Source organism: Giraffa tippelskirchi, chromosome 4, assembly GCF_054371585.1.
Source record: "Giraffa tippelskirchi isolate mGirTip1 chromosome 4, T2T-mGirTip1v1.2.pri, whole genome shotgun sequence".
Classification (NCBI taxonomy): domain Eukaryota; kingdom Metazoa; phylum Chordata; class Mammalia; order Artiodactyla; family Giraffidae; genus Giraffa; species Giraffa tippelskirchi.
The window spans coordinates 194,173,465-194,245,553 of record NC_137278.1 but is presented as its reverse complement, the minus strand read 5'-3'; the positions used below and the strand labels follow the sequence as shown (position 1 = coordinate 194,245,553).

The window sequence follows — 72,089 nt, the reverse complement described above, 5'->3', positions numbered from 1 at the left end:
TGTATTCCAGTCCCTTTTAATGAAAAGGACATCTTTTCTGGATGTTGGCTCTAGAAGGTCTTGTAGGTCTTCATAGAATAGCTCAACTTTAGCTTCTTCAGCATTACTTGTTGGAGCATAGACTTGGATTAATGTGATATTGAATGGTTTGCCTTGGAAACAAATAAAGTTCATCCGTCCTGATTCATTCTGATCATTCAGAATCAAAGATGATTCTGATTTTGTTGCATTTCACTAGTTTTGATAAGGTCTCTTTTATTTTGATTTAGTTCAAATATTTTAAATTTCTCTTGAGATTTTTCTTTGATCCATGTGTTATTTAGAGAAAAGGGAAGCCTCCTATACAGTTGATATGAATGTTAACTGTTACAACCACTATGGAGAACAGTATGGAGGCTCCTTAAAAAACTAAAAGTGGAACTACTATATTATCCAGCAATCCCATTCCTGGGTATATATCTGGATAAAACCATAATTTGAAAAATGCATGTGCCCTAATGTTCATAGCAGCACTATTTACAATAGTCAGGACATGAAAGCAACCTAAATATCCGTTGGCAGAGGATGGATAAAGAAGATGTGGTGCCATATATACAATGAAATATTACTCAGCCATAAAAAAGAATGAAATAATGCCATTTGCAACAACATGGATGAACCTAGAGATTATCATACTAAGTGAAGGAAGTCAGATGGAGGAAGGCAAATATCATGATATCACTCATATGTAGAATGCAATTAAAAAAAAGAAAGAAACAAATTGGGACTTCCTTGGTGGTCCAAAAGTTAAGAATCCACCTTCCAATGCAGGGTATGCAGGTTTGATTCCTAGTCATGGAACTAAGATCCCATATGCCACTGGGCAACTAAACCTGTATGCCACAACTAGAGAAGTTTGCATGATGCAAGAAAGAGCCTGCACGCCACACCAAAGGGCTAGCCTAGCCAAAAGAGAGAGAGAGAGACAAATGAACTTATTTGCATAACAGAATCAAACTTACAGATATTGAAAACAAACTTATGGTTACCCAAGGGGAAACATGGGGAAGAGAGGATAAATCAGTAGCTGGAATGAACACACACCACTGTATATTACGTAAGATAGACAATCAACAAAGACAAGGAATTCTACTCAATATTCTGGGATGATCTATATAAGAAAAGAGTCTTAAAAAAAATGAATAGCTGCTACATATAACTGAATCAATTTTCTGTACACCTGAAACTAGCACAACATTGAAAATCAACTATATCCAATAAAAATTTTTAAAAAGAAGTGTATTGTTTAATTTCCACATAGATGGGATTTTCTAGTTATCTTTTTTAATGACATCTAGTTTAATTCCATTGTAGACAGAGAGCAGACACTGGATGATTTTACTCTTTGAAATTAGTTTTTTTTCCTAAAAAATAAGATTCTTCTTTCAAAACTAATTATTATTTTAATTTAATATTTTTAATACAATTGCAACAATTTACTTTCATTTAAGACCACTATCCTTGAAAAATATAAGTTGTTGCCAAGGGCTGTGGGACAGGGAATGGGAAGCTATTATTCAGCAGGTATAAAGCTTCAGTTACCTAAAAATAAATGTTTTACAGGTGTGCTTTACAATATTGTAATGTAGTTAATACTGTATTGTGTACTTAAAATTCTGTTGGGGATAGATCCCAAGTTAAGTGTCTTTCTTCAACAAAAAAAAAAAAAAGAAGAAGAAGAAGAAGAAGAAAGGAAGTAAAGAAATTCAGAAAAAAAATGTTTATGAGTGCTCAGAAATCGAGAAATGAGAATTATTTGGGGAGAATAGTCAGTATACTTCATATGCCACTCCCCTCCTGCCCACATCCTTCCGTGACTGAAAGCAGAAGAACTACTTTTTTGCCTTAAGCTAGGTGAGAAACCTGACATATATAGGCAGTGTTCTTAGAGATTTGGAAGATTCAGACACTGGCAATTTCAGTGTGAAAGGATGTGCAATTAGAGCTACATATAACCACAGAGTAAAAGTGGATATGCTAAAAGTAACCTGCCCTCCCACCAACAGTAAGATTGAATCTTTTTCTTGGGCTAGGTGTGGATCCTATGAAAAGGTACCAGCCACTTAGGATCCAGAAATGAAATTCACTTGAAAGAGCTTCTTGCCGTGGAAAGTCAATCTTAATGAGAAGATCCTGGGAGTTCAGGGTAGGAAGTAGAAAATGGCATATAGGGAGTTGTGTGGATGCAGTACCATGATTCCCAAGTAGGAATGCCAAAGGGAACACCATCCACATAAAGCAACTGCAGAAAAAGTTCCTCAGAAGCAGAACTTCTGAAAAATCCCCAGAAGCAATCCAAGAGAAAAAAAAGAGCATTTTGAGTATCAGTGTATGAATCAAAAGTAAGCATTTGAAAAAAGGGGTGAAAATGGATCATTTGTAGATGTGGATGGATCTAGAGACTGTCCTCCAGAGCGAAGTATGTCAGAAACGGAAAAACAGATGTTGTATTTCAACGCATTATCTGTGGAATCTAGAAACAAATGACATAGATGATCTTATTTGCAAAACAGAAATGGAGATACAGACATAGAGAACAAATGAAAGCACACCTAGCAGGGAAAGGAGGAGAAGTGGAATGAGCTAGGAGATTGGAATTGACACGTACACACCACTATGTATAAAATAGATAACAAATGAGAACCTCCTGCATAGCTCAGGGAACTCTACTCAGTGCTCTGTGGCGACCTAAATGGGAAGAAAATCCAAAAGGAAGATATTACATTCATATATAGAACTGATTCACTTTGCTGCACAGCAGAAACTAACACAACATTTAAAGCAACTAAGCTCCAATAAAAATTAACTAAAAAATAAAACACTGGTTAAAAATAAGAGCATTTAAAGTGTCTGGTCCTGCAACACTTTCCCACATATTTATCTCTACTCCCCTCATTTTCACTCATTCCTGTAGTCCCAGGTTAAGAGATGCTAGAGAGAGAAAGGTATCAGGAAGAGCCCATTAAACTTGCTGGTTTCTTTGTTGGCTCCAAACCTGGAGCAGGCTCAACCTAGGGTTCCATGAACCAGATGTGAAACAACAGATTGGCTCAAAATTGGGAAAGGAGTATGTCAAGCTTGCAGACTGTCACCCTGTTTATTTAAAGTATATGCAGTGTACATCACCCGAAATGCCAGGCTGGATGAATCACAAGCTGGAATCAAGATTGCTGGGAGAAATATCAACAGCCTCAGATATGCAAATGATACCACCCTAACGGCAGAAAGTGAAGAGGAACTGAAGAGCCTTTTGATGAACGTGAAAGAGGAAAGTGAAAAAGTTGGCTTAAAACTCAACATTCAGAAAACTAAGATCATGGCATCTGGTCCCATCACTTCATGGAAAGAGATGGGGAAAAAATGGAAACAGTGACAGACTTTATTTTCCTGGGCTCCAAAATCACTGCAGAAAGTGACTGCAGTCATGAAATTAAAAGATGCTTGCTCCTTGGAAGGACATCTTTTTTGGGGTGTTAGTTCTAAAAGGTCTTGTAGGTCTTTATAGAACTGTTCAACTTTAGCTTCTTCAGTGTTACTGGTTGGGGCATAGACTTGGATTATCGTGATATTGAATGGTTTGCCTTGGAAACGAACAGAGATCATTCTGTCGTTTTTGAGATTGCATCCAAGTACTGCGTTTCGGACTCTTGTTGACCATGATGGCTACTCCATTTCTTATACGGGATTCCTGCCCACAGTAGTAGATATAATGGTCATCTGAGTTAAATTCACCCATTCCAGACCATCTTAGTTCGCTGATTCCTAGAATGTTGATGTTCACTCTTGCCATCTCCTGTTTGACTACTTTCAATTTGCCTTGATTCATGGACCTAACATTCCAGGTTCCTATGCAATATTGCTCTTTACAGCATTGTACTTTGCTTCTATCACCAGTCACATCCACAGCTGGGTATTGTTTTTGCTTTGGCTCCATCCCATCATTCTTTCTGGAGTCGTTTCTCCACTGATCTCCAGTAGCATATTGGGCACCTACTGACCTGGGGAGTTCATCTTTCAGTGTCCTATCTTTTTGCCTTTTCATACTGTTCATGAGGTTCTCAAGGCAAGAATACTGAAGTGGTTTTCCATGCCCTTCTCCAGTGGACCATATTCTGTCAGACCTCTCCACCATGACCCATCCATCTTGGGTGGCCCACACTGCATGGCTTAGTTTTATTGAGATAGACAAGGCTGTGGTCTGTGTGATCAGATTGGCTAGTTTTCTGTGATTATAGTTTCAGTGTGTCTGCCCTCTGATGCCCTCTCGCAACACCGACCGTCTAACTTGGGTTTCTCTTATCTTGGACGTGGAGTATCTCTTCACGGCTGCTCCAGCAAAGTGCAGCCATTGCTCCTTACCTTGGACAAGGCGTATCTACTCACGACAGCCCCACCTGACCTTGAATGTGGAGTAACTCCTCTCGGCCCTCCTGTGACCATGCAGCCGCGGCTTCTTGGACCTTGGGTAACTCCTCTCGGCCGCCCCCGGCCTTGGGGCGTGGGGTAGCTCGTCTCGGCCGCCACCCCCGGTCTCAGCTTTGGGGTAGCGCCTCTCGGGCACACTTCTGCATGGTCCATCGCAGCCGCCGTGCTTCTGCGCGATCCATCGCAGCCACTGGAATGCAAAAGTAGGAAGCCAGGAAACACCTGGAGTAACAGGCATATTTGGCCTTGGAGTACAGAATGAAGCAGGGCAAAGGCTAATAGAGTTTTGCCAAGAGAACGCACTGGTCACAGCAAACACCCTCTTCCAACAACACAAGAGAAGACTCTACACATGGACATCACCAGATGGTCAACACCAAAATCAGATTGATTATACTCTTTGCAGTCAAAGATGGAGAAGCTCTATACAGTCAGCAAAAACAAGACTGGGAGTAGACTGTGGCTCAGATCATGAACTCCTTATTGCCAAATTCAGACTTAAATTGAAGAAAGTAGGGAACACCACTAGACCATTCAGGTATGACCTAAATCAAATCCCTTATGATTATACAGTGGAAATGAGAAATAGATTTAAGGGACTAGATCTGATAGACAGAGTGCCTGATGAACTATGGATAGAGGTTCGGGACATTGTACAGGAGACAGAGATCAAGACCATCCCCATGGAAAAGAAGTACAAAAAAGCAAAATGGCTCTCTGAGGAGACCTTACAAATAGCTGGGAAAAGAAGAGAAGCAAAAAACAAAGGAGAAAAGAAAAGATATTCCTATCTGAATGCAGAGTTCCAAAGAATAGGAAGGAGAGGTAAGAAAGCCTTCCTCAGTGATCAATGCAAAGAAATAGAGGAAAACAACAGAATGGGAAAGACTAGAGATCTCTTCAAGAAAATTAGAGACACCAAGGGAACATTTCATGCAAAGATGGGCTCAACAAAGAGCAGAAATGGTATGGACCTAACAGAAGCAGAAGATATTAAGAAGAGGTGGTTAGAATACACAGAAGAACTGTACAAAAAAGATCTTCACGACCCAGATAATCACGATGGTGTGATCACTCATCTAGAGCCAGACATCCTGGAATGTGAAGTCAAGTGGGCCTTAGGAAGCATCATTATGAACAAAGCTAGTGGAGGTGATGAAATTCCAGTTGAGCTATTTCAAGTCCTAAAAGATGATGCTGTGAAAGTGCTGCACTCAATATGCCAGCAAATCTGGAAAACTCAGCAGTGGCCACAGGACTGGAAAAGGTCAGTTTTCATCCTAACCCAAAGAAAGGCAATGCCAAAGAATGCTCAAACCACCACACAATTAAACTCATCTCACATGCTAGTAAAGTAATGCTCAAAATTCTCCAAGCCAGGCTTCAGCAATATGCGAACCGTGAACTTCCAGATGTTCAAGCTGGTTTTAGAAAAGGCAGAGGAAGCAGAGATAAAATTGCCAACATCTGCTGGATCATCAAAAAAGCAAGAGAGTTCCAGAAAAACATCTATTTCTGCTTTATTGACTATGCCAAAGCCTTTGACTGTGTAGATCACAATAAACTGTGGAAAATTCTGAAAGAGATGGGAATACCAGACCACCTTACCTGCCTCTTGAGAAACCTGTATGCAGGTCAGGAAGCAACAGTTAGAACTGGACATGGAACAACAGACTGGTTCCAAATAGGAAAAGGAGTATGTCAAGGCTGTATATTGTCACCCTGCTTATTTAACTTCTATGCAGAATACATCATGAAAATCGCTGGGCTGGAAGAAACACAAGCTGGAATCAAGATTGCCAGGAGAAATATCAATAACCTCAGATATGCAGATGACACCACCCTTATGGCAGAAAGTGAAGAAGAACTAAAGAGCCTCTTGATGAAAGTGAAAGAGGAGAGTGAAAAAGTTGGCTTAAAGCTCAACGTTCAGAAAACTAAGATCATGGCATCTGGTCCCATCACTTCATTGGAAATAGATGGGGAAACAGTACAAATAGTGTCAGACTTTACTTTTTTGGGCTCCAAAATCACTGCTGATGGTGATTGCAGCCATGAAATTAAAAGACACTTACTCCTTGGAAGGAAGTTTATGATCAACCTTGATAGCATATGAAAAGCAGAGACATTACTTTGCTAACAAAGGTCCATGTAGGTCCATGTAGTCAAGGCTATGGTTTTTCCAGTAGTCATGTATGGATGTGAGAATTGGATGGTGAAGAAAGCTAAGCGCTGTAGAATTGATGCTTTTGAACTGTGGTGTTGGAGAAGATGCTTGAGAGTCCCTTGGACTGCAAGAAGATCCAACCAGTCCATCCTAAAGGAGATCAGTCCTGGTTGTTCATTGGAAGGACTGATGTTGAAGCTGAAACTCCAATACTTTGGCCACCTTATGCTAAGAGTTGACTCATTGGAAAAAACCCTAATGCTTGGAAGGATTGGGGGCAGGAAGATAAGGGGAAGACCGAGGATGAGATGGTTGGATGGCATCAATGACTTTATGGACGTGGATTTGGGTGGACTCAGGGAGTTGGTGATGGACAGGGAGGCCTGGTGTGCTGCGATTCATAGGGTCGCAAACTCAGACACGACTGAGCAACTGAACTGGACTAACTGCTCCTTGGAAGAAAAGCTATGACCAACCTAGACAGCATATTAAATAGCAGAGACATCACTTTGCTAACAATTGTCTGTCTAGTCAAAGCTATGGTTTTTCCAGTAGTCATGTATGGATGTGAGAGTTGGACCATAAAGAAGGCTGAGTGCCAAAGAATCGATGCTTTCAAACTGTGGTGCTGGAGAAGACTCTTGAGAGTCTCTTGGACAGAGGGAGATCAAATCAGTCAATCCTAAAGGAAATCAGTCCTGAATATTCATTGGAAGGACTGATGCTGAAGCTGAAGCTCCAATACTTTGACCACCTGATGTGAAGAACTGACTCATTGGAAAAAAAAACTGTGATGCTGGCAAAGACTGAGGACAGGAGGAGAAGGGGACGACAGAGGATGAGATAGTTGGGTGACATCACCAACTCAATGGACATGAGTTTGAGTAAGCTTCAGGAGATAGTGAAGGACAGTGAAGGTTGGCGTGCTGCAGTCCATGGGGCCACATAGACTTGGAAGTGACTTAGCAACTGAGCCTTTAGATAGCTTCCAACCTTGTTGGTATTTTTGATTTTCGTTTTTTGGAATTTTTTTTTTTTTTTTTTTTGGCTGTGTCAGGTCTTAGTTGTAGCATGCAGTATTTTCATTGTGTCATGCAGGGTATCTTGTTGCAGCCCAAACTCTCTAGTTGTGTTGTGTGAGCTTAGTTTCTCCACAGCACATGGGATCTTAGTTCTCCAACAGGGATCAACTCATGTTCCCTGCATTGCAAGGTGGATTCTTAACCAGTGGATCACGAGGGAAGTCCTCATCCTTGCTGTTTTAGACAGTTTTTTAGGTACCCATTTTATAGGTTCCAGGATGACTGAAGAAAGAAGCTGACTGGCATCCAAAGGGTAGATCACTTTGTCTGCCTAATTAGTGATAAACGTACCATAAAATTGAAGACTCATGGTGGAAAAAATGTATGATAGAGGAGCAATAACAAAAATAACACTGCAGTAACTGTGAAAATATTGAATGCAATAATTATTAAGCTACTACTAAATTGAAAAGGGTACTTCCCTGGTGGCTTGGATGGAAAAGAATCTGCCTGCAATGCAGGAGACCTGGGTTCAATCCTGGGGTTGGGAAGATCCCCTGGAGGAGGAAATATTAAATAGCAACCCACTCCAGTATTCTTGCCTGGAGAATCCCCATGGACAGAGGAGCCTGGCAGGCTACAGGCCATGGGGTGGCAAAGAGTCAGACTTGACTGAGCGACTAAGCACACAGACTTGAAAAGGATGAACATAGCAAATGTTATACCATTGGTTCTCCCTCCAGCTCTGTTCTCAATCTTCTGTATCTTAATCTTCATCTGAGGAGACTCATCTTAGGGAAAGTATGCTGTGCCTTCTACTTGCCTTTGCGCAAAAAAAGAGAAATGTGCTAGGAGTCATGGCTAATGGACCCTGGGTCCTTCTGTGAGGCCAGGACTGGCTGTGCTCCTTTTAGGATGTCTGGTGTAGTCAGCTCTCTTTCCACAGTTTTCTGTCTCACCAGTGAAGTCTCTAGGCTAAAACCTCTGGGTTTCCATTCTAGATTTGCTATGATTGTCAGAGATTTGGAATTTAGTTGCCCACATTTTAAACTCTATCTCAACTTATTAAATTAGCGTTTCTGGAACTGAAGGACTCTTTTTAGTTTGGGCTTGAGAAATGTTTTAGGGTGATAGAAAAGTTCCAAAATTGGATTTGATGATGGTTACACACATCTATGGGCCTCCCTGGTGGCTCAGATGGTAAAGAATCCACCTGTAATGCCTGAGACCTGAGTTGGATCCCTGGGTTGGGAAGATCCCTTGGAGGAGGGCATGGCAACCCACTCCAGTATTTTTGCCTGTAGAATCCCCATGGACAGAGAAGCCTGGTGGGCTACAGCCCATGGGGTCACAAAGAGTCAGAAACACACATCTATATATTTGTTTAAAATCATCCAGTCATGTACCAACAATGGATGGATTTCATTGTACGTAAATTAGACTTTGCTAAATCTAAGAGAAAAAAAAAAACATCTCAAATATCTGCACTATCTCATGAATATTGAGCAACCTCTTCGAATACCAGAAAAGGTCATTGGACAATATGATTTGTTTCCTAAATTCTTCTTGAAAATTGTTTCTACATAAGACGAGTCTTTAGAATGCCAAAAAATATTGCCAGTGTTTTTTTCTTTAAATTATACTATTAAATTATTGGTATAATTTATAATAAGTGTTGTTTTAGGATAAGGAAAGAATTTAACTGTTGAGTAACTACAAATTATTATAATAAATCACACATCCATCTATTTGGGAATATAATTGAAAATTCACCTATTTAAGCTAATGCAAAAGACCAACTAGCTATTATTAACTCAGCTCTAAGAAGGGTACAGTTTTCCTTTCTCTGACCATACAAATTTATCAGGAGGAAGTTTTAAAAGGAAAAAAAACATTATATTAAGTTCAATGTGTGGTGGACAGTTGAGAAATTATGTGTTATCTTTGCTCGGAAATTAAAAATAACATTTCCTTTGAGGTTTTCACCAGTGGATGAAACTGTGAACCCGTTGTATGCACCTTGAGTGGACCATTTGAGGACAATCTCTGATTAGCAGTGGGTTTATTATTCTTCTCTTATTGCATATTTAAAAAAAACAAAACATACACTTTTACATACACCTTCACTCACGTTTGAAGATGCAAGATGAAGAAACATACATGACCTTGAATATACAGTTGAAGAAAAGGAGTTCTATCCAAACATTTCAATTTAAATGTCAAGGTATGGAATTCAGGTGTTTTTTTTTTAATTGTTGTGGATTAATGTGGGTAAGGATTTACTATGAGTTAATATTCATATGCCTTTTCTTGGATCACTGCCTTGTCATGGTGAAGGGGTTTGAGAAACTTGGTAAATCTATGAGCCTTGCCATAGACATGAACTTGAGCAAATTCTGAGAGATAGTGTGAGACACGTAAGCCTGGCATGCTGCATTCCACGGGGTTGCTATGAGTTGGACGTGCCTTGGAGACTGAACAATAATATTCATGTGAATATTAATGTGGATAGTAATTTCCATTATTCTGTTTTTCCTTCTGTTCTTGGACTGTTTCATTTTTGTGATATTTCCCATTCTCTGTCTCTACGTCTATCTTTTCTCTCTTTCTCTTTATCAATATGGGACTAACGGTTATTTGCTTTGAAGTAATATTTTGCCTCATATTATTAAGGATATACCTAAGAAATATACACATCTAGTTAAAATTAATAATTAAAAAGTGAACCTTTGGTGCCGGTCATTCATATTTTTACCATTTATAAAATAATGACATTTTTAAATATCAACTTTTAATTCAGCTAGTCAAAAATTTTAAAATATGTTTTTCATCAGGTGAAAAAACTTGTTTGGACAATAGAGATATTAACATGAAAGACCACAAAATGTAGGGGCTCTTACGTGAAAACTTTTCTCACATTCAGTTTGTAGATGGCATCTGTAAACCAAAATGTGTCTTAGCACAGAAAATGAGGTCAGGAAAGTATAAAATAATAAACCTGCAACTCCTAGTAGTTTAAGTGGCACATGCTAATAATCATTATTTACTAATATGTTTTGCTGGTATTTAGTAAACCTTGCTAACATTTTGTAAAGTTGGGAATTAGACATAAGACATTTCAATCTAATCAACAATTTTATATTTCCATCTTTTTCAGTGGTTACTTAACTATTCTCACTTGATTGTTCTTCCAAATAATTTCATAATACATTTTACAGACACTTTCATTATAAACAACAAAATAAAAAACAAACAGATGTAGTTTTATGGTATATTAGTTCAGTTCAGTTCAGTTCAGTAGCTCAGTCGTGTCCGACATATTAAATGCTTCCTAATTTATCAATAAACCTAAGGAACATTTATCTCTGACATTTAGCCTTCAAAGCACTCGTGGCTGAATTTCCACTTGTTCAAGTCTGTATTCATGATATAGTGATTTTTCATTTGTTTGCTTTTTATTTTGGTGATGTGTCTCTGTTAAGTATGATATTAGCTTCATTAGGGGAAGAACTGTTCTCTTGAAGAAGTGTCCATCGATTTCAGCTTTAATGTTGAGCATAAAATGGTGGATATTATCATTTGTGTTTTTTTTGCTTTTGTGAGATGATGATATATTTTCCCCAAGCTCTATGAATGTGAGATGAATGGATTTCTTACTATTGAACAGCTCTTGTATTCCTAGAATAAATTCAACATGATCATGGTATGTTTTGACTACTCTAATATGTTTAAGATTTTTGTGTGAACACTCTTAAAGGTCATTGGATTTTGCTTGTTTAAAATACATTTATTTTTGATGATAAAGTGCTTGTGTTCTAATCTTCTAAGTTAAATTATACCACTTCTCAGGGTAATGAAAATGTTATTTTCTTCATAATGCTGAATTTAACATGCCTCAAATTCGTATTTTGAAAGTTATCTTATAATACTTATGAGAAATAATTAAGTCTGAGTTGAATTTGAATAGGCTTCTACACTTTATCCTAACATTTTCTGATAATCATTTGTTAGATTTTTAACATAATGGCATTTTATTACATGTGTTGAAATTTATTGACTGTCAGTAGTAGTATATCAAAATATCCAAAAGCAATCTGGGAAATGTAAAATATTCTTTAATTGAATTCTGATAAAACTTATTATACTATCTTTGTTAATATTACTATAAGAGAAAAGGTGTGCACTAGTTCCCTGAAATACTGTTCTGTGTGGTTTATTACACTCTTTCTTGACCAGGATTGGCAACTTCAAAGGTAGCTTTTCTCATCCCACCGTTCTGATCATCCGGAGTAGTATCATTGCTAAATAAGATAAATATGTATTTTTCTGTTTCCTTAGGGTTTATGTTTCTATTGCCTAATATTCTATGATATTCAAAACCCATATTGTGTACAATTCTGTTATTACAATTGCCATCACTTCACAGGAATGTACTTTCTAAGCTAATTTATGTGATTAATCTGTCAGACTGTTCTGTGATGTCACACCGATATAAAATCTTATTGGGGATATCTGGAGGACTAAATGGTATTTTGGTTTTGACTTTGATCACCCTGAGTCTGTTAGGTAAGTTAAAAGATCTTAATTAAATAAAAATATGAAAAATGTTTACTTGTTTCTTATTACTCTTTTCATATTCATTCATTCTTCTTTATACTAACAAAGATTTAATGAGATTAAATTTAAAGATTTAATGATTTAACTATGTATAAAGCAATATATTATGCCCCACAGTAACATATTGATTAAGTATTCGAATCAAGTACATATCTTGTCTTTGAGTGGCATACAGTTTACTAGGAGAAAAGTGTATGTAAGTGTGTGTATATGTAATGTATTTGAAATCATACTTCAGGGTTTCTTAGATATCTGTGAATAGATTGAATTATATTATTTTTCTTAAAAAATCATACATTATTATTTAAGGTTGAATTCAGTTTACGCTTGATTTTGTCCAAATATTTGCTGAGCAATCTTTAGACTCCAAACATTGCTACAAATCCTTCAAATCAAAAAAAAAAAGTCATGGTGAGAAATCTCATATTTTAGTGGAAGAAACAGATTAAAAAAAAATTAGGGTAGACTGGGCTAAATACAACATATAGAGTGAAATAAGTCAGAAAGAGAAAAACAAATATTGTATATTAACGTATATATATGAAATCTAGAAAAATGGTATTGATGAACCTATTTGCAGAGCAGGAATAGAGATGCAGATGTAGAGAACTGACTTGCAGACACAGAGGGGGAAGAGAGGGTGCCACGAACTGAGAGAGTAGCACTGGCCTATGTACATGACCATGTGTAAAACAGACAGCTAGTGGGGAAGGAAATGGCACCCCTCTCCAGTCTTCTTGCCTGGAGAATCCCAGAGACGGAGGAGCCTGGTGGGCTGCTTGCCTATGGGGTTGCATAGAGTCAGCCACGACTGAAGCGACTTAGCAGCAGCAGCAGCAGTGGAAAGCTGCTGTATAGCACAAGGAGCTCAGCTCAGTGCTCTGTGATGACCTAGAGGGGTGGGATGGTGGTGAAGAGGCTCAAGAGAGAGAGAATATATGTATATATATAGCTAATTCACTATGCTGTACAACAGAAGTTAACACAACATTTGTAAAGCAACCATACTCCAATAATAAAATAAAAAAGGAATGAAAATGGACCTGTTGGTGCACTTAAAAAAGGAAAGAAAGCATGGGAAGAGCATGTATAACCCCTAGAACTAGAACTTTGCTTTATTTACTATTGTATGACAAGTTCTTAGGACAATGCCTGGCACAGAATAGATCCTCAGCAAATACATGTGTTATACATGAATTCATTGTGTAATAATTTAATTCACTTTTCATTAAACGTAGACATGTTTTAAAAGAGAATTTGTCATTATCCTTTCGGTTATTTCTTGTTCCAACCATCTGAATTTTTTCAAAGAATTTGTCTCTGAGACATTGCCTAGAGAAGATATTTTCCCAACCCTAAAACAATCCTCTTTTCAAGTTTCTCAGGAAGTGTTGCCAAAATGCCTAAAAGGAAATAATTCAAACATCACCCAGCATGATGATACTGGATACCTGGAAGTCAGCAGTGACACGAGAGACAATATACATAAGAAGGATGTAGGCCACTGTGTTTCAAGAGCTACAGATCATAAAGGTATCTCTCAAGGCTTCGGCCTCTATCACCTTTAATCTTTTGGACTTTCTAAGTTTGAAAAAAATCCCATTGAACAGGTATGCAGTAGACTAAATTAATGAAGATTTGATATAAATCAACTTTTTACTCAAAACTTGATTCACATATTTTAAATTTTTTTTTGTCTTGGGGGGAGAGATGTAAAACAACATAAAAACCCCTTCCCTCTAGGAATTTAAAATTATATTAAGATGTATAAACATGGAAAATTAATTGTGATCATAAGGAATGATGTAAATAAGTATTTTTTGTCTCATTTATCCTTTTCTCAAATACAAAATGGTTAAAAGTAATTATATCTAACAGACTATCTGTTATGGTTGTTTTGTTTTTTTTTAGAAATTTATTTATTTTAGTTGGGGGCTAATTACTTTACAATATTGTAATAGTTTTTGCCATACACTGACATGAATCAGCCATGGGTTTACATGTGTTCCCCTTCCTGGACCCCCCACCCACTTCCCTCCCCATCCCATCCCTCTGGGTCATCCCATTGCCCCGGCCCTGAGCCCTTGTCTCATGCATCGAACATGGAATGGTGTTCTGTTTCACATATGATAATATACATGTTTCAATGCTATTCTCCCAGAACGTCCCACCCTCACCTTCTCCCTCAGAGTCCATAAAATTGTTCTATGCATCTGTGTCTCTTATTCTGTCTCGCATATAGGGTTATCGTTACCATCTTTCAAATTCCATATATATGCATTAGTATACTGTATTGTTGTTTTTCTTTCTGGCTTACAGAAAGTCTGTTACAGTAAGTAACAGTAACAGTCTGTTACAGTAACAGTAACAGTAAGTAACAGTAACAGTAAGTAACAGTAAGTAACAGTAAGTAACAGTTAACAGTCTGTTACAGTAAGTCTGTTATGGTTTTAAAGTTTGAACTTCCAACCGTACAGAATTTTGGGAAACTGTTCTTCTTACTTCCAACTTTTCTTTTAGTTTAAATTTTTAACACTTAATTCTTTGGATCGTTGACTTTTATTTGATAGTTTGATATGTGAAAAAGGTATAGTTGATTTATTTTATAACTACTTGTCAAAGAATTTTTCTCAAATCTGCTAGTTTACAGTTCCCTTATCCCATGTTAAAATGTCATATATATTATATTTACTTATTAACACTCTTTTCTTTCGGATTACCTGTCTGTTACATGTACAAGTTCTCATCCAACTGAAATATAATTTTACCACTTTTTTATACTCTGGCTATCTAATTTCTCATTATGTAATGAAACTTTTTCAGAAGTAAGAAAGCTTTGATGGGTAAACATAGGATCAAATTGACACCATTAAGCATTCATTAGAGTCAGTCTGAATACTACATAATTGAACTATAAGAAATTAATTTCCTGTAAATTTTCTTACTTAGGTAATGTTAACAAACATAATTATATAAAATTAGACATTATGACATTCAAATGTGCAACTACCATATCTGTCTACTTCCAAAACATTTTCATCACCCAAAAGAGAAATCCCGAACTCCTCTTTTCATTTTGGGGTGAGAAAAGTATTTTGGAGTTAGATAGTCATCATGTTTGCACACATTTTGGATGTTTTAAAACCTATGGCTTTTACAATGACTTTACAATGGCTAGCATGGTGAATTTTATGTTACATAAATTTTGTCTCAGAAAATAAAGAGATTGTAAAGGCCACAAGTTTGAATAGTTATGTTGATTTATGCTTATATTTTTATATTAGACCACATTTTTCTTCATTGTTATTCTGAACGTCTCAGTTTTGATTTGAGAATACCTTAATTTAAATTTAAGAAAATCAAAGGACCCGCAATTATAAAGAGTATAAAAAACTGTTATTCATCTCAATATTACTTAATATCAAAAAGGAGATATTAAAGAACAATTTACACACATAAAACAATGAGAAAGATTTCTAAAAATTTACATGGGTAAGTGCTAAGCAAATGGTATAGATAATAGTTAATCTCTCATAGCATTAATGCTATATATATCTTGACTGGTACATGTTATTTTAGTAATCATATTAGATTATGACATGAAAAAAAATCCCTTTATGTCTGTCTAGGTTTTGCTTCAGACTTCCCACGTGGCAATAGTGGTAAAAATCTACCAACAATGCAGGAGACATAAAAGATGCAGGTTCTATCCCTGGGTAGGGAAGATCTCCTGGAGGAGGGCATGACCACCCACTCCAGTATTCTTGCCTGGAGAATCCCATGGACAGAGGAGCCTGGTGGGTTACAGTCCATAGGGAGGCAAAGAGTCAGACACAACTAAAGTGACTTAGCACACACACACACACAGGTTTTGCTTCATCTTACTAAATTAATTTTCTTGGGAATTCCCCTGATGGTTCAGTGGTTAGGAATCTAAGTTCCAATGCAGGTGGTGTGGTTTATTTCCTTAGTAGAGGAAGTGGGATCCCAGATGCCCCAGGGCAACTAGCCCAGCATGCTGTAACTACTGAGCTTGCACGCTACAACTAGAGAGAAGCTTGCATGCTGCAATGAAGAGCTGACACAGACAAAAATATAAAAGAAATATTTTAAAATAAGTTAGTTTTCTTCATTTTCATGGACTCTTATTTGTATTTTGGATACCTTGTCTGAGTCTGAACACTTTGCTATGATAGCTCTACTCTTTTTCATACAATATGCAAGTATTTTCACTGTCAATTTGTAGGAATGTGCTCATCAGAATGGCTGAAATATCAAGAAAAGTGCTATTGGTTCTCTAATGAGATGAAAAGTTGGAGTGACAGTTATAGATATTGTTTGGGGCAAAAATCTCATCTACTAATTATTCAGAACCAACTTGAGCTGGTAAGTGGTTTAGTGTCAGGCTTATGACACTTGCTGCTTTGCAATTAAAATGGCTTATCTCAAATTTCTTCCCACCTTTTCATTAAATTATCTTTTATCTTGGCTACTGAACTTTTGGTGCCCTTTTAACTTCTGAGCTGGAATCCAGTGCTTCCCTTGACTTGGGGTAATTATGGTCTGAATATTGATGTTTAATTTACAAGTAGTGGTAGCTCAGCTGATAAAGAATCTGCCTGCAATGCAGGAGACCTTGGTTCGATTGCTGGGTTGGGAAGACCCCCTGGAGAAGGGACAGGTACCCACTCCAGTATTCTTACCTGCAAAATTCCATGGGTAGAGGAGCCTGGTGGGCTACATGGGGTCGCAAAGAGTCAAACACGACTGAGCCACTTTCACTTTCACTTCACAGCATATGTTCTGGTACATGATACATAGTGAAAGCTGCTCAGTCGTGTCCGACTCTTTGCAACTCCATGGACTATACAGTCCATGAAATTTTCTAGGCCAAAATACTGGAGTAGGTAGCCTGTTCCTTTCTCCAGGGGATCTTCCCAACCTAGGGATCGAACCCAGGCAGGCAGATCGAACATTGCAGGCAGATTCTTTACCAGCTGAACCACCAGGGAAGTCCATATGATATATAATGTACGTGTAAATAAGATGATTGACTAGTATAAGAGTCCTCATGTAGAATATGAGTTGTCCAGTAGAATTCTAAAATCTTACTTTATATGTCTAAATCATTAAGCTATCCTGTTCATTTAATTACTCATCACCCACTTTTTAGGCTTTTATACGGAAAACTCTAAAACAATCAAACTACGTGTGGATTGGACTTAACTTTACTTCCCTGAAAAGAACATGGACCTGGGTGGATGGTTCTCCTTTGGATTCAAAGATGTGAGTCTTTCCAAAAAGGCAATATGATCTATTGTCTATCAGAGAATTTATCTCCTTAATGCATCTATAAATATATCAAAATGAACTCTAATAGTTCTTGGTACTGAAGAATTCGAAAGGATGAAAATTAATGTTGGCTGGAATAATGACAAATTTTGGTTTGGTTTTTAAAGCAAAAGGACTTGAAAACAATAATAATTGTTCACTTACTGATTTTAAAAACTACCCACACTTTGTATGGAAAGGTACACTGAAACAATGTAGTCTTCTGCTTTCAAAGTTCTCAAAAATTTTTTAATTTTTATTTTTAAAATTAATTTTATTGGACTATAGTTACTTTAAAATAGTGTGTTAGTTTCTGTTGTACACCTAAGTGAATCAGCTATACATCCTTGTTTTTGGAGTTCCTTCCCATTTAAGTCACCTCAGAACCCTGAGTAGGTTCTCATTAGCTACCTATTTTATACATTTTATACATAGTATCCATAGTATATGTATGTCAGTCCCAATCTCATCCTCTCCCTTTTCCCCCTTGGTTCCATCCCTGGTATCAATGCTCCTTTTAGTCATTTTTAGTAATTAAAAAAAGAAAACTCTACGTGATTTTTTTGTATTGTAAGATCATCACAATGCTAAAAAAATACATAAGAAATACAAGACAGAACAAAATAATCCTAAATGCTCTCAGCAGCTGCAGGAGATTATTGAGATTTTGAAAATTTTATGAATGCTTTTGTGCACTTGTATTAATTTATAAAATTATATTATACTATAGTAGATCCAGTAAACTCAAATAGTATCCCTATGTTGGTAGGCAAAGTAATGGTCCCCCTAAATGTTCTAATTCCCAAATTCTGTGAATGTTACCTTAGGTCTAAAAGAGAGTTCAAGTGTGTGATTAAATTAATAATCTTGAGACAGAAGTGTTATGCTGGATTATTCAGGTGAGCCCAATGTAATCACAAGTTTTTATGAGAGGGAGAAAGTAGGGGCAGGCTCGGAGGAGATTTGAAAATAAATGCAGAGGTCCAAGTTGTCTGATAGCCAAGGAGTGTAAGCAACCTCCAGTACCTGCAAAAGGCAATGAACAAGTTTTTCCCCAGTGCCTGCAGCAGACAGCTCCAAAGACACTTGATTCTAGTTCTTTAAGACCAGCTTTGAGCTTCTGATATCTAGAACTGTAAGATAAAAAAATTGTGCAGCTTTAAGCCACTAAATTTTTGACAATTTATTACAGCAGTGATAAGAAACATTCACTATGGTAACCAATACTATTGGTTAATGAACACTATTGTGTTACTGTCCTTTCACTCCTGTTTCATTATTAAATATTACTTATATTCTATCTCTGGAGAAGGGAATAGCAACCTACTCCAGTATTCTTGCCTGGAGAATTCCATGGACAGAGGAGCCTGGTGAGCTACAGTCCATGTGGTCGCACAGGGTTGGACATGACTGAACGACAAACACACGCATTTTCTATCTCACTGCACTAAATTACTAAATCTAATGAAGTCAACTGAAGACATTATTTGGAATGGAGAATAAAATTATGGGTGAGATCTAAGTTGTATCACTGGACATGACCTGATTGGCTACTTATGAAGATGCTAACTTAGGTTTCTTCCTCATGCCAAATCCACTAAACACTACCTTTAGAATTGAGTTTTAACTCTGGACTATGCCTAGGGATTTTTGTTCAAAAACATTCAATACAAAATTCAAGTGTAAACATATATAAATTCAAATGTAGGTGTATTTTCCAATATGAAAGTCCAATACTTACTTTTCCGTTATTAATCTGGAAGCTTTGAAAATCATGTATATCTTTTCTGTGACCCCTTCTTAAACCTTTTTTCTAAGTTTAAATAAATTCTTAAGAGAATAAATCACTAACAGTACAATATTTTATATATAACTTCATTATTGTATTCAACACATCGCTTTATGGTTAAGTATTATGATAAATGTATAATTTATTTAGGGCTTACATGGATCAGTTTGTGACAGGTGAGAGTTCTACCACTGAACCACCAATGCAAGCAGGTCAGTTTGTATACCAAGTTCTTTACAAACATCTAGTCATTTAACCTCTGTAGCAACATAATGAGGTAAATATTTGTATCACTATTGTACAAATGGATATGAAAAACCAAGAAAGATTTAATGAGCTACCCATGTGCCTTACTCCCAGTTTTTAATCTAAATGGATGACATGGAACAATGGAAAGAATACTAGGATAAAAATGGGGGCACAGATTTCTTCTTAGCTCTGTCACTTACAAACAGACTTTGTAATTCTCTATCACAGACAATAATGCTAAATTACAGAGTATTGAAATGTTTCATGACTCTAAGTATTGAAAATGTCTTGAATATTTGAATTATCTTCTAACTAAGGGAGGTTTTTAACTGAGACTGAATAGATGTCTTCAGCAATGACGATGAATAATATCTTTATTTTCTCCCCTTCAGATTTTTCATAAAAGGTCCAGCTCAAGAAAATAGCTGTGCTGCCATCAAGGAAAATGGAATTTACTCTGAAACTTGCAACAGTGTTTTCAAATGGATTTGCCAATATTAAAATTTTAAAAGTGACAGTGTGTTATCAAGGATCAAAGTTTTGATCTAACATGAATCTTTAGGAATAAGAATTTAAAATTGCAATTAAACACCAACCTGGCTTCTCTATTTTCCCTCAGTCATTTTCATGTGTCCTAGTCACAGAGTAACTCATGTTAACAATCTAAAATATACCCTCGGATTCTTTGTGTGATAATATAATCCAAAGTGAACCCATACATTTATATTCGTAATGTAATTCATCTTTTCTTTTACAACAAATGTGAACAAATTATGTCTGCTTTTTTGTTATTTTACTTTTTTTAATGTCAACAATATCCTATGCAAATTTCATATAGTTCTGAGTTGCATCATAGAGTGACTTCCTATGGGGCTTCCCAGGTGGTACTAGTAGTAAAGAACCTGTGTGCCAATGTAAGAGAAGATGTAAGAGACACAGGCTCAATCTCTGGGTCCGGAAGATCCCCTAGAGGAGGGCATTGCAACTTACTTCAGTGTTCTTGTCTGGAGAAGCCCATGGACAGAGGAGCCTGGCAGGCTGTGGCACATAGGGTCGCACAGAGTCAGACACAGCTGAAGCGACTTAGCATGCATGCACATGGCTTTATATTTTACACTCCTTTATTGATGAACATTAACTTTAACTTTTTTTCAGATTTTTGCTACTATAAACTATGCTGCAGTATTCTGAATATCTTTTTAAACGGTAGCACTTTTATTTCTATGGTGTAAACTTTAAAACTAGATATTCTGGGTAAAAAAGTGTTAATGTTGTTGGTTTGCTGCTGACTTTATGCAATTTTTATCTAAATTTAGATACTATCACAAACTTATACGAAGACTATAAGTACAGGGGAAAAACCTTACCTTTTCCCCAAAACTTTTGAGAATTAGTTGCCAATTTGATGAATTTCATTATAAAATTTCAAGTATCATTGGATATTTTTATATGTATTTCCTACAAAAAACATAACCTACTTAATTAAAATACAATTATCAATCAACAAATTAATACTGACACAGTACTACCATCTCTTAAGTCGCTATAACATTTGCCAATTGTCAAATAATGTTCTTTTGAATTAAATATCCAGATCAGAAATATTTTCTGCATTTAGTTACTTTGTCTAATCTCCTAACATCTAGAAGACTTCCTTAACCTTTGACATTCATAAGCTGATGCTTTTAAATATTGCAAGATGGATATTTTGTAAAATGTTCTTCAATTTAAATTTGTTTGATTCTTTCTTTTTTTTTTTTGATTATTTCTTATAGTTATGTTCAAGTTATGTCTCCTTGGCAGGAATAGCAGAGCAGTAATGTAGTGAAGCTTTGTTCATTCTTTCAGAGGATGCAGTTTTTTGTTCCATTGTTATGATGCTTACTTTGTTCACATGGTTAATGTGGTGCCTATTAATGGCAACCCGCTCAAATACTCTTGCCTGGAGAATTCCAGAGGAGCCTGGCAGGTTACCGTCCATTGGATCACCCATGGACATGACTGAGTGACTTTCACTTTCATTTTATCAAACTTCACTGTAAAGTTTCTCTTTTATCTTTGTAATCAATTAATATTTTGTTTTTTTCTACCATTCCACCACTTCTTATTTATCCTAGCACCTATGGCCAAACCTCTAGAAATTCTGAGAGCCTGGATTATTACTAAAGCTCCTTTCCTTGTTGGAGATTGAAGTTTTTCTCCTCAATGCTACATGACTCTCAAAATGCCACTCTGCTTTTCACATTTTCCTTCTTAGCCTCTTTCCTTGTGAAGTTTAGTAATTTGGCAAATAGCTTGAAGGAAAAATATTAACCTTATTTCTTTGGACCTCTTTTGTCTTCAGGATTTTTTCAAGTGGATTGGCAGCAATTTTTATCTCAACTAGGACTGTGTCTCCTGGCCATGGCCTTCTCCCCAGATTCTGAGCAGGTGACTCTTCACCAAGATACTGCTAGGAGAAGAGTAACTCCCAAATTGTTATTTCACTTCTTTGAATCTTTCCTGTTTCACCATTTACCTTGAAAACTTTCCAATGCTTTAAAAAAAATTGTTTTTGTTTGTTTGGATCCTGCTCTTCTAATTTTTCTCAGCATCAGCTTGGTCTCTGTCAACCTGCATTATTATAGACAGAAGTACATATGAACTTTCAAGTTTATCCTTTTTACATCATTTCAAGATTTTGTTGTCAAAGAGAAAAGGAAGTAAACCTTAATAAATTTCATTTTCTTGGAATTCCCAGTTGACAGAGCTTAAAATTACTATTATTATCATGGTGTGATAGCATAAAGCTACAGTTATTATCACTCGCCATGATCCAGAAACGTTGATAAAAGATTTAAATGTGTCTCAAGTAATTGGTCCAACTACATAATAAAGCTGTTATTATTACTTTTATTTTAAGATGAGCTTTTTGATTGAGGGACCAAGTAAATTTGTTCTCAAATTGGTGACAGAACCCATGATTAAATGATCTCACTTGAAAGTTAGTTTGAAATTAAGGCAGTAAATAAATGTTAGTGTTGACTCATGGCATTTCTGGGTTAGTCACAGAGTCTATGAATATAAAGTCCCTCAATTTCACATTGCTGTAGCCACTCTCGGTTCTTAGGGAAGGCATTGAAAAGTAATAATCCATATCATTGATATGGTTATTCACTGGCCAATTAGAACATATTTTTGAAGCTTAATATCTTTGTGTTACTGGGCCTCATAGTGTATTCTGAGTGTATAATAATGAAGAGATGTGATTTCTTCATTTGAGCAACTTAATAGAAAACTGAAAAGTTTACTGGGTACATATGATTCATTGGGACAAATTACAAAAGGCAGTGGAGTAAGTTATTATGAGAGCACTTAATGCAATACCTAACTCAGGGAGATTTTCCCAAGGAAATGTCAAATAAATTTGCAGAGTATACTTTGGCTAAATGAAAAAGTAAGGCATTGAGTTTGAAAGGAGAAAAGTTCCAGTGAAGGGAACTGCAAAAGAGAAGAGAACATGTATAGCAGTTGGGTAACCCTTTGAAATTTAAGATGGCTCAAGCACAAATTGCTTTCCTGGTGGCTCAGAGGGTAAAGAATCTACCTGCAGTGCAGGAGGCCCAGGTTCAATCTCTGAGTCCACCTGCAATATGGGAGACCTGGGTTGGGAAGATACCCTGAAGAAGGGAATGGCTACCCACTTCAGTATTCTTGCCTGGAGAACTCCATGGACAGAGGAGCCTGGCGGGGTGCAGTCCATAGGTCACAAAGAGCTGGACATGACTGAGTGACTAACACTTTCACTTTTGAGCACAAATGATTAAAAAGAATACATTTGAATCAGTTCTATTGAGATGGATGAAACTGGAGCCCATTAAACAGAGTGAAGTAAGCCAGAAAGAAAAACACCAATACAGTATACTAATGCATATATATGGAATTTGAAAGATGGTAATGATAACCCTATATGCGAGACAGAATAAGAGACACAGATGCATAGAACAGTCTTATGGACTCTGAGGGAGAAGGTGAGGGTGGGACGTTCTGAGAGAACAGCATTGAAACATGTATATTATCATATGTGAAACAGAACACCATTCCATGTTCGATGCATGAGACAAGGGCTCAGGGCCGGGGCAATGGGATGACCCAGAGGGATGGGATGGGGAGGGAGGTGGGAGGGGGGTTCAGGATGGGGAACACATGTAAACCCATGGCTGATTCATGTCAATGTATGGCAAAAACTATTACAATATTGTAAAGTAATTAGCCCCCAACTAAAATAAATAAATTTATTTAAAAAAAAGACGAAGTATGAGAAAATAACTCTCTTTAACACAAAAATCTTTTTTAAACTATGTGGATTTTGTAATTCCTAAACTTTATCATCCTGTTTACTTTCTTATGAAACCCTGTGTGAAGTGAAGTGAAGTGAAGTGAAGTGAAGTGAAATGAAGTGAAGTGAAGTGAAGTGAAAGTCACCAAGTCATATCTGACTATTTGCAACCCTATGGACTGTAGCCTGCCAGGCTCCTCTGTCCATGGAATTCTCCAGGCCAAAATACTGGAGTGGGTAGCCATTGCCTTCTTCAGGGTATCTTCCCAACCCAGGTCTCCCATATTGCAGGTGGATTCTATACCATCTGAGCACCAGAAAAGCCTCAGTTGGTAAAGAATCTGCCATCAATGCAGGAGACACAAGTTCAATTCTTGAACTGGGAAGATCCCCTGGAGAAGGAAATGGCAACCCACTCCAGTATTCTTGCCTGGAGAATCCCATGGAAAGAGGAGCCTCGTCAGCTACAGTCCATGGAGTCGTAAGAGTCAGACACAACTTAGCGACTAAACCACCACGAAACCCTATACCTGATACCATACATAAGATACAGTGATGTTTTTACATGGTTCCTGGGGAGCTGCAGTGTAAGGGGAGAAAGTACACAGAGAGTTGTTTTAATTTCACTGAGGAAAGAAGTTTTTCTGCAGGTACCAGACAAGGAGTTCAGGACAGCTAGTGCTGAAAAACTCTAACTCCTCAATGGGTTTCAGGAAAGCATTTTTAAAGGCATGCTGAGGGAGGGGAGTGAGGATATGAGATCCTCTCAGTGTGTGTGATCCTCTCATTTCTCTGATTGTCTGATGGTGACGAACCAGGGTGGCATCACAGGGGTTAACATCAATCCTTGGGCTCCAGTAGCTCGGAGGGCCACTGTTTATGGGCATCAAGCAGTTAACGTCTTCCATTTGGCAGAGGTTTAAGCATCTGTAAAACAACTCTGGAAATGTGTGTCAGATACTACTATCCTGGTAATTCAGAGAGGAGGTAAAGATTCTTTGACCACCATATGGCTGATTACTGTAAAACTGTTACCAGTTCTCCTGGCTCCAGTGTTATTTTTGTTACTACATGTTTACAACTTTTCAATCATTAAGCCTTTTCTTTCTTTTTAAAAAAAAGCTTTTTATTTTGGGGTGGAGTATAGAGAATTAACAATGTTGTGATAGTTTCAGGTAAACAGTAAAGGGATTCAGTCCTACATATACATGTATCCATTCTCCCCTAAACTCCCCTCCCATTCAAGCTGCCATGTAACAGGGAGCAGAGTTCCCTGTGTTGTATAGTAAGTCTTTGTTGGCTATTTATTTTAAACATAGCAGTGTGGACATGTCCATCCCAACTCTCTATGTTGCAGCCAGATGCTCCGGGAAGCAAACTCACTCAGAAGGATAATGTGGATAGTGGAGTGCAGTTTATTACACTGGTGGGTCCAAGGCAGAGTTTCCTCTTTAGTCAGGGACCCTGACTGATTTCTGTGAAAACCTTATATACCCTAAGTGTATATAAGGTATATATACCTTACCTTGTGTGCACAAGCTCACATCCCCAAATTCCTCAATCCTACTCTGGAAAATGTCAAAGGGAGATACAACCAGGTAATAGCCATGATTCATAATCAGAAGGGTCAGCTGGTTATACATTGTACACCAATGGGTAGCATAAAGATTACAGAGGTGACTGACTACATAGGGGATTATTACATTCTTTCTGGCGATGGGAAATCTTGGTTTGGAATCTTGTGTTTATCAGTCCGGGAGGCCTGTTAGGCCATAGGTATGTTATCTCCATGGCTATAACATAGTCCAAAGTTTCACTGAGAATGTAAGATGAAGTTTCCTTCTTTTCCAAGATGGAGTCAGCTCAGCCTGTTCCTTTCCTCCTTCATTCCCCCCTCTTGATGCTTTCAACTTCCAGTGTGAGAGTCACTCATCAGGATGTACTGCATTTTAGGTTTCCTGGTATATATTTGGGTAAATGAAGTCAGCCTCTGTGATACAAAGTTAACAACACATTGGAGAATACAAGGTCCACATAACAGAATCAACAGAGCAACTATAACAATGGTTAATATACTTTTCCATCAATCACCCTTCACCTGTGAGAGAACAGAAGTCCAAAATGGAAGATTATCATCAGATATAGCTTTTACTTGACCTTTCATGTCATCTAGAATGGCTGATATATTGACAGATAAATCAGGAATATATACACAACATTCAGCTTTGATTATAGCACAGGTCCCTCCTTGAGCGGTTGTAAGTATGTCTAAAACCATTCTATTTTGAATCATTGCTTTCCTCATTTGGATTTTTTCAATATTTAGTGTTTGAATCATTCTCAGGCTGTCATTTAGGGCTCTTTGGGTGAAATTAGTTAGAACTTCAACTTTGATCATTATATCCATAGTGCCCAATGAGGGACCAAATATAGCAGACAAATAATCATACCAATGGAAAACTGATCGTGACCATCTGGCCTGTAGGGAGCGTAAATTTAAAGGCTCTTGTATTGTTGACCTGATGTTTCCATGGGCAAAGGCCAGACCTAAAGTACACCTCCCTATCCATGCGGGGGCAGCCAAGGCCATAAGTTAGTCCCACATAACCAGTGGGTGGTAGCTGCTGTGATTACAGTTTCCATACTCAACTTTTGTTGTTTTGTCTGATGCAAAAAATCACATAAGCTAGGCATATCACCCTTCCATAGAGATGATACCCACCACAGGAGTCCATCCATGACAGACATGGGCATGGCTCCACACACCCAGCAGTTAGGTTGTTTTATGAAAGTCAGTATAGGAATGTGCCCACGAAATGAAAATATTGTCCTGTGCAGAAACTATGGCTAGTCTCAAGATGATACTGGAAAGTCCGTGTAGCAGGAGTTGGTTTGTAAGAATTTCATCTCTTTTTCTTCTATCTCAAGATGATCTTGGTTTTCACATAGATCAGCGGGGTCCTTCTGTGCAGTCCACCCGGTGTTCTCTGGGTCTGTGTGGTATGCTCTCTTCACCCTCGTGTGGTGAATCCAGGGAGTGACACCTGCAACTTGAACTGCCTTAGGGGTGGTTGGAACAACAGTATATGGACCCTTCCAATGCAGGGCCAAGGAATCATGTTTCTAGTCCTTGACCCACATCTGATTGCTGGGTACAAATTTGTGAATCTGTTCCCCAAGGGGGAATGGCACACTTTCTTGTACAAACTTAGTTATTCGATTTATTACCATACCCAATTGCTCTATCTACTGTGAAATCCCAGCCCTCTTTACCTGTAGCAAGTTTGTTAACACCTGTCTCACTGTGGGAGGGGGTCTTACAGAGACAATTTCATAAGGAGAATAACTGTGGGAACGTGGGGGTCACCCTTAATTTGAGCAAGGCCACCAGAAGCAAGTCCATCCATGAACAGTCAGTCTCTATAATCCATTTGGTGTTTCTTTAAAAGTTCAGTTGGTTCTTTCTACCATTCCAAAGCTCTGGGGCCTGTATGCTGTATGCAATTGACATTTAGAGCTTTGCATACCTGTTGAATTAGGTCGGCTACAAAGGCAGAGCTGTTGTCTGATCCTATGCTATTTGGGAACCCAAATCTGGGGATTATTCCTCGAAGCAGACAGCGAGCCACTTTCTTTGCTTTTCAGTTTGGTTAGGGAAGGCCTCCATCCATCCTGAGAAGGTACATACCTTGACCAGTAATAGCGACAGTGTCGGCAGGGTTTCATTTCACTAAAGTCCACTTCTAAATGTTCAAAAGGTAGAGTGCCTTTTAATTGTATTCCTGGGGATTTTTGTTTATGTCCAAGAGCAGCATGGACCTTGGAGCAAGCAGAACAGTTCTGGGATTCCATTCTACACAAGGAGGAAAGTCGTGGAATTAGGAAATATTTTTGAATTAATTCTTCTATTTTGTCATGTCCCAAGTGAGTTGTCTGGTGAACCTGAGATACCAGTGTGGGGGCTAATGCCTCGGGTACCAGTAATCTGCCATCCGGCAGTTCCCACCAACCTATTTCATTTTTGGTGGCCCTTTCTGCTTTAGCCAGCTGGTCTTGGGCTGGGGTATACTGTGGGAGAGTCAAAGTTAACAAATGTTCTGATAGATCCCCCACCATCAGCCCCAAATTCCTCAGCTGCATGTTTTGTGGCTTTATCTGCTAGTCGGTTTCCCCATGCTTGTGGGATGTCTTCCTTTTGGTGACCCCAACAATGCATCACCACTACCTTTTCAGGTTCCCATACATCTAATAGAGTCAAGATTTCTTCCTTGTTTTTAATGTCCTTTCAGTTGGCTGTCAGAAGACCTCTCTCCTTATATAGAGCCCCATGCACGTGTAAAGTAGCAAAAGCATACCTAGAGTCAGTGTAAATGTTTGTCTTCTTCCCTTTTGACAGCTGGAGGCCCGGATTAGAGAATATAGTTTGGCCCGTTGAGCAGACCAGTGTGATGGCAAGGAGCCAGCCTCGATGATGATTTCTTCCGTGACTACTGCATATCCCAATAGTCATCCTTGTTTCACCAGGCTGGTGCCATCAGTGTACAGGGCCCAATCTGTGTCTGGGATTGGCTGATCTCTCAGGTCAGGTCTGCTGGCATAAACTTCCTCCAGGATTTCTTTACAATCATGTGAGGGCCCACCTTCTGCTTGACAAGGCTCAATAGTGACATGGGGGTTCTCACATAAAAGTCCCTGGTATTGAGTAATCCGAGATGTTGACAGCCACTTGTGGGGCCCCCTTGTAGGAGTGTTGACCTCATGGGGGACTTTTACGGTTAAGTCCTGGCCCAAAGTCAGCTTGGTTGCCTCCTGGACTAGTAAGGCAAATGCAGCAATCACTTGGAAGCATCCCGGCCACACAGTGGCAACATTGTCCAGTCGTTTTAAGAGATAAGCCATGGGTCTGTCCCATGTCCCCATAGTCTGGGTCAACACTCCCATAGTCACCTTGTCTTTTTCAGTTATGTAAAGAGTAAACAGTTGGGTAAGGTCTGGCAGGCCCAAGGTGGGTGTTGACGTAATTGCCAGTTTTAGTTCCTCAAAGGCCTGCTGCTGTCTCGCAGTCCAATTCAGTGAATCTCCTTCTGGTCCAGTTAAGAGTTCATATAACAGCTGGGCTGTCTGGGAATAACCCAGAATCCAAATCCTACAAAACCCAGTGGCTCCCAAGAACTCTTGGACCTGTCATCTGGTTTTTTGTTGTGGGATTCTCAAAATGACATCTTTTCTGGGCTGGTCTAAGAGCATCGTGCCTTCTCTCAACAAACCCCAAATACCTTATCTCCTCCTTGCAGATCTGTGCCTTCTTTTTCAAGACTCGGTAGCCGGACTCCATCAACAGCTCCAGTAAAGCCTTGATCCCTTCCCAGCAGTACTCTTTGTTCTTGGCAATCAAAAGCAAGTCGTCCACATATTGTAGCAATCTGCATCTGAACCTCTCAGGCTGGAATGAGTCCAGGACAGAAGCCAAGGCTTCTCTAAAGATGGTTGGGGAATTCTTAAATCTTGTGGGAGGCGAGTCCATGTGAGCTGTTGTTTGGTGCTGCTGCTGGGTCTTCCCTTTCAAAAGCAAAAATGGTTGAGACAACAGGTCAAGGCATATACAGAAGAAGACATCCTTGAGATCTAAACAAGTATAGATCTTAGCACTTGGTGGGAGGAGGCTAAGTAAAGTATAGGGGTTAGGAATGGGGGGATGTAGGGTCACAGTGGCTTGGTTGACCAGTCTAAGGTCCTGCAGAGGCCTGCAGTCTAGTCCTCCTTCTTAACAGGAAAGATTGGTGTGTTCCAGGCTGACTAGAATTCAATCAGGATGTGCACCTGTCGTAGCCTATTTATATGTGGCAAAATGCCAACCTGCTCCAGCGGTATTGGGTGCTGAGGTTTCCTGACTGTTACGGCACTGGATTTGAGTTCTATTACCACCAGAGCTTGATATTTAGCGAGCTGGAGGCAGGGAGGTTATCTTCTACCCAAACCTCAGGGAATTGTTGGATCAGCTCTTTCTCAATTATTTAACTCCTCTGACTTCCCTCCTGGAGTGTCATACAACCTCCATGTCTTTATTCCTGAATACCTTATCAGTAGTCTCAATGAATTGTTAAGTTAGTCATGGCCGATACTCTGCCTACCTTTTGAAGCTTGCGTCTGATATCAGGGTAGGCTTGAGACACAAAGCCTGTGTTTATCATCTGAGATCCAGCAGCCTCCAGATCTATTGGCGTATCGAGCCTATAAGCCTCGCACAGTCTTTCGTAGAACTCAGAGGATGATTCAGTATCTTTTTGAATTATTTCGGTGGGCTTTGCCATATTCATGGGCTTTCGGGCCCCCCTCTTGAGGCCTTGTAAAATAGCCAGCCGATATCTCTCCAGATGGCCCTTTCCTTCCTCTGTGTTATAGTCCCAATTGGGCCTCTCATCGAGGGGTGGCTAGTACTGCCCAACGCTGCGGGTTTGCGGTACTTTCAGGTACCATTTCTCTTAGCCATTTTCTGGCCTCAGTTAGGATCCTGTGTCTTTCCTTGGTGCTGAAAAGGGAGGCTAGTAGTTGGATTATGTCATCCCATGTAGGGCAGCGGGTTCGAAAAATAGTTTCCAACAGCCTGATCATGCCTTGTGGCTCCTCCGAGTACGATGGAGTGTGTTTCTGCCAATTTAATATGTCCATTGAGGAAAACGGCTGGTAATAATAGGCTACAGGAGGTTGGTGGTAATGTCCGTCTGCTCCCTGAACTGGGGGCTGTTGAAGCTCTCAGAGGGGCATTTGTAGTGGAGCCCTTTCCCCCCCGGCTCCCTGGTGGAGTGCAGCCTCTGTTTAATTCGTGTCTGCTTCCCCTTTCCCATCAATACTCACCGGGAGAGGTGGGTATAGCTTAGGAGGTTCCGCTGGGGCTGAATCCTGTGGGCATTGACTAGAGGCTTCTTCCCCCAGGGATCGGAGCCTGCCGAGACGGTGGCTCTACCTTCTCCAGGGGAGCTGGCCGGAGGGCAGCTGCTGCAGCCCCAGCAAGCCCTGGATCGGGCAAGGTGGCCTCCGGTCCAGGTGGAGCGTTAGATGGTGGGCGCGTCATCCAGTATGGGGGAAGGGGCAAATAGTCCCTGTCCGGATTCTGCAGAATTTCTTTTTTGTTATCAGTCAATTTTTGTACCATTATTTTCCCTTTCCCTTTCTGAATGTAAAGCCTTGCCCAAGGGGGAGGATCTCGAGCCAACCATAGCCATGAATCAGTATATGGATATTGATCAGGGTGTCCTGGCTCTCCTGTGACTACTGTATAGACTGCTTCCACTATTTTTAAGTCCATGGTGCCCTCTGGTGGCCATCCTACTCCCACAGAGGGCCATTCGACCTCACAGAATATGCGGAGGTGGTTAGGCGTCATCTTCACCCCATAGTCTCCTCCAAATCCCTTCTTAAAAATTTCGATCACGCACTCTAATACAGTTGCTTTAGATTCATTTCCCCCTATCTTGCTTGCCTTCTCGGACCTTCTTCTTCCTTTCCTTTTCATTCTGTCTGTGAAGTTCTCGGTCCCCTACGTACTTCCATTGATATTCCCACTCAATGAAACACTTAAATTGCCATTGCACCTCCTTCCTAGTTGGGGTGAGAAGAGCCTTACCGGTGAGATTCAGAGGGAAAAGGCGGATCGGCATGTCTTCACCTTCCAGTCGGCACAGCTGAACCAGAACACCACGTGGTCCAAGACTGTTTCTCCCTTGACTTTTAAAGTTCATTTTGCCTTGGTGGGCTTGATCGGGTATGGATGAAAACACAGATGGGTTAAATATCCCCCGTCCCAGGGAGTCTCTGGAAAAGCCAATTCATACTCATTTATGTATCGCCCTCCTTCTAGCCTGACAGTTCTGAAGGGATCAAGAATTTCACAGCAAATAGGACACCTCCTTGGGGAGGGCAAAATACAGGTGCACAAAAGGCCAAGTTTCTTCCCCTAGAAGCCCCTTCACAATTGCCCAGTAATAGTTTACCCCCAGACCATGCGGACATCACCTCCTCTATGACATTCACAGCCCTGCTTTCCCCAAAACTTTCTCACGGTTGTCCAGTAGCAATCTATTCCAGAACAATGTGGATACCACCTCTTTGGGACAGGCACGGTCCACATGCTTCCTAGCCCCTCCCAGGGGGTTGATCAGGCCCCCTCTTCCACCCTGCTGGGTGGGAACCTCCTTACCTGAGCGCTCAGTTCCCCTGCTGCCGTCCACTATCCACCAGTGTGAAAGGCCCAGGCTTTGAGAAATGGAATCTTTCCAAAAGGGCAAGATGCCTTCCCCACTCTAGAAGATCTAAGCCACAGGACTCAGAGTAGCCCCAAGCGGGACTTGTCTTCTCAAAGTGAGGAGCTTCCCGGCCAATGCACCAAATGTTGTAGCCAAACTCTCCAGGAAGCAAACTCACTCAGGACAACGTGGATAGTGGAGTGCAGTTTATTACACTGGCAGGTCCGAGGCAGAGTTTCCTCTTTAGCCAGAGACCCCGACCCATTTCTGTGAAAACCTTATATACCCTAAGTGTACGTGCACAAATCCATATCCCCAAATTCTTCAGCCCTACTCTGGAAAATGTCAAAGGGAGATGACAATCAGATTACAGCCATGATTCATAACCAGAATTGTCAGCTGGTTATATATTATACCAATGGGTGCCATAAAGATTACAGAGGTGACTGACTACATAGGGGATTATTACATTCTTTCTGGCGATGGGAAATCTTGGTATGGAATCTGGTGTTTATCAGTCTGTGAGTCCTGTTCGCCGTGTGTATGTTATCTCCATTGCTACCAGCCACATAGTCCAAAGTTCACTGAGAATGTAAGATGGAGTTTCCTTCTTTTCCAAGATGGAGTCATCTCGGCCAGTTCCTTTCCTCCTTCACCTAATAACCCCTACCATCTTTCCCTTAAATTTTTGAGCCAGGCTTTTGTGACTCTGGAGATGCCTGGGAAACAATACCTTTTCTGCAAGCAAGAGACAGGCAGAGGAAATGCGGGGAGATGTCCGTCCTAGGAAGGCCCCAGAGAGTCCTGCTTAGTCAGTTATTCGTAAGGAAATAGTATGGACTTTATTTTCTAATATTTCCCCGGTGAAGCTTTGGTCTAGAGAATACCTACAACCTTTTCTTCAGGGCTCAGATAAAGCTGTAATCCCCAAGTGTAGAACATTGACCATTGACTCTTCTGATTGGCCAGTGCCTGAGTTTAAATATTCTGAATGCGAGTGTTTCTTCAATAGTAGGAGAAAACTATATTTGGTCCTTGTGCGTCGTGAAAAATATCTGAGAGAAAGGAGTGAAACCCAATAAGCAAAGCAACTCCTGTTAGGTAGCTCAGCTTCTTCAAGAAGCAAGAATACAGAGAATGTACAGTCAATGGTGAATGGTAACTAAAAATGATTCTGTGTGCACCATCAGCTATGTGGACATGCAGACCATCTGGGAGCACACTTTTCCAGACTGAAAAGGGGCTTCATACTCGGCTTGGAAAATGTAAGAGTCTGGGCTCACTGAAATCATTCCTTTCCTATCCACCTCACCTATCTGGGGCCAATATTTTGTGTTTTCACATCTAAAATTTCTTCAGGGCTCACCATAGGGTAGTGTCTGTGATCTGATGGTTGCTAGATAGCAGGTATTCTTCTTCCTGTGTTCCCCTAGGTCTCACAGGCTAACATCAGAGGGCTGCAATCACTGATGCCTGTGAGGTCCTTGTTTACTGGTATGGCAGGAAATACTCCATTTCTCACTGCTGAGATCTGTTTTCTGCAAAGAGCTCCTTGCATGCCTAAGGCCCCCTTGTTTTATCTCTGTCTTCAAACCATTAGCTTCCAGTTAACAGATGATCTTATCTCTTTACCTAGTTTCTGTAATCTCATGAACAGTGTAACCAAAATATCTTAGAAAGAAAGGTCACAAGAAGTCAACAAGCCCACCCACTGGAGGATGGTGATGACTCTGACCCCTTATCTCAAGGGTTAACAGACATTACTTCACTTTTCCCTTTAAAATCTTTCAGGGCTGAGCAGAATCTTGGAGGTGGTTCTCCTGAGTCCACCATCTCTCCAGATTTTCAGCATTCTGATTAAAAGCAAATTTCCTTTCTACCAGTATTTGCCTCCCTCAAGTATTGATTTTTGTAGCAGTGAGCTATTGAACCTCAATCGTTTGTTTACACTCATTTTATGACATCTGGTTCTTTATAGGTTTGACTATTACAAAGATGCATGCTTAGTATTAAAAGACTGCCACAACTTGATGGCAAAATAGGAGGTTCTGGACTGTTTTTTCCTACCAAAATACACAAGTTCAACAGTCACACATGGATGAATTCTTCTGTGAGAAATCCAGAAACTGTTCAAGAGGCAGAGTAATTGTGAAACTAACCACATAAAAACCGGTAGGAAAAGCTGACAACACTTTTTTACCACACTCCCCATCCCCTGAACTTCAACATAAAATCAGGAGAGCAAGTCCTGCTCCCAGATTCTCCCTGAGGAGCAGAAAGTTTGGACTCCATATCTAGTATCTCAATTTTTCCAGGTGCTACCTGAGGGGCTAGGCATACCTCATTCCCTGAGGACTACAAAGAATAATGGGCCTTTTTTGATTTTTTTTTATTGAGGTATAGTTGATTTACAATGTTGTGTGTGTACAGCATAGTGATTCAGTTATATATATATATATATATATATATATATATATATACCTAGTACACATATGTACATATATATATATTTTAGATTCTTTTCTATCATATGTTATCACAAAATATTAAATACAGTTCCCTGTGCTATACAGTAGGTCCTTGAGGATTATTTTATATCGAGTAATATGCATATATTAATCCCAATCTCTTAATTTATCCCTCCCCTAACCTCCCTTTTGGTAATCATTAGTTTGTTTTCTGTGTTTATGGATCTATTTCTCTTTTGTATAATAAATAAATTAATTTTTAATTTTTTCTTAGATTCCACATATATGTGATATCATATGATATTTGTTTCTCTCTGTCTGAGTTACCTCACTTATTATGACAATCTCTAAGTTCATCTGTTAGGTAGTTAGAATAGGAAAAAGAAGTCCAGAATGGAGGTGACTAAAAGACAAGAAAGGGAAAAGCTCTCAAAAATAGAACAAAGGAAGGTCCGAAGACCAGAGTGAGGACCTCAGGTAGAATAAAGAGCACTCCTGGCTAGCTCAATTTACATAGGGCAGACCTGGGGCGGAGAGGAGGTAGGAAAAACATATAAAAAAGAGGAGTCAAAGGGCAGGGGGTCCCTCGCTCTCTTCTCTTTGTGTCTTTTTGGGCTGGCATGCCCTCACACCTCGAGGATGTACTTTTCTTTTATTTTATAAATAAAACTGAGCTGTAACATGGAGCTGTAACACTGATTTCTCCGAGAGCTGTAACATTGATCTGTCCAAGAGCTGCGACACGGTCTGTCCAAGGGCTTTAACGTCCGTTGCTTCAAATTTTTGTTGTGACGAGACAGAACCAAGGAAATTACACACTCCCATGACACACCCATGTTGCTGCAAAGGGCATTATTTCATTCTTTTTTATGGCTGAGTAATATTCCATTGTTAAGTATGTACCACATCTTAATCCATTCGTCCGTTGCTGGACATTCAGATGCCTTCCATATCTTGAGTATTATAAATAGTGCTGCTATGAACATTGGGGTGCATGAATCTTTTCAAATTACTGCTTTCTTTGAACATACGCCCAGGAGTGGGATCACTGACTCATATGGCAACTCTAGTAAAGGGGTGGTTTTAAATGAGCATGAAGACACTTTCACATAGCTCCTTCCTTCATCTTAGAGCAGAATGAAGAGATGATAAAGTCCACTTCCAGCTTCTCATTAGAAGTTGGACCACATAACTTGCACCACTCTGTTACCCAAGAATCTGGCTTCTAATTTCCCTGTCTCAAAGAACTAAGGAGGCCCAGCATATGATAATTCTGATTGGACCTAGCATCCTTTAAACTTCTGGGGGCCACTAAGAACAAAGACAAAGGTTTTAATGAACAAAATTTTAAAACACTGTGCATGCATACAATGGAATATTGATGTTCAATTATATGGGTGTTTTTCTCAGCAGAAGCTCCTATATATTCTAGCTCCTGCCTTACAACTTACCCCTTGGGAACAGTCCCCTCAGCTATCTAAGTGGATGATAATCATGTGCTATAATCCTCAGTGAGTCTGTTGAATAAAACATAATTCTCAACTCTTAGGTTGTGCATATTTTCAGTGAACCATAGTTTATGCTACTATGAAGGTAGTCATACCAGAAAGAACAACCATGTGAGCACATGCGAGTAGAGGGTCATGACTACCAGGGAAACGCCTTGAAGGGATGAACGAGGTCGGCAAATGATGCAGCCTCTCACTCAAAGCACTGGGCTGCATGTTTATTTTAAGCATCAGGTTTTCTTTTATACTTTTACAAAAGCGTTAGGTCAGAGGTATGACATCTTCAGTTTCCCCTCACCCAGATTTACTGTCTCCATAAATCATTGTTGTCCTTCAGAGTTCCCTCTTAAGTGTCCTTGTGATAACATTGTAACTCAAGTTTGTCTCTGGGCTGTATATCACATTCCTCAGTTTATTTCTTAGCTCTCTAAATCCTGCTATCCCCTAGTAACTCAAGCTCATCATTTCCTAAAAAGGCTTTTAGCTATTAGTATCTCTAAAATTCCTAGTTTCTATAAGCTATAGTAAAATATGCCAACACTACAACATACCTTAAACTTTTAGCTTCTAACTATTCTTAATTATTTCTAACCCCTAAACTCAGCAAACTTGTTTTGCCATAAACATTTCCCTTACAAGCAGGTTTCAGATAACAATGTTTCCCATGGCCTCAGGCTGTGGCCTATGTGCTCATCCTGGAACATTCTTTGTAAAGATCCTTGAACAAATGTCAATAGTTAACTTTGTGGATTATAACATTCTTTCCAGCCAACTCAACCAGAAGAAGGAAAGGACAAGTCAGAATCACAAGACCGAACTCCTTCATCCCGGGGCCATGCCTGTGGGATGAGGAGAGGGGGTTGGAGCCGTGCCTCCATTTTGTCAGTAATGCCTAACGTGGCTCCCAAGACATGACTTTGAGTCTCATTTGAGACTTTGAGTAGCTTTCTGTCCAGAAATGTAAAGAGAATATCCCAGTCAACTGCTTTCTATGACACCAACAGTGGCAATCAAAATGTGGAATTAAGAACAAAATACCATTTATTTACACGAGCACCCTAAAAAAATGAAATGCTTAGGTATAAATCCAACAAAATGTGTACAAGTTCCATATGAGGAAAAGTACAGAATTCAGGTAAACAAAATCAAAGAATTTAAATCAGCAGATACTCCATGTTTGTAGATTGGAAAACACAATATTTTCAAGATGTCAGTTCTTTACAACATCATCTATAGGTTCAATATATTCACAATTAAAATGCAGCAAGTCATTTTACAGATTTTGGCAAAATAAGTCTAAAGTTTATATGAAAAGGCATAATACCCAGAATAGCCAACCCAATATTGAAGAAGAAAAGTGGGGAATGGACCGTATTCAATGTCAAGCCTTACTATCTAGCTACAGTAAGCAAGTTAGTGTGCTGAAATAAGACAAACAGATCAATGGGACAGAATAGAGAGACCAGAAATAGATCCTCATGCAGTCGACTGAACTTGGACCGAAGAGCAAAGGCAATATGAAGGAGGAAACAGACAGAACAGGCTCCATCTTGAAAGCAAGGCTCCATCTTGAAATCAAGACTCCATCTTGGGCCGGACTGTGGACTTTGAGCTATATGCCCAGTTTCCTGTATGCCCAGTATCTATGGAAATGACATACCAATGGGAAACTAGACCCCCCGATGAAGGAACCTCAGGACTTGTACCTAGACTCTCCATTGCCTAAAAGAATATGCTTATTATTTCTGTAATAGAACAAAGTCATAAATCCCATTATGCTTATTGGAGTATGACCACAGGCCTATTGATAAATGTCCACTGTTTAACTATCTAGGCTTATGACACATGGATCATGGGTTAACTTTGATCGTATCTCTCTTTTACCTTGTCCAGACTAGTTTCAAGGAATTTGGGGAGGTGGGTTTGAGCACGTACACTTAGGGTATATAAGGTTTTCACAAAAACTGGTTGGGGTCCTTGGCTGAGAGGAGACTCTGCCTTGGGCCCGCCGGTGTAATAAACTGCACTCCGCCATCTGCATTGTCCTTCTGAGTGAGTTTGTTTCCCAGAACGCGTGGCTACAACAAATACAACGGAGAAAAAGTAGTCTTTTCAACAAATGGTACTTGAACGATCGAACACACACACACACACACACACACACACACACACACACACACAAATTAGATGCTGATCTAACACTCATCACAAAAAAATAACACAAAATGTTATTGCCGCTATTTTTACTTTCATTTCCATAGAGCAATGATGGAAGAAAAACTATTTATTAAATATTTACGGAGTCAAATTGAGTAACAAGAGACTTTCATCTGTTACCTCATTTGAATCTTTAAACTAGCCAGTGAAACTGGTGATCTATTTATTTTTCATGTGAATTACCTCTGCTTTGAGGTAATTTATAAAGGTCACAATGAGAGGGTAACAGGCAGGAAGGCCAGGGGTCTCCAAACGGAGGAAACAGGCTGCAAGTGTCAGACATTTTTTCTCTCTCTCTTAAGCGGCAGGAGGAAACAAACAAGTGTTAGATTTCTTCCCCTTCTCTATATAAATTTAAAAGGAGGTTTCTCTTAAAATTCTGTGTTGCCACGAGGACACCCGGCTCCACCTGAACTTTTCTCAAACCTTGAGCTAACCAATGCATTTTTCTTATGGAAATGTTTGTTTTAAGCTACCTTAATGTATTGTGTATTTACCCTAGACCCTGTCTTCAAGTTGGTTCTGCCTAAGACTTAGAACCAACTTGACAAACCAGTATGTTTTACTCATACATTGTTCTCCTAATCTATGTTAATGAAACTAGCTTGTAAAAGAATACTAAGTCAGTTAGGGTCACAGTTTCACTCAAACATCATTTGTAAATTAATCACACCAAGTTTACCAATATAAATTTTACTGATTGATTTATTTTACTTTCCAGATTTGTGTGAAAATTTAGCTTTCTTTATGAGAAAGTTAGCAGAAACCAAGCAAACAGGGCAGCATCTCACAGTCAGGAAGATATTATATATTCACAGGTGTGTTTAGAACATTCTGTACTTGAGACGTTGTACTAGTCTCTGAGGACAGGAAAGTGAACTAGACGTAGTCCATACATCTTACAAAACCTGAGGTAAAAGGGACTGTAAGACAAAAAGCATCAAATACGTAATTTCAAGTAAATAAAATTATATATATTATATATAATATAAATATATAATATATATAAATAAATACAAAACTAAATATCTTCAAAACTATATAAAATTACAAGGAGAAATTGATGACAAACATCATATGATATCACTTATACATGGAATCTAAAGAAAGGGTACAAATGAACTTAGCTACAAAACTGAAATAGAGTCATAGATGTAGAAATCAAACTTATGGTTACCAGGTGGTAAGGGGTGTAAAGGGGTGTAGAGGGATAAATTGGGAGACTGAGACTGACATATACACACCACTCTCTACAAAACAGATAATTGGTAAAGAATAATGCATTGCCCAGGGAAACTCTATAGTGTGTTAATTCCTATAGGGGAAAGAATCTAAAAAAGAGTGCATACCTGTACATGTACAGCTGATTCATTCTGCTGTACACTTGAAATTAACACAATTTTTATTGGAATATAGTTGTAGATCAAAATTAAAAACAAAAAAAAGGAGAAACTGAGAAGCACACCACTAAGATGAGAGAAATGGCAGCACTGGGTTGGCCAAAAATGTCATTTGGATTTTCTATTCCGTAAGATCTTATTCACTGGAGGACGCAATACATAAAGACAGAAGATGCATTATAAATTGCTATTTAGTCCATTTTTGGACTCACCAGTACAGTGCAGCTCATACTGTAAAAATTTAAAACATTCTGTTTCTAAAACTCAATCATACATAAACATTTGTGAGACTGGGTATCACTCGGGTGAAGAGTGGAGGTAATTCACTATTGTGATTTAAAAGGGGTGAAAGCAGGATTTTTAAAATCCAATAAAGTGTAAAAAACAGATTAGTATTTGTTTATAGGTACAATATTTACTTAGTACAATGTAATTTAAAACAGAAACACTGAGAATTAAAGTGTAAAAGCACCTTTACAGTATTTCTAATGCTTTAAAATACAGATTCTAAAATAAAGATTAGTCTCAGTAATTCTTTAAATTTTTTGGCTACCCCAGATCTTAGTTGCAGCATGTGGGATCTTTGATATTCATTTCGGCATGTAAAAATCTAGTTGTTGTTTTTTTTTCCAATTTTATGATTTCTTTCATTTCCTACTTATTGTGGTGAATGGATAATTTATTATTATTATTATTGGAGCAAAATCTCACATGCCACAACTAAAGATTCCACATGAGATACATCTGATTCACTTTGTTGTCACAAGTGGGACCTCTTATTTGCGGGATGCAAGTTCTAGTTCCCTAACCAGGGATCCAACAGTCCCCTTGCATTGGCAGCTGAGTCTCAGCCACTGGACCACCAGGGAAGTTCCTAGTCTTAGTAGTGTTAAAAATTTCTCTATATATTTGTTTTCTTAATTTAATTAATTAATTATTAATTTTTGGCTGCACTGGGCTGTCGCTGCAGTGTGTGGACTTCTCATTGTGGTGACGTCTCCTGCAATGGACCACAGGCTCTAGGCGTGAGGCTTCAGGAGTTGCAGCACTCAGGCTCATAGTTGTGGCTCATGGTCTCGTCTTTCACTTTCTTATTGTTAACTCTGTACCCTCAGGTTCCAGTCCATTAAAGGACCATAACAGTTTATAATGTATATAAACATTTATAATAAAATTTTATTATATGTTTTACATATGTTTATATGTAAACAATTTTTATTGCATCTCTTAGGGACGGTGTGTGAAATTCCCTAAAAAGGCCTTGAAGAATTTAAGGACATGGAGATGTTATTTGTTTGCTGCAAATCCATTTTCTATCTGTATAACTTCTGGCACTGCTAACTCCAAGGTCATTCACGTAGGCACATGCCCCATCTCCTGTGATGACGAACCTAAAACCAAACACGAAAATGTTAAAAAAGCATAGGCTGGACATCTACATTCACTCCTCCTCTATAATCTTCAGCACCCCCACTCCAGGTATTTTTAATGTGGACAAGAGAAAAATGAAAATCTGTTGTTCATAAGGCTTCTGAGTAAATATACACTATTTCGGTCTTCAGTTCCTTTTATATTCTCAAAGTCCCTGCTGGAATATTGGAAGATTATTATCATACACCCCAAATTCAGTTATGTTGTTGACTAGGTATCTAACTAGTGCTCACTGTTGTAGCCAAATGAACTGCTGCCATGGGTGGTGATAAAAGAAAGTGTCACATACTGAAATATCGGTAAGTAATTCTGGCTTATACATGACTTAACTTGAATTTTATGCTATAAAATAGTCTGTTTGTGCCATATTAAACATCCACTGTACATCTACTTTAATTATTAAACAAAAGGGCACATGGACCAGAAGTAAAGAATGCCCAAATTAAAAATAAAGTTTAAATGTCCTTCTTCTTGGGACACCAACGCTGGTCCTTCTTTAATGATAAGACTCCGTTCACAGGTGCCAATGTCGTATTGACCCACTGTGTACTTGCTGGTCTCTTCTTTTTTTTAAAAAGAGAGCAAAACCTTGAAGGAATGTAACCCTGACTTGTTTAATGTTCTCTTTTCTGACAAGATATAAAACACGGCCAGAAACCCTGTTTCTCTGAAGCAGTTTCTCAGGGTAAATCTGGGAAGTGGGCTTCTGGGCTAGCCCTCAACTTGGCTCAAATAAAACTCTTTTCTATTCTTATTTTTGATCGTTTACTCATTATTTTAATTAGCTTTCAGGGAACATGATTTTCAGTGTTCTCTTGACCTCTTTCATACATGTGTGAAAATAAACATATGTGCTTACTAGTAAATTCTTAAATGGGCTTAGCTTTGATTGAGGGAAGTGATTGCCCCTTATATTCTATATGCTCCAAAGTAATGGTTACATTTAAAACATTCCCACTGAAGTGTTCACTACCCAAGATGTGTTACTAAATTCCTTCCAGGGATAAATTATCACAGGAGGGATTCCCACTCGTTCTCTGATGACCTTCCTTTTAGGAATGGACAGAGCAGCTGGCAGAGTGGACTGAGGGTCTATGGATACCAATTCTTCAGTGGCTTTCCAAGACTGTAGGATCCCAGAGTACCTCAGCTGTTCTCTCTACATTCTAAATACGGATTTCAGCACAGTTTAAGTTAGTGGGTGAAAGCGGAAGAACTATGTCCAATGTCATCATCATGCTAAAGATTTCAGTTAAAAACATGATACGTAAAGTTTTCCCAAAGGCACAGATAATAAACGGAAAAGCATACAAAGGATTTCTATTTTATACCTCATAGTGCAGCAAACTTCCCATGATATTAAATTTACATTCCCATAAATACAATTCACACCCATAACCACATATAAATAGAATAGAAGGTCTAAAAACTTACGAGGCGTTATATTTAGAGTTGTCTGTCCACTTCCAAGCATGATGTGATGATTCTCTGCTAAGGCCAATCCAATGGTCAGAAGGGCCTTTGTATCTTTTCAGAAAGTTCTATTATAAAACACAGAAAGCAAAAACACATGTCTCCTTCATTTTACCCTTGAGTCCTCTTCCCGCATAGCCTTCTCTCTTTGGATGACAGCTTGGTATAATTGAGAAGCTTAGATATTGAAGGGAGAAGACTTGTCCCCAGTTCTCAGCTTAAGTCACTAAAATGTCTCTGATCCTAAATTACATTAAAGTGATCACACATCTTAATTTGACTGGGAAAGTCCCAGGTTATGCCGGTGGTTCCAACATAATATTGTCACTTCCAACATTCCAACATAACATTGTCACTTTCACTCCCCCAAATGTCCCAATTTGGATGATAAATTACATGATTACCATACTTCTTTTTACAATGGGAACATATACCTAATTTGAAGGTTAGCTATGAGGATTACATGAGAGAATGTGTCCAAATTGTCTCATAGGGTTCCAGGCAGAGGACACACCCAAGAAACATCAGGCACTAATATGCACTCCAAGCCCCCAAGTCTGCCTGGAATGGGATCCTTCCTCCTCTTTCAGAGGTCACCCTGTGCAGCCTATATCCTTCTCAGGGGCTAAGGATTTAACAAAGAGCATGATCCAAAAATATTTCTTACCAGCTCCTCGTCGGTTTCAAACTGAGCCAGAACAGCTTCCCATGAAGTACAGAATGTCTGACTGAATGTCCAGTTCCTTGTGTCTTCCGAAAAATAAAAACACTTAGGTCCAAATCCAATCCATCCTTTTGGGCAGGTGACATACAGAATGTGTGAGTCTGGCTCTCTGCTTCTCACTAAAAGTTGAACAGACAGAGTGAAGCATAACAAATAAATTTTCTCATCCCTTTTATCTATTTTTCCACTTACCATCCTGACGTCTATCTTTTTCAACATATGTATGTATTAATATATACATATATACATGTGTGTACATGTATATGTACACACATGTATATGTAGGTACAATATAACTAAATTCCAAAATGAGGGGTTTGAAGAAAAGCATGCCAAAGAACAACTAGACTCTTGTACTTTTATGGCCTTGGCTAATAATATTTTGTTTTTCTCAAAATCTGAACAGGGGTTACTTTCTATAGATAGACAGATTATTAGAAATGTCTTCCAAGTCCAAACTTGTCTGTTTTTCCCAAGGAATAGTTGTTCTTTATATGTATGTTGGCACCATTCATTACATATAGACTTGTGGAAACAGCTCTCTGCTTCTCACTAAAAGTTGGACAGACACAGTGAACCGTAACAGATAAATTTTCTCACCCCTTTTACCTATTATTCCACTTACCATCCTGAGGTTGGTCTTTTTTTCTCTTTTTAACATATATATCTATATATATATATACACACATGTATTCATATATGTAAGTACAGCAAAACTAAATTCCAAAATGAGGAGTTTGAAGAAAAACATGGCCAAATATAAACTAGACTCTTGTACTTTTATGGCTGTGCAAATAGCATTTTGTTTTTCTTAAAATCTTAACAGTACCTACTTTCCATAGCCAGACAGATTGTTAGAAATGTCTTCCATGCCCAATGCATTTGTTTTACTTTATATGTATTTTGGCACCATTCATTATATAATTTGATATTATTTTGCTTCCAGAGTCATATTCTCAGGTGCTTGTCTATGTACTAAACACTCTCTATGGATGCCACCCAACTCTGAGTTATATGCAGAATTGCTGAGCTATAATGCACTTCCAACTAATATTTCTAATGCCTCTTGAAATGCTACCAGCTTTAACCATTTATAAAACACCAACTGCTACTCAGTGTGTGGAAATGTGATTGTACTTTACTGCTTGCCAAAACATCAGACTTTTCTGAGATCTATTTTCTTTTTTTGGTTTCCTGGAGAATGAAATATTGCAATCTGTTGTCACTTGCTGAGCGCAAGCTAGTGGTAGTTGTTTTTCCTAAATGATTTTATTAGATTGAGAATTTGCCTTGGAAAGAATGTTCTGTGAAAATTAATACGTGAATATATATATGTACGTATTTTTATATGGTGACTTTTTACCCCTGAGATCAGTCTTGAAGTACATATTGTACATTTGATTGTTGCTTCCCAGAGTCATCACTAACAGTCTTATCTTAGGCACAAAAGCCATCAGTCCACTGATCTTCAAGCAGAGAATCTGTGCATCTCACTTCTCAGGGGTCCATGGACACTAATGGTTTTAAGGAAATCAATTTCTGTAGCATTTAATTTCTGCAGTACTCTTCCTAGCATCATACAGATTTCCCTTTCCTCACATCTTCCTTAATATCAGTCCTTCTTACTCTTGACAAAAGAAAGGCAAACTCCTTACCTTTCCTAGATTTTACTATGCTACATCTCTTAGGGGTATAAAACCTTCCAGTATACAAAACATGGCATAGTTCAACTACTGATTTCAGTACCAAAAATAAAATGTAGTATTTCCAGTGTTTCTGAAAATGCTATTTTATATGTATTTCTGTTAAATATGTATAAAAATATTTGGGCCCTTGTTAAATGCTCTGAAATCAGCAAGATATCAGAGTATAACCTATGGGAAGAATAAATGTTTTTGCTTCATAACCTTACTTTTTCCTCCCTTATCCAATCTGATAGGAAATACTGTTGGTTAAACTTTCAAGATAGATACTGACACCAGGTCCCACCTTCACTGTTATCACCAGGGCCAAGCCACGGTCCCCTCTGGTGTGGATTTCTATAAATTTACCCTAGTAGGTGTTCCCAAAGTCTAACTTTTCTTCCAACAGTCAAAATGGTTTTATTCTAATGAAATTCAGATTATGGCATTCCTCTCCTACAATTCCCTCTTCCTGATACCCCCCACTGCACTGGGATTAAAAGCCGAAGTCTTTACCTGACTCATTAGGCTATGACCTCCCTGACCCCCAGCCCATTACTCTTCCTCATTCTACCTTGCTTCAGCTGTAGAAGCCTCCATGCTCTTCCCCAAACCTACCAGGACAGTCTTCCTTTCATTCTACTTGTTCCTGCCATCTGGAACGCTTTCCCCACATAGCCACACGGCTCCATCATCTCATTCAAGTTTGCTGAAAAGTCATCTTCTCAAGGAGGTTTACCCTGGACACTTCTATTCATCTCAATCTGTTACCCTATATTATAATATCTGCATCTTCCTGCTATTAATAGAATAGGAGTTCCCTGGGAATTTTTTGTGTTTTGTTCACTGATACACCTCAAGCATTTCACACACCCTGGCACATAATGGAGCTCAACAAATATTTATTGACAATGTGAATGTGCCAAGAACATGGTACGGCTTGGAGAACAGGTAACTCACCTGCCACAAAAGAGGCAAGTATCGCCACACTTATAACAAGTATAAAGATAATCACGATGCAGCAGCAAAGAGTGGGAGATGTAACAGGCATAATTGCTAGGCATTTCTTTCGGAGATCTTTACCTGTAAATAGAAATGTCATAATCTCAATCTCATGGAAGCATTAGAAAGAAAAACTTAAATTTATCACAGAATCAACATGTAAAATCAGCCGTACCTCACCTCCCCTATTGTCAAACTCCCTCACAAAAGGTCCATGTCCAGGAGAGATGGCCACAGCCCAAAAACGACCCAGAGATAAGAGAAACAGTATTTTTCCCCTGGAAAGTCTTTCAGTTATTGTAAGAAGAGCTAATAAGAGAGTAAGAAACAGACAGACTAGAAATCAAAATGAAAACGAAACATACAAACAATCCAGATTTACCTCCATAAATAACAAATTTGGTTAGAAGTTCTAAGAGGAACATTAGAAAACTAATCAATATAATCCATCATATTAACAGAATAAGAAAAGAGAAAGGATATGACCAACGATATAGACATAAAAGGAGAAGGAAATGGCAAGCCATTCCAGTATTCTTGCCTAGAGAATCCCATGGACAGAGGAGCCTGGTGGGCTGCTGTCCATAAGGTCGCCCAGAGGTGGACACGACTGAAGCGACTTAGCATGCATGCACGCATGCATAGACATAAAATGTGGAAAAACGTAAGAGTCATCCAAAATAACAAAGCCCAACAGATTATGAACTGAACTTTCACTTTTCATAAAAATAGTACAGCTAACATGATACTTAATGCTGAAAAAGTGAATGCCTTCCTCTAAAGGTCAGGAACAAGGCAAGGATGTCTGTTCTCATCAATCCAATTTCACATTTTACCAGAGGTTCTATCAGTGCCAATAAGGCAAGAAAAGTAAATAAAAGACATATAGAGATTAGGAAGAAGTGAAAGTGTTTCTAGATGTGGCATCCACTCACCTCCCGGTAGAAATATTAATTTGAAAATTATCTGCACATGAAAATACCTTCCCGGGAGCCAAGGATTACAGGCACACCCACTCCCTGCCTCATCCCAGCTCCTTGTACTCCAGCAATTCCAGCAGATAATGCAGCCTCAGAGAGCTTCCACCCCGGGCTTCCTGTGGGCTCCTAGGAGCCCAGGCTCCTGTCTCCCTGCTGCACCTGCCAACTCCAGCAGCTCCAGGTGGGGCTCATGTGACACTTGGCTCCTGGTGAACTCCTGAGGACCAGGCCCCCCAGACCCTTCCCTCAGGACTCAGCAGACCAGCACAGAGAGAGACCCTCTCCCTGTGGGAAAAGGAGAGTAAAGCAGTGCTTGACTTCACTACGGATTCCAGGTCTACCTGCTCCAGCATCACATCAGTCTAACTCCTGCAGCCCTGTGTGACACCCTGCAGACTCACTAACCAAGGCCCCCCTCTCTGCAGTGCCTGTCAGCTCCAGTGAGCCAAGTGACTCCTGTGACATTAGGCTCCTGGTAGGCTCCTGGTAAGCCAGGCCACCTTTCACCCTAGGGACTGTGGACTCACGTGGCCATAGGCAGCTCCTATCACTCCTGCTGGCTCCCATGAATCAAGAAACTAACATAACTAACCATTGTTGTTGTTTAGTTTCTAAATCTTGCCTGACTATTTTGTGACCCCATGGACTGTAGCCTGCCAGGCTCCTCTGTCTATAGGATTTGGCTCTTATGTCTATGGGATTTCCCAAGCAAGAATTCTAGAATGGTTTGCCATTTCCTTCTCCAGGGGATCTTCCCAACCCAGGGATCAAACCTATGTCTCCTGCTTGGCAGGGGGATTCTTTATACCTCTGAGCCACCTGGAAAGCTCCAACGAGTCACTAAACATAAAATACACATCTGCCACAAGATGTGTATCAGAGTGGCAAATAAAATAACAAAGCTAAATGATGGTGAAGAAATGATACAAATGGAATTCTCATAAACTATTGAAAATGCAACAGTACAGCCACTTTGGAAAACAGCTTGGCAGTGAGGTGTGGCAAACATAACCTTACCATATGCCCTAGTAATGCCATCCCTAGGTATCTATGCAAGAGGAATGGAAATGTCCATTTACACAAAAACCTATACTTGAACATTTATAATAAATTTATTTATTGTCACCAAAAACTGGCAACAATTCAAATAAATACCACTTTTTGCTAAGAAAAAAGAAAAACTTGACCCCATGCTCACAATTGCTCATTTATTATTTTGCTTTGGCTCAGTAAATTTTACTGAGACTTTCTCCTCCCCAAAGACCCCGAAAACTCTGGATTGCCTGAAAATGTTAAAAGGCACTAAAGAAAGCAGTGAGATGCTTCTCAACTCATGTGTGATCATGACCTCGTGTCCCCAGAACACAAGTGAGAAGGGTGACTTTGGAAATGCCACCTGCTCTTCCACCTCGCTCTCCCTCCCCCACAAACTGTTCTGTTCCCCTTGCCTTACTTAAAAATGAGAACCTTTTTCAGAGAGTGTTTCCTATTGTGAAAGTCCTTGTGAATAATGTCTCTCCTTATTAAGTCTACACTATTGATATACAGTACAATATAGATGAATTTGAAATGCATTATGCTGGTGAAAAAAGCCTGACTCTGTAGGCATTCTTCTAAAGCAAGAGCATCAAAATAGAAAACAAATCATTGGTTGCCAAATGATGAGGAGAGAGGAAAGAAATATTTACAGAGAGCATGTGCGTGTGTGTTGCGAGGTAGGAGGGTACCCTCATTGTGTTGTGGCCACATAATTATATGTATTTGTCAAAACTCATAGAATGTACACCAAAAGGTGAATTTTACTGAATGTCAATTATACTTTTAAAAAGTTCCTGCTAACTTTCTTTTAATTGCTACATTTCACTAATTGCATCTATATCTTCCAGAATGTTCAGGAGCCTCGGTTTACATGCTAGGCAGGGGAAAAAATATAGGATTGACTTCTTTAAATGCTATACAATGGCATTTGGATTTTGGCTCCATATAAAACTTTCCATCTTCATTCTTTCTGGTTCTGCATTAAAGCAAAATTGTATTAGAAATTCCATATGTTATGACTTCTGAGAAATGGAAGGTTTCCTGCCATAACAGTAAGCAAAGGAAGCCACAGTAATCAGCAATCGCAGCCATCACAGAATGGTGAGCTGGTGAGCCCTGAGGGAACTCAGGAAAGGGAGAATTCCCTCCTTCTAGTAGCCCTCAGCAGAGAAGGCAATGGCACCCCACTCCAGTACTCTTGCCTGGAAACTCCCATGGACGGAGAAGCCTGGTAGGCTGCAGTCCATGGGGTCGCGAAGAGTCGGACACGACTGAAGCGACTTAGCAGCAGCAGCAGCAGCAGTAGCCCTCAGACTGCAGCTACTCCCTATGCTGAGCCTTAAAGAAACTCAGGATATGAAAATACAGGATACTGGCCCTAGATAGTTGAGGTGCATATCAAAGGAATGATTTCAGTGAGACCAGACTCTTGCATCTTCCCATACATAGAAAAGTGCTAAATTCCTTAACCTGGGATATCTGGTTTTCTTTAATTTACAAAAAAATCTTTTGATATTCAAAGGCTACATGCTCTTTGTTGCAAAGTTTCTATACCACCTGGCTCCCCCCTTGCCTCCTTGGAGCAGTTCTCTCAGGGTTATTTGAGATGCTGTCTCCCTGGCTGAAGTTCTAAAAGTTCCCGCTGAACAAAACATAACTCTTGTAGCCAGGAAGTGTTAATTTTGACTCCATACAGGATCTGTTTCTGTGACTTTAACTCTCATTTCACAGCTTTTGTTATTACAGGCATACATAATGGCCTGCCTCAGGGAGCCCTGCCTGCCCCACCCCAGCCTGCCTCTTGGGCTAGGGTGCCTTTGTTTGGCTCACAGGGAGATAGCCTGACTCTGCTCATCTGTGAAGGGCTATGACATTCCTGCTCCTCTGTGGGAAATGGCACTCCTCCTCTGCTGCTTACCAGCGTGACTGAGAAATTCATATTTGGAGGCCAGAACTGCAGAGAGCTGTGGCATCTTTGTTTATTGATATCACAGGAAATATTTCATGTCACACCACCCATGAAATGACGTAGAAAAGTGGAACTAACACATCCTTCTGCATGAGGCTTGCTATTCTAAGAGATAACTACTAAAATCCATTTTTTTCTTTTTACTTTGTTTCCTCACCTCCCCTCATCTCTGATCCATAAAATAACCTGGCATCCAGCTCCCTACATGATGGTTATTTCGAGATGTTAGTCAGCCATGTTCTTGGTCAGCCAGCTCTCTGAATCAAGTCATATTCCTTGCCTCAACACCTTGTCTCTCAGATTTATTAGCCTATTGTCAGAGGTGAGCAGAGTGAGCTTAGGCTCAGTAATACTCTCAACTCTAAGGCTGTGAAAACTTTTTTAAGTTTACACTTCCACAATTTTTTTCATTGTTAAAAGAGTAAGATGTGAATCTCTCCTTACCTCTCTCCAATGAATCTCCTATTTGCCCCTTACTAATATTCTAAAAGCAGCTTCCCTGGTAGCTCAGGTGGTAAAGAATTTGCCTGCAATGTAGGAGACCTGGGTTTGATCGCTGGGTTGGGAAGATCCCCTGGAGGCGGTCATGGTATTCTTGCCTGGGGAATCCCCATGGACAGAGGAGCCTGGTGGGCTACAGTCCATGGGGTCGCAAAGAGGCAGACATGACTGAGTGACTCAGCACAGCATTCTAAAAGTCCTCCCTTTTTCTTCTTCTTTATTCTCTTTATCTTTTTCCTAACACCTCGCTTGTTTCATGTTTCATTTCTCTCTCTTGCTTACTTACTTCTCTTCCATTTTTTTTGTATGGAAATAAAATTTGCCACCCCAAAAATGTCTCTTCAGCATGTGGATTATTTCAACCTGGAAATCAGCAAGGCACCCAAAATCCAGAAAAGAATTTAGGTAAGAGGGGCTGTTTAGAAGAGAACTATCACCAGAAATACCTGCAAAGAGTATGGGCCTGCATGTGGTAGGGGAGACTGGGCAGGGTCTAGAGATCAGAGTCTATCGTGGACCTAAAGGTCTTTGTCTCTGCACAGCCCTGCAAACATTTAGTCACCAAACTTTTGCTTTTCCATTTCCATTTCCTTCTCTCTGAAGTCCCAAACCACCACCCCCAACATCTTTTGTCTTTAGCTGAAGATGCCATTTAAGGTGAAGCTATTGGCCATTTTGGTGAGTTACTGTTTTCCTGGGTTTGTCTCATGTCTACATATGATTCAACTTGAGATGTGCAATTTCTTGCCATATCAATAAACAAGGATGTCACAGCCATCAGCAGTTTTGACCCTCCAAATGTGAAATTCTGAGCCTTGAGTGTGCTTAGGAAGGAGGGTGATGCTTGCTATCTGGCAGTCATTAAGCTGCAGTCACTCCCTGCCATAAGCACTAAGGAAAACTGCAGGAGACCAGCCCCAGACAGCTGAGGTGCATATCAAGGGAATGATCTCAGTGAGCCCAGACTCTTGCATCTTCCAGTACATAGAAATCACTACATCCCTTAACTTGGGATATCTGGTTTTCTTTAAATCACAATAATCTTCTGATGTTCAGATTACCTGCCCCTTGTTCCAAACGTCTACATAACCTGACTCTTCCCCCCTCTCCTCAGAGCAGTTTTTGTGGGGTTACATGAGACATTGTCTCCCAGGCTTGAAGCCCTAAAAATTGCCATCAAATAAAAGGTAACTCTCAACATTAAGGTGCATATATTTTTTCAGTCTGCAAACTTTTGCTTGATTTTTATTTGTTATTTGTCTCATGTCAATTTAATTCTTAAACCAGAAGAGCAGAGGAAAATGTCTGCCTCCTTTACACTCTCCTGTGGTGTGTCCCTTCCTGTCCCCCCTCTAAATTCATATAGCTTTTATATTACACTCTGACAACTATAACCTTCAAATTTTGAAAACCGGTGTTAGAAATTATCTCACAGAAGAACAGAGAGGAGCTGATGATGGAAGCATGACATGCACTCAGGAACGACAAAGAAGGTCTTCTCCCCGACCTACTTTTCCTTTGACTGTAGCCCAGTAAGTTCTGCAGTGCAGGAGAACACTGCCCACCCACTTGAAAGCCTCACAAGTGTTCTATGCTAATAAATCATTTCTTATCTATCACCAGGGCTTCCGTAGTGCCTCAGAGGGTAAAGAATCTGCCTGCAATCTGGAAGACCTGAGTTCGATCCCTGAGTTGGGAAGATCTGGAGAAGAGATGGGTTACCTACTCCAGTATTCTGGTCTGGAGAATTCCATGGACAGAGGAGTCTGGCAGGCTACTGTCCACAGGGTATCAAAGAGTCGGACACAACTGAGCGACTTTCACTTTCACTTATTCATCACTTTGCCTCTCAATGAATTCTTTCTGTGCTCAAAGATAAAGAACTATGGTACCGGAGCTCTTTGGAGCCCCTGTAATGACACCAAACAGTTTCACCAATAGTCCTAGTTTTTGCAGTTAACCTTTTTTTTGTCAATAATTATTCATGGCTTTATTAAATAAAAGTCTCTTTAGAGAATAGCAAGAAATTAATTCTCAGCTAACATCAGGGGAAAGTGACAGGAGGTTACAATTTTTTTTTTTCATGCATTGATATCAACATTAACCAGATAGGTACTATATATTTCAACAAATACTTTTAATAATCAATCACTATGTTACATTAATACTCTGATGCTCTCATTAAATCAAAACTGTTTAACTAAAATGGTTATATTTAAAAGATGCTCATATTTTTATATCATTACTGACAATATCTGGTAAGATATTATATAAACTACTTTGTAATGTACTCTAAAAAGGATGATATAAAGCTTAGCCATTTAAGATCCACTATGATCAAAGGACCAGAGAATGAAAATTGTAGTATATTATAGTATGTAAACTATTATAGTATATATAATCTATATAGTATATATATATAGTACCTATAGAGTATATAGTATATATACTATATATATAGTAGTAGAGTATATATTTTATATATGTATAGTATATACTATACATATATTGTATACATACAAACACACACATATACACATACATATATGTATGTTCATATATACATATGCACATACATATATGTATGCATATATACATGTACACATGCATATATGCATGCATATGTACATATACATATATACATATATACTATATATATAATATATATACAATATATATACCATATATAGTATACAGTATATATAGAGAAGTATAATATATATTATATATAAACTATTATATACATATTATAGTATATAATATAGTATATATTATAGTATATAAACTATTATAGTATATATACATATATATAATATATGTGTATATATATTATAGTATTATAGTATACAATATATATACTATACATATAGTATACTTCTGTTATTATATCTCTCTCTCATTTTCATTCTCTGGTCCTTTGATCATAGTGGATCTTAAATGGCTAATGCTTTTTCCAGTAGTCATGTATGGATGTGAGAGTTGGACTATAAAGAAAGCTGAGTGCAGAAGAATTGATGCTTTTGAACTGTGGTGTTGGAGAAGACTCTTGAGGGTCCCTTGAACTGCAAAAAGATCCAATCACTCCATCCTAAATATCAGTCCTGGGTGTTCACTGGAAGGACTGATGTTGAAGCTGAAACTCCAATAATTTGACCACCTGATGCGAAGAGCTGACTCATTTGAAAAGACCCTGATGCTGGGAAAGATTGAGGGCAGAAGGAGAAGGGAACGATAGAGAATGAGATGGCTAGGTGACATCACCAACTCAATGGACATGACTTTGGGTAAACTCTGGGAGTTGGTGATGGATAGGGAGGCCTGGTGAGCTGTGGTTCATGGGGTCGCAAAGAGTCAGACACAACTGAGCGACTGAACTGAATTGAACTGACATATACAAATAACACTATATATAAATACAGAAGTATACTAGATCCTGTGAGAAAGAGAAAGAGACATAAAGAGGGAAAGAGACAGAGGGAAAGACAAAGAAAATTATTTGGACACATAAATGAGCCTCAATAGATTTCAGTTGAAACACTTAATGATATTACTGAAAATCACATTTACCCTTAATTCCAAAAGGAAACTTTGCAGGGCACTTTTGTGCCCAATGGAAAGAAAACGTACTTTTGTATTTACTTAAAATTAAAAAAAGAAATTGTGACTTTTACTCCTATTCCTCCAGAAAATGTGATACCATCATTCAAGGCCCAGGTCAAAAGTAACTTCAGCAGCAGCAGCCATCACCAACTCCCTAGGTTTCATTAAATGTATTGTAGCACAGATCACATCAAATGATAGTAAATTCATTTGTCTCTCCCCGAGATGATGAAGTACTGAAAGCAGGGTCTAAATACAATTTGTCTTTGTAGCAAATAACAGTTAACAGGTTCTAAATACCTCACTACTGCATTTAATCAGACTACAGAATAGGTGTCATGTTTAATTTTTTTTTAACATATACATGTATCTATTCTTATTCAAATTCTTTTCCTATTTAGTTTGTTACATAATATTGAGCAGAGTACCCCATGCTACACAGTAGGTATGGGCAGCTTTTATTAGTATATGTACTACAAAATTGTTGGTGTCTGTTTACCATCACCTCTGGAATATAATCATCTGTTATTTAATATCATAATGTGACTTGCCAGAGTGAAAATTGCCCACAACCTGGGGAAAATATGAGGACTAATAAAATAAATCCAGAGAACATTTTTCTCTTAAAATTCTGTAACCTAAATCTGTGCAGAAATATTTAAGTAACACGCCACTAACAAAACACCTGATGTGACAATTACGCACCTGTCCTCTCACCCACCTCTAGACTCTCAAAACATATCTCCTTCTATGGAAGTTAACTGTGAAGTACTGATATTCCTGAAGTGCAATTTCTGTCCTGTCAGTGGCTGGTGGTGTAAGAGCTCCTCCTCCCCCAACCCTCATTTTGTTTTGTCAAAGTTTATCAATTTTCCCTTACCAGATCGCCCCTCTTCCACACGTTCTTCGGAGGTAGGGTCGCTCTGCAACATTTTCAGCATTTCCGAAATCTCCATCAGAGTGATGTTTCTACTTAAGCAAGAGCAAACGTCACTGTGGTTTTACACGTGGTTGCAAAAACAGGAACTAAGAAGTCAAAGCAGTAAACTCTCATTCACTGAGTAAGAAGCAACAAGATAAGTGAAATTGACAAAACCGTAAATTTAATGTTGACAAGACTTTAAATTTAAAATGCAAAGTGCTTTTAACTTAAAAAGATCTACTCCACAGACTTTTGTTCCCTATCAAAATGGAGTAACAGGGACCAGATTTACTTTTCTGCCAGAATCAACTAAAAAGAAAAAAACTAAAATTAAAAAAAATGTCTAGAAAGAAAAAATCCTTTTCAATCACTGGACACCTTTCAATGAAGGACAGTGAGCCTTACACTTGCCCCAGCTTATAGCCCATAGACAACTTTGTAGGGGTGGGTTTTTGTTGTTCAGATGCTAAGTCCTGTCCGACTTTTTGCAACCCCATGACAGCAGCACACCAGTCTTCCCTGTCCTCCACGATCTCCTGGAATTTGCTCAAACTCAAGTCCATTGAATTGGTGATGCCATCTCACCCTCTGTCCAACCATCTCACCCTCTGTCCTTCCTTTCTCCTGTCGCCCTCGATCCTTAGTATCAGGGTCTTTTCCAAAGCAGAGGGAAACGAAAAAAATGCCAAGAGATTCCCTGCGGTGAACAGGAGAAGCGCAGGGGTTAGACTACAGAGTATCAGAAAAGAGAGAGATGCACAGGAGAGAACTCGAGGGAGGTACAGTGTTCCCTTTGGGTATCCAGCAGCTTACTGATCACTTGTATATGAGGATGGAGGGGAAAAGAAAAAAAAAATCCTGTCAACTACAAACTGGCACTTGCCATGGGCATTTGCCAATGGCCACCCACTCCAGTATTCTTGCCTGGAAAATCCCATGGACAGAGGAGCCTGGTAGGCTACAGTCTATGGGGTCGCAAAGAGTCGGACACGACTGAGCAACTTCACTTCTACAAGGATTAAATCGTGTCCTGCGCCTTTCCCGCGCAGCTGCCCGTGCTGGTGCCCATGACCCCAGGGCTGACTCGGAGCTGAGAGCCAAGCCAGGGAGGCTGCTTGAAGCCCGACGGCCGCCTGCCACGCCTGGCTTCAAGCTGCTCCAAAGACTGGGCAGCTTGGCCGGCGACCCTGGGGCCCCCCGTCCGCCTGCCCCCCGCAAACCTGGCTTGGTGTGGCTGCCTGCCCCTGGGCCAGCTGCGCTTCTCCTCCTCAGGCAGCGAAGTCGAACTGCCTCTTCCGCCCGCCCGCCGCCTCTGCCTCCGCCGACCCGCCGCCGCTTCGGCCTCGGCCTCTGCCCGCCCGCCGCCGCCTCCGCCCGCCCGGCCAGCCACCCTTGGCGAACTACCCATCCCCTCCCCGCCCTCTCCTCGCCCCTATCCCCGCCTGCCGAGGCTGGCGAATCTAAGTTGGAAGGAACAGCCTGAGGAGCAGGGAGTACAGGGGCTATGATGTACAGAGCCTTCCTGCTGGGGCTAGGAAGTACAGCAGCACTTACTGCGCCGAGGTAATCAAGATGATACCAGCTGGTTCCCTTGGACAGCAAGGAGACCTAGACAGTCAATTCTAAAAGAAGTCAGCCCTGAATAGTCATAGGAAGGACTGATGCTGACGGTGAAGCTCCACTACTTTGGTCACGTGATGTGAAGAGGGGACTCACTGGAAAAGTCCCTAATAAGACTGAAGGCAGGAGGAGAAGGGGGCGGCAGAGGCTGAGACGGTTGGATGGCATCATTCACTGGATGGCAGGAGTGTGAGCAAACTCCGGGAGATGGTGAAGGACAGGGATCCTGGCGTTGCTGCAGTTCATGGGGGTCACAAAGAGTCACACAACCGAGCAGCTGATCAACAAAAACCAGCTGGCTGGAAAACTTGGGTCGGGGAAATTATAGTGAAGTATTTGAGGCCATTATTATCACCAACAGTGACAGAGTGGTTGTAAAAATTTTCAAGCCAGGGAAGAAAAAAATGATAAAACGAGAAGTTGACATTCTGGAGGACTCTCCTGGTGGAACAACTATCATTTAGCTGATTAACACCGTGAAGGACTCTGTGTTGGAGAGACCAGCTCTGCTATTTGAATATATCAATAGTACAGATTTTAAGATCTCTCCCATATCCTGACAGATTTTGATATCTGGTTTTATATGTCTTAATAAAAAAAATCCTTATTTTATAACTACTTAAAGCTCTGAATTACTTGCCACATCAAGGGAATATGCACAGGGATGTGAAACCTCACGATGTCATGGAAAACTGTGACTGATATACTGGGGTCTGGAGGGGAACTTTATCATCCTGCTGAGGACTACAATGTCCAGGTGACCTCCAGGTGCTTCATGGGACCATAGCACCTTGTGGACTAGCAGATGTATGAGTATAGCTTGGATATGTGGAGTTTGGGCTGTATGTCAGCAAGCATGATCTTTTGAAAGGAGCCCTTCGTTCAGGTGGTGGTAGTGGTAAAGAACCTGCCTGCCAATGTAAGAGATGTAAGAGACTCAGGTTTGATCTCTGCGTCAGGAAGGTCCCCTGGAGGAGCACATGGCAACCCACATCAGTATTCTTGCCTGGGAGAATCCCATGGACAGAAGAGCCTGGTGGACTACAGTCCATGGGGTTGCAAATAGTCGGACATGACTGAAGTGACTTAGCATGCATGCACTTCTTTCATTGACAGGGTGACTATGACCAGCTTGTTCACACTGCCAAGGTTTTGGGTACAGAGGAGCAACATGGGAATCTTAATAAGTATCACATAGACCTATATCTACACTTCAACAATATTTTGGACAACATTCATGGAAACGCAGGAAAAATTTTATCCATAGTGAAAACAGATGCCTTATCAGCCCTGAAGCCCTAGATCTTCTGGACAAACTTCTGCAATATGACCAACAACAGAGACTGACTGCCAAAGAGGCCATGAAGCACCCATACTTCTACCCCGTGGTGAAGAAGCAGGCCCAGCCTTGTGTAGATAATGCTGTAGTTTCCAATGGTCTCACAGCAGCAGACTGGCAAATGATGGCCTTTCAAAGAAAGCTTCATTTCCCAGTACAGCCTTCTGTACACATGTATTTTAATGCACATCTCTGGATCAAAAACGTTTTATTCACAACCATAATAACTAAAGGTGGAAAGTCATTTTTCAGAAAGAGAGGAGAAAAAAAGATGTAATATTAGAATTTATTCAGAAAGGACAAATTGGATGGAGGGGAAAGAAAGTTCTTCCCTCCCACCCTTTACCTCTTTTTATCCTCATGAGAAACAATTTCTCTCTATTAGGGTAATCTACATTTTTGAGCTCTGATGGGTATACATGGGGGCTCTCCTGGTAGCTCAGCTGGTAAAGAATCTGCCTGCAATGCAGGAGACCCCAGTTCGATTCCTGGGTTGGGAAGATCCCCTGGAGAAGGGATAGTCTACCCACTCCAGTATTCTTGGGCTTCCCTGGTAGCTCAGCTGGTAAAGAATCCACCTGCAATGCAGGAGACCTGGGTTCAATCCCTGGATAGGGAAGATCCTCTGGAGGAGGGCATGGAAACCGACTCCAGTATTCTTGCCTGGAGAATCCTCATGGACAGAGGAGCCTGGTGGGCTACTGTCCATGGGGTCGCAAAGAGTCAGACAACACTGAGTGACTAAGCACAGCACACAGCAGAAAGAAAGAATGTGTGCCAGAGTCCTGCTCCAGCTGGTCCAGGGGTACCCAAGGGATGAATGGCGTCGGCAAAAAGAAAGAAAGACACAGAGTCTTTTGAAGGTTCAGAGATGATCCTTTATTACTCTAAGTTTCTACATATATAACACATGTTTTAGGTTAGTAACCTTTGTAATGATTGTTTTGCAATATTTTTCTATTCATATGATTTATCTCTTGATTCTAAGGTGTAAAGTTTCTTTCCTGGTCTTTTGTTACATTTCAGTTACATTTTTACCCCAAAACCTATTGTTATTTTACTAAAAACATGATCCTGCTAAGTCGCTTCAGTCGTGTCCGACTATGTGCGACTCCATCGACGGCAGCCCACCAGGCTCCGCCGTCCTTGGGATTCTCCAGGCAAGAAACTGGAGTGGGTTGCCATTTCCTTCTCCAATGCATGAAAGTGAAAAGTGAAAGTGAAGTCGTTCAGTCCTGTCCGACTCTTTGTGACCCCATGGACTGCAGCCTGCTAGGCTCCTCAGTGCATGCGATTTTCCAGGCAAGAGTACTGGAGTGGGTTGCCATTGCCTTCTCCAAAAAACATGATCCATGATGTCATAAATCATATTGTTCTATCTACTTCAGCGAACACAGCATCTTGCTTCAGGGAATAAGCACTATAGGGATCTAAGGTCAAGAGTCTCTCATAGTACAGCCATTGTCTGTGGGGGTCTGTTTACCATCTACCCACATATCACAAAACTATTTGTGGCAAAAACAAATCTTTTACAGTCTACCCTGAAACCACCTGCAATATGACTCACATATTTCCTTTTGTCTGTGTTCAGGTTCTGGGGGGCACAAATATCTCTAGTGTCCCAATCTTTATGAGAAAAGGCAATTGGCTTAGTTTCTGTAATTTTTCTTAATATATGATCCAAGTTTTCAGTCATCAATAATAATCTCCTCATGGGGCCAGGTAACAATAGGCTTAGGGCTTGTTTTTTAAATGAACATGGCCTTATTCCCTGGCTGAGTGTTAGGGACCCATCAGCCAGGGGCCTCAGTAGGTTTAATCATTTTAGGAATATTTCTTTGGGACAGAGGATCATTTTTCTTTTCCCTAAACTCTCGTGAAATCACTACAGAAGCCCCTTTAAATCCTGCCAACAAACAAAGAAACACAGTTAGCCACAACAAAGGCATAGAAACAGGAAGGAGTGAAGGTTCCGATCCTGGAGAGAAACCGCTTTGCAGTTTCTTCTTGAGTGGTGCTGTGACTTTGTCATCCGGCAGTAGATCCAGAACGGTTCCCAACAAATGTGAAGTATACACAGCAGAGGTATACATGAATGTGTTGGCAAAGAAAAATCTTTCTTGTGTGCAGGGAGGGACTGGCATTGTGTGGGCTCCTACCTTCAAGACCCTCCCAGATCTTACCCTGTATAATCTCTACATCTGGTGGTTTGTCTGTATCCTTTATCACACCCTTTTACAAACTGGTAAGCACAAGTGTTCCTTTGGGCTCTATGGGCCACTCTGGCAAATTAATCAAAATTGAGGAGGGGTCATCATCTCTTTGATTTGTAGTCAAATTGAACAGAAGTTGTTGTAACCTGGGTCCTGCCACTTGCATTGGCATCTTGAAGTAGGGGTGGGGGGCAATCTTGTGGGACTGAGCTCTTAACCTGTGGTATCTGACGCTAGCTCCAGGTTGATAGTGTTAGAAATGAGCTAAATTGTGGGGACGCCAGGGTAGTGTCACAAAGTCATTTGTTTAGTAGGAAAGTCTTGTGCACTTGGTGTCCAGAAGTATCAGAAGTGAAGAGGTCTGTGTGCAAAATAACGGAGATTCACAGGAAAGAAACACCAGTGAGGAAGAACTGTGGATTTTCCCTTTACACAAATCTTAAAAGGAAGACCCAAAAGGATAGAACTGCTTTCAAATAATTTAACTTCACTCGGAACAATTTCAAGAATATTTAGAGAAAGGCAAAAATACCCAACATCCAAAGGTAAAAACTCACAATCTCTGGAGTGCAAAGATTGCACAGAAGCGTAGAAGTATGACCCCTGATGTGGAGAAAGTGAGCCAAAAAAAAAAAAAAAAAACCCACAGACCAAGGAATGAAACCAAGCAGGACCCTGTGGGGTTCCTGGGTAGGGAAGTCTTTCTGTCCCCCATTTCTTGTTTGTAGGTTATAGACTCCAGTCCTAAGATTTCCTTGTGTTCTTTTTTTATAGTTTTTTACATTGTCCTATGGCATTTCTTTTTATTATTTATTTTTTAATTGGCAGATACTTGTTTTACCATGTTGTGTTGATTTCTGCCATACAACAATGGGAATCAGACATAACTGTATATACATATCAACTCCCTCTTGAGCTCGCCCCCTCTCCTCCCCACATTACACCCCTCTAGGTCATTACAGAGCAAGAGGCTAGGCTCCCTGTTTTATATAGCAGATTCCCAATAGCTATCTGTTTTACACGTGGTAGTATATATATATATATATATATATATATATAATCACTGTTACTTTCTCAATTTTTCCCTTGAGTTCTAAAGAGCAGATTAGAACAGGTGCTAATCAGGGGAGGAAAGGGACACAAGACAAGGGAGGAGGAGCAGCCAAGAAACAATAGACCAGGCTTGGGGCAGGATCCTCTTTCTACCTCGAGGCATATATATATATATATATATATATATATAAAACTGTATCTTTAAGCTTTTTATAGAATTAAATCCCCAACAGATGGAAGATCCCCAACAGAATGAAGATTCTTCATTCCAAATTAAAGGAACCAGAGGAGCTCCTCTAGAAGATCACCTCAGGCCAGTTTAACAGAACCAAGCTCACAACACTTAACACTTAACCAAGCTCACTTAACCTCTATGACACCAGGAAGGGAACTTTTTTTTAAAACACATTTATTTTGCCAGAGAGGCCTTGAGGACATTCAAACCAAGCTTAAAGAGAAGTCACCCCAAGAATATTGGACGTTTGTGTTCCTGGAAAAGAGGGGGATTCAGTCCAGTTCCAGGGAGATCTCTAGTTTCCAATTAAGATCAATTCCTGGGGGGCAGGGCATATTAAGAAAAAAGGGGGGCAATATCCTGAACCAGCTCACTAGGAACACCGGCCACCCTCTCCCAGCTTTTCAAAGCCCTTAATCTCCAGACCACAGGACCTGTCCTAAAGAATCTCCCAGTCACCTGCTAACGTTCTGCAAACTCCCATGAAGAGGGCAGCTTAGGGGCACAGCTATCTGGGGAGAAATCAGGTTATATTTTCCCAAATCACCTGTCCAGGCCAGATACTCATACCTGCATAAGAGATAAGTAAATATATACTGTGCTATCAATGAAATTTAGGAGGTTATTTATTGCAGCAGCTGTGTTACATACCTAGTTAGTTACTAGGTAATTAGTTCAGATACTAGTTACTAGTTCAGGTACTCACATTGAAATCAAAGCCCTGGTGAAGTCATGTTGCCAAAACTTGGCCTCTGTTCACCGATGCCAAGTAGAAACATGGAGACCGTTTTGGGTGAAGTACAAAAGAATAGCCGTTATTTCTTTTCCAGGCAAAGGGGGCCAGAGCAGGCTAATGCCCTCAAGACTGTGTAGTCACGAGGAGTTTTATAGCATTCAAGGAGCAGGGCAAGGACAATTCTCAGCTTGGTTGGCATCAAGGTGAAGTTTCAAGCATCTTCAGTCTTCTGGTCTCAACCAGTCTAGGATCAGTGTTCTGATGGTCAGCAGTTTTCATCTGGAGAGGATCCACTTCCTGTAAAAACAGCTTAGGAAGGTATGTCAGGCCTCTGTCTATATCTTTCAGGGAACTTGGAGTTCAGTGATTCAGCCATATGGCAGAATTATAGTCTAAACTGCTACCAATTTCCCAGCCCAACAACTAGTCTTTGTTTCTGCATCTTCATATTTCCTGATGACTGACTCTTGAGCTGGCATTCTACTTCAAAAGACAAGAAGACCAGAACTTGTACATGGGTTCAGTCATGGCCGAGTGAAACCAGCGAAGGCAGTCTCTTCGTCCTCTCCTCTGCTCTCCTGGTGGCGGTTCCTCTTCACTGTGACCTGCCGCTGGCCAAAGGGGAATGGCTGGTCTCAGGGCTGCAAACACTGCTGCTACTGCCACGCCCTGCGGTTTCCTGGGTCCTCACACACACCCCTCACCACCCGCGGCCTCTCCTGGGTAGTCTCTCACTTCCAGGCCTCAGTCTTCTGCCCAGACTTGGGGGAGGCACCAGATGCAGGGACCAGAAAACAAGCACTGACAGTAGACCAGATGACAGTAGGTATCCCTCAGTCTGGATGTCACATACCGGCTTTGTTTTATTTATTGATTTCTTTTTACCTGCTTTGTTTTAACCCAGTTCTGCTTCCTGTGGTTCATTTCTCAGGGCTTCAGGGCAGAAGAGGAAGTCAGAACAGGCATCAGTAGGATGCCTGAAGGTTGCTGGTCTTTGGCTCCTCTTCAAACTGCCGAGTGCCTGATGGGAATTGGTGGACTAACGGTGGATCTAAGAGAACGAACCTCTGCTCAGGCTCTCTGCCATGCTGGGTGCCTTCCTGGCAGAGCAAAAGAAAGTTTGCAGAAGGCATCACAGCCTGGCAATCACCTTGGCCTAGCAGAGATGCGGACAAGGCTTTGTCTCTTTGAGGTTCAACCTGAGGTAACCAAGACTTCTGAGGACAGAAACTCTGGTTGAGGACACGCATCCATACTCAGAAGGCATTGATTTGTGGTTTGTTAGGAGTGTTATCTCTCAGGAGGCACAGATCAAAATCATTGAAACATACTCCTGTATTACAAAATAGGGGAATTTTATAAAAACCCAAACTACAATGTTATATAAATTGTCAAGAATTAGGATTGGAGTTGGCAAGAAATAAGGGTGTTTTTTTAAGTAAGAATTGATTGGAGTTCAAAATGGTTACATAGTTGCAGGTAGGGGAAGGGGGTACTTTGAAACTATGTTTGCAGCTGGCCTGCAGCTTGCAGATATTGTTCCAAAAATGCTTGGGATCTTCCCTGGTGGTCTGGTGGTTAAGATTCCAAGCTTCTACTTCATGGGGCACAAGTTCCATCTGCATGCTGGAGGGCATGTCAAAAAAAAAAAAAAAAAAAAAACAAAGCTGGTGGTATTCTTGAGTTTGGTATAGTCCCTAAAGTTCAAGTTCTCAGAGATATAAGAATATGTCTGACACCACATCCATGGATGGCTACCTTGCTCCATTTTGAATGTGTGAACCAGTTATTTCATTTTAACTTTTAAATGATCTTGAATATGTCATCACCTGTTTCCATCACCCTTTCTTGGGGTGATCAGATTTATTAGTTCAGTTGGAACAGAGTTTACAAACATACTCTTAAAACAAGACAGTAACTGCAGAAAGTGGGCTTTGAACAATTTTTTTTTCTAGTGAATTATTTTAGTCCTTGAAATGATTTAGAATTTTCACCAAGTGGTGATAATAAAAAGAAGATGACTCTTTAGAAGACAGTTTGGCAGTTTCTTAAGACATTATTATACTCATCATATACGAAAATCTCACTTTTTGATTATATACTCATCATATGATCCAAAAATTACACAAATAATTTGAAAACTAATATTTTTGCAAAATATGCACAAGCATGTTTATAGCAGTTGTATTCATGATTGCCAAAACTTGGAAGCAGCCAAGATGCCTGTGAATATACAAATGACTAAGCACACTTTAGACTCTCCAAACAATGGCATAATATTCTGGGGCTTAACAAAGAAGTTATTAAGTCAAGAAAAACATGAAAGAACCTTTAATGTAGGTTACTAGGTGAAAGAAGTCAACCTGAAAAGGCTACATACTGTAGATTTCAACATCTTTGCAAATTCAGGAAAAGGCAAAACTATGGAGACAGTGAGAAGATCTGTCTGAAGGGCCAAGGTGGAGAGGTTGAAAGGGATGAAAAGGTGGAGCCCAGGGGACTGTTAAGGCAGTGAAACTATGCTATATGATACTGCAGTGATAGATTCAAGTTATACATTTTTCAAGATCTGTAGCATACACAACACAAAGAGTGAACCCTAGACTATAGACTTCAGATAATAATAATAATAATAATAACAATAATGTAGCAAAGAGCTAACATCCATCCTTCTCAAATTCTTCCAAAAAATTGCAGAGGGAGGAACACTCTCAAGATCATTCTAAGAAACCACCATCATCATGATGCCAAAACCAGACAAAGGTATTTCAAAAAAAGAAAATTATAGGCCAATAACAATGATGAACATAGATGCTAAAATCCTCCACAAAATACTAGCAAACTGAATGCAACAATGCATTAAAAGGATCACACACCATGATCAAGTAGGATTTAGCTCAGGGAGGCAAGGATTCTTCAATATATGCAAATCAATCAATGTGATACATCATATTAACAAATTGAAGAAGAAAAACCTTATGATCATCTCAAAAGATGCAGGAAAAGCTTTTGACAAAATTTGATGTCCATTTATGATTAAAGAAACTCTCCAGAAGATGGGCAGAGGGAACCTACCTCAATATAATAAAGGTCATATACATCAAATCCACAGCAAACTTTGTTCTCAATAGTGAAAAACTGAAAGCCTTTCCTGTAAGATCAGGAACAAGACAAGGTATCCAAACTGGAAGAGAAAGAAAACAATCACTGTTTGCAGATGACATGATAGTATACATAGAAAATCCTAAAGATGCCACCAGAAAACCACTAGTGGTAATTAATGAATTTAGTAATGTTTCAGGATATGAAATTAATACACAGAAATCTCTTGCATTCATTCACACTAACAGCATAAGATTATGAAAGAAAAACCCAAGAAATAATTCCATTTACCATTGCAGCAAAAAAATAAAATACCTAGGAATAAATCTACCTAAGAGGCAAAAGGCCTGTCCTCAGAAAACTAAAATATACTAATGAAAGTAATCAAAGATGACACAAACAGATGAAGAGATATAACATGTCCTTGGATTGGAAGAATCAATATTGTGAAAATTACAATACTACCCTAAACAAACTACAGATTTCATGTAATCATTATCAAATTACCAAGGGAATTTTTCACAGAATTAGAGCAAAAATTTTTACAATTTGCATGGAAACACAAAAGACCCTGAAAAGCCAAATCTTGAGAAAGAAAAACAGAGCTGGAAGAATCAGTCTCCTTGACTGCAGACAATAGGGCAAAGCTATAGTCTGCAAAACAGTATGATACTGGCACAAAAAATAGACATACAGGTTAATGGAAGAGGATAGAAAGCCCATAAATAAACCCACTCACCTATGGTCAATTAATCTATGACAAAAGAGGCAAGCCTACGCAATGATGGAAAGACAGTATCTTCAACTGTTGAAAACATTGGACAGCAACATGTAAAAAAATGAAAGTAGATTATGCTTTAACACCATACACAAAAATAACCTCAAAATGGGTTAAAGACCTAATTGTGAAGTGGGAAGCAATAAAACTCCTACAGGAAAACATAGGCAGAGCATTCTCTGACATAAATCGCAGCAATATCTCTTTCAACCCATCTCGCAGAATAATGGAAGCTAAAACCAAAATAAACAAATGATACCTCATTAAACTCAAAAGCTTTTGTATAGCAAAGAAAACCATAGACAAAATTTAGAAAGACTAGGAGAACTCACAGATTGGGAGAAAATAATTGCCAATGATATGACTGACAAGAAATGAAGTATCCAAAAAAATTGCAAACAGCTTAATATCATCAAAACAACCTAATAAAAAAATCAGCCAAAGACCTAAATAGATATTTCTCCAAAGAAGACATACAGATAGCCAAGAGACACATGAAAAGATGTTCAACATCTCTAATTACTAGAGAAATGTAAAACAAACTACAATGAGGTATCACCTCATACCAGTGAAAATGGCTATCATCAAAAACTCTAAAAAATAAATGCTAGAGAGTATTTGGAGAGAAGGGAATCCACCTACACTGTTGATGAAAATGTAAATTGGTATAGCCACTATGAAGAACAGTATGAAGATTCCTTAAAAAACTAAAAGAGAACTACCATATGACTCTGAAATCCCAGTCCTGAGCATGTACCCAGAGAAAAACATGATCCTAAAAGATACATGCATCCCAATGTTCACTGCAGCACTGTTAACAATAGCCAAGACAAGGAAGCAACATAAATGTACATTGACAGAGGGATGGATAAGGAAGATGCAGTACATATACACAGTGGAATATTACTTACTGTTAAAAAGAACAAGATACCATTTGCAGCAAAATGGATGGACCTAGAGATTGTAATACTGAGTGAAGTAAGTTAGACAGAGAAGGAGAAATATTGTTTGGCATCCCTTATATACAGAATCTAAAAAGAAATGATATGAATTTACTTATTTACAAAACAGACCCACAGACCTAGAGAATAAATATATGGTTGCCATGGGGAAGGATGTGGGGGAGGGATAGTTAGGGAGTTTGGGATCAACATGTATACACTGTTATTTTTAAAATGGATAACTGACAAGGACCTACTGTATAGCACAGTAAACTTTGCTCAATGTTATATGGTAGCCTGGAAGGGAAGGGAGTTTGGAGGGAAATGGATACATGTATGTGTATGGCTGAGTCCTTTTGCTGTGCATCTGAAACTATCAAAACATGATCAGTTGGCTATACTCCAATAAAAACTTAAAAAAAAAATTGTAGATCTTTATAGCAATATTAGTAGCACTACATTATTGTTTTTAATGTCTGTATTGTTTTCTGTAGTATTGTTTAGTAGCCTCCCAGGCCCTTCTGTCCATGGGACTTTTCAGGTAAGAATACTGGAGTGGGTTGCTGTTTCCTTCTCTAAGTGTATAGTATAAATGTACCATAATTTAACCTAGCTCATATGTATAGACATTAAATTTTTTTATAATTATTTTACTATTTTAAATATTTTTGAAATAAGTATCATATAGGAATCCATTTATTTCCTTATGATAAACTCTTTGAATGAGATTTGCTTGGTCCACAATTTCTTGATACATAAAAGATTTTCAAATATTATTAAAAAGTTTTCTATATTAATAAAATGCATACCTATATTGAAATAGAGGAAAGCAATAGAATGGGAAAGACTAAAGATCTCTTCAAGAAGATTGGCAATATCAAGGGAACATTGTATGCAAGAATGGGCATGATAAAGGACAGAAAAGGCAAGGACCTAACAGAAACAGAAGAGATTAAGAAGAGGTGGCAAGAATACACAGAAGAACTGTACAAAAAAGTCTTAATAACCTGGATAACCACAATGATGTGGTCAGTCAACTAAAGCCGGGCATTCTGGAGTGTGAAGTCAAGTGGGCCTTAGGAAGTGTTATTATGAACAAAGGTAGCAAAGGTGACAGAATTCCAGTTGAGTTATTTCAAATCTTAAAAGATGATGCTGTTAAACTGCTTCACTCACTATGTCAGCAGAAAACTCAACAGTGGCTACAGACAGGACTGGAAAAGGTCAGTTTTCATTCCACTCCCAAAGAAGGGCAGTGTCAAAGAATGTTCAAACCACTGTACGATAGAGCTCATTTCACATGCTAACAAGGTAATGCTCAAAATTCTTCAAGCAAGGCTTCAGCAGTACATGAACGGAAAACTGCCAGATGTACAAACTGGGTTTTGAAGAGGCAGAGGAAGACATCAAATTTCCAGTATCTGTTAGATGTGTTAGGAGAAGCACACTGATTGAAACCGCCCACCCTGGTCAGGCACCATAGCAACCATTTGCATGAGTTGTTTTACGACAGGAAGTCCTGCTAAGGAACACAGAACTAATAAGCCACCAACCACCATCAACTCTAAGAGCTCGTAAAAGGTCAAAAGGAGACACTGCGTGTCAGTCCACTTCCCAGAATCCCTCTCGCTAGCATCCATCTTGGCTGAACAATGCATGTGCCACCAGGAAAGACTCTGTATTAGAATGATTGGCCAAAGACCACCCGGAAACTAATCCCATCACCATAAAACCCGAGACTGCGAGCCATGTGGCAGAGCTGTTCTCCTGGGTTCCCTTACCCTACTGCTCTCCACCTGGGTGCCCTTTCCCAATAAAATCTCTTGCTTTGTCAGCACATGTATCTCCTCGGACAATTCATTTCCGAGTGTTAGACAAGAGCCCAGTTTGGGGCCCTGGAAGGGGTCCCCCTTCCTGCAACAGATGGAGAAAGCAAGGGAGTTCCAGGAAAACATCTACTTCTGCTTCATTGACTATGCTAAAGCCTTTGACTGTGTGAATCACAACAAACTGTGGAAAATTCTTAAAGAAATGGGAGTATCAGAGCACCTTACCTGCCTCCTGAGAAACTGGTCAAGAAGCAACAGTTAGAACTGGACATAGAATAATGGACTGGTTCAAAACTGGGAAAGGAATATGTCAAGGCTGTATATTGACATCAGCTTATTTAACTTACATGCAGAGTACATCATACAAAAGGATGGCTGGATGAATACATATGTATATTATTAATAAAATTGAAGATGCCTTACCACAAGCTCTAATGTGATGCAGTCAAGACAGACATCATTATTTCCACTTTATATTTGACTTAAAAAGGTTCAGTTCAGTTCCGTCACTCAGTCGTGTCCGACTCTTTGCGACATCATGAATCGCAGCACGCCAGGCCTCCCTGTCCATCACCAACTCCCAGAGTTTACCCAAACTCATGTCCATCGAGTCGGTGATGGCATCCAGCCATCTCATCCTCTGTCATCCCCTTCTCCTCCTGCCTCAATCTTTCCCAGCATCAAGGTCTTTTCCAATGACTGGACTCTTCACATCAGGTGGCCATGTTTAGAGTCATCTCTTGTGCTGTTGGAAATGTACATGAAGCAGGAGCTAAATGAACTCCAGGCTGTACAGCTGGACTTGTCCCCTGTGGACAGATATCCCAACATAAAGAGGAGGAGGAGCTAAGCCCTGCCCAGATATGAGATAGTATTTTTCTCATTCTCAAGGTCCATAGGAGCTTTCCAAGAATACACCCGCAGCAAGGCTCTTTGTAGATCAAAAAGGGAGTAATGTCAACCTGCCCACAGGCCGCTTCACTAGAACCCATCTTGGCTAAGAAATGTGGGTACACACATGGGAGGAAACTGACATATACAAAATATGGACTCAGAATCAGCCAAAGCAAGATGTTTGGCCAAAGGAAACCCAGAAGAAAACCTCACAAAAATGATTCAAACTACCACAAGGACCCGATGCTCTGGGCTTGGCAGTGTGTGCCTATTCACATGTACTCTTTTCCTGCCTAATAATGTTTCACTTTTTTCACTAGTTTTGGTTTCTCTGTGGAAATTCATTTTTCTGGAAATGAATCCTAACGGCCAGGATTCAGCACTCGGCCTGACTTCAATCTCTGGCCAGAAATCAAAGTCCTGTTTCAAGTCCCTGCAGGTTGAGGCCACCCAAGCTCAGACGTCTTCACAAAAACCTTTGCCTTTCTCTGTTCAGGTGAAAAAAAAAACAAAAAAAAACCAAGGAGACCTTAGAGATAGCATAGCATGAAGATAAAAGAAACTTATGTCCCTGAATTTCCACGTGGAAGAAAGCTGCATTCTAACTAGAAACGCCTATATTTCACAGCTACATGAGTGATAAGTAAATATACACTGTGCTGTCAATGAAATGTAGGAGGTTATCTATTGCAGCAGCTGTGTAACGTATCTAGTCAGAGTGGCAGCTTCATTTTTTCCACATTTTTTGCATTACTAATCACTTCTTATCCAGTCACCAAATATCTGCAGATTGTTTGCTACAATGGTAGGTGCTGAGAAACAAAAGCTCTGCAAATTCTGATGAAGAAGAGGAAGCAGGCACCTGGGCCTTGTGTGGGAGAGCTCTGGATGGATTTCCCAGAATGGCTGAGGCGAGGTTAGTGTCTTCTCTGGTGTCTAGTCAAGAGAGGGACATTTTAAAAGATCATGGTTTATAGTACCACCAAAAACCTGACGGAGCTAAGAGCAATGACAAATTGAAATTATAATAGAGTGATCATTATAGTTATAATGAAGTGTTCAGCATACAAAAATGGAGTTGGAAGGCGAGGGTCCGATTTCAGAATTCAAGAACTAGAACTTCTTTGTATCTTTGTATTATTGTACCACACAAAAGTACAGAGCAACACCTGCCAGTTCCTGTGGCCTCAAGGTACCCTGAGAAATCTTGTTGTCACCCTCAAGATCTCCCTCCCTCCCTTTCCTATGTTTGTGTTAAGCAAGGACTCCCAATCCTTGCTTAACACACTTCACTTCTCATCAACTAAAGTTTTAATGCTTGAGAAAAAAGTTCTGTAATGAACCCATGGCTTCTCGCATTTAAAAAAATAAATAAATAAACGTCCTCCTTTTTTTTTTTTAGTATGTCAGTCACAACTCAGAGCTTCCTGCATCTGTGTCTCCAAGGTGGGGCTCTAACAATCAAGCCAAAAAATGCCTCTTCTTCTCAATCAGGTCCTTGTTTCTGAAATTTCAGTTAATAAAAGCAATACATTATGAAAACGGTGACACACTTAACCTGCATGACACCAGGAAGGGAACTTTTTTTTTTTTTACCACACCCTTATTCTGCCAGAGGGAGCTTAAGGCTCTTCAGACAAAGTGGAAAGACAAGTCTCCCCAAGAACACTGGGACCTTTGTCTTTCTGGAAAGGAGAGGAATTCAGGCCAGTTCCAAAGGGATCTCAACTTTTCAATTATGATACAATCCTGGGAGTGAGGTAGGCGGAGATATAAAAGGGGGAAAGACCCTGAACTAGGTCACTAAGAACGTCTGCCGCCCTCTCTCAGCCTTTCAAAGCCCTTAACCCCTAGACTACAGAGCTTACCCTAAGGAATCTCCCAGGCACCCATTCAAGTTCTGCAAACTCCTGTGAAGACGGCGGCTTAGGCACACAGCCATCTGGGGAGAAATCAAGTCAAATTTTTTCAAATCACCCAACCAGTCCAGATGTTCACCCCCTATTGGAACAGGCCTGGAGAATTTGCAACCTGCTTGAGACCAAGAAGGCAGTTTCTTCGTTCTCTTCTCCTCTAGGCGGTAGCTGTTCCACTTTCACTATGACTTTGCTCTGGACCAGAGGTGGCCAACAGAGAAGGAAATGGCAACTCACTCCAGTATTCTCTCCTGGAGAATCCCAGGGAAGGAGGAGCCTGGTGGGCTTCCATCTATGGGGTCGCACAGAGTCGAACAC

General features: G+C 39.8%; 2 protein-coding genes, 1 long non-coding RNA gene and 1 pseudogene across 5 annotated transcripts; 2 read left to right on the top strand and 2 right to left on the bottom strand.

Moving 5' to 3' along the window:
* The first annotated feature begins 9,675 nt into the window (after nt 1-9,675).
* On the top strand, nt 9,676-20,247 carry LOC145545030 (killer cell lectin-like receptor subfamily F member 1). Of its 3 annotated transcripts, XM_081588517.1 has the most exons (7): nt 9,676-9,877; nt 12,121-12,219; nt 13,648-13,803; nt 16,517-16,656; nt 17,444-17,556; nt 18,429-18,500; nt 20,032-20,247. In XM_081588517.1, exons 1-7 carry the CDS (start codon nt 9,793-9,795, stop codon nt 20,138-20,140), a joined length of 774 nt encoding a protein of 257 aa, XP_081444643.1. In that variant the 5' UTR covers nt 9,676-9,792; the 3' UTR covers nt 20,141-20,247. The 3 variants fall into 3 exon arrangements, with proteins under 3 accessions (XP_081444643.1, XP_081444644.1, XP_081444645.1); XM_081588518.1 differs by lacking the exon at nt 18,429-18,500; XM_081588519.1 differs by lacking the exons at nt 13,648-13,803; nt 18,429-18,500 and having other exon boundaries at nt 9,793-9,877.
* A 20,741-nt stretch (nt 20,248-40,988) lies between these two features.
* Nucleotides 40,989-56,523, bottom strand: LOC145545717 (C-type lectin domain family 2 member H-like). The gene is made up of 6 exons (XM_081590522.1): nt 56,336-56,523; nt 55,074-55,162; nt 46,064-46,186; nt 43,365-43,540; nt 42,659-42,765; nt 40,989-41,184 (listed from the first exon to the last, which is right to left on the bottom strand). The coding sequence occupies exons 1-6, from the start codon at nt 56,521-56,523 to the stop codon at nt 41,064-41,066; spliced, it is 804 nt and encodes a 267-aa protein (XP_081446648.1). The 3' UTR covers nt 40,989-41,063.
* Nucleotides 56,524-57,347: 824 nt separating this feature from the next.
* On the top strand, nt 57,348-61,663 carry LOC145545716 (casein kinase II subunit alpha' pseudogene; annotated as a pseudogene).
* A 520-nt stretch (nt 61,664-62,183) lies between these two features.
* LOC145545309 (uncharacterized) lies at nt 62,184-71,834 on the bottom strand. Its single transcript, XR_014081998.1, has 3 exons — nt 71,724-71,834; nt 69,385-70,343; nt 62,184-63,937 (listed from the first exon to the last, which is right to left on the bottom strand). It is a non-coding gene; the product is annotated as an uncharacterized LOC145545309 (long non-coding RNA).
* Between the last annotated feature and the right edge of the window lie 255 nt (nt 71,835-72,089).

Excerpts from the sequence above, each read along its gene's own strand:
- LOC145545030 (XM_081588517.1), top strand. The coding sequence starts at position 9,793 with ATGCAAGATGAAGAAACATACATGACCTTGAATATACAGTTGAAGAAA. Across the intron at positions 16,657-17,443 it reads TTCAGAACCAACTTGAGCTG|GCTTTTATACGGAAAACTCT; the intron begins GTAAGTGGTTTA and ends CCCACTTTTTAG. Across the intron at positions 18,501-20,031 it reads TGTTATGCTGGATTATTCAG|ATTTTTCATAAAAGGTCCAG; the intron begins GTGAGCCCAATG and ends TCTCCCCTTCAG.
- LOC145545717 (XM_081590522.1), bottom strand. The coding sequence starts at position 56,523 with ATGGGTAGTTCGCCAAGGGTGGCTGGCCGGGCGGGCGGAGGCGGCGGC. Across the intron at positions 55,163-56,335 it reads AGGCAGCCACACCAAGCCAG|AAACATCACTCTGATGGAGA; the intron begins GTTTGCGGGGGG and ends TTGCTTAAGTAG. Across the intron at positions 42,766-43,364 it reads TTGAAACCGACGAGGAGCTG|AACTTTCTGAAAAGATACAA; the intron begins GTAAGAAATATT and ends GTTTTATAATAG.